A 72,089-nucleotide genomic window follows, 5' to 3' on the forward strand; every position below is an offset into this window, starting at 1 on the left:
ATGCTCAAGACACATAACGGGTGATAAAAGGAAGATCAACAATCTCAAAAGAAAGGATCAAGGATTTGTTACATATGAAGATAACAACAAAGGGAAAATAATTGGAATTGGAGATGTTGGTGGAGGGGATACCTTGGAGATCAAGGATGTGCTCTTGTAGAAGGACTGAAGCACAATCTTCTCAGTATTAGTCAACTATGTGACAAAGGTCTCAAAGTTATCTTTGAAAGTGATTACTGCACTATCCACCAAAAGGATTCTAAGGAAATTGCTTTGAAAGGTATGAGACACAATAATATCTATTTAATTGATCTTGATTGTGCATCATCTAGTGATATAACATGTCTCGTTGCGAAAGAAGAAAATCCTTGGTTGTGGCATAAAAGGGCTGCTCATATTCACATGAAACAGTTGAATAAGTTGATTTCTAAGGATTTAGTAATTGGTTTACCAAAAATAAAATTTGAAAAAGATAAAATATGTGCTGCTTGTCAAAAAGGAAAACAAGTAAGATCATCTTTTCATTCAAAAAATATTTTATCTACTTCAAAGCCTTTAGAGCTTTTGCATATGGATTTATTTGGTCCCTCTAGGATTAAGAGTTATGGAGGAAATTATTATGCTCTTGTTATTGTGGATGACTACTCTAGGTTTACTTGGACCTTCTTTCTTACTTTAAAAAGTGAAGCCTTTAAAGCATTTAAAAGATTTGCAAAATTAATTCATAATGAAAAAGATTTGAAAATTAAGATTATAAGAAGTGATCATGGTGGGGAATTTCAAAATGAGTCTTTTGAAAAATTTTGTGATAAAAATGGAATTTTGCATAATTTCTCTGCACCTAGGACACCTCAACAGAATGGATTTGTAGAGAGGAAAAATAGATCCTTAGAGGAACTAGCTAGAACAATGCTAAATGAATATAATGTTCCTAAATATTTTTGGGCTGATGCTGTGAGTACTGCATGTTATGTTTTAAATAGAATGCTTATTAGGCCTAGTTTAAAAATTACTCCTTATGAATTATTTAAAGGTAGAAAGCCAAATGTTGCTCATCTTAAAATTTTTGGATGCACGTGTTTTGTTTTAAATAATGGAAAAGAAAATTTAGGAAAATTTGATTCTAAAGCTGATGAGGCAATATTTCTAGGATATTCTCTTACTAGTAAAGCATATAAAGTCTTTAATCGAAGAACTTTGAATGTTGAAGAATCCATACATGTTGTCTTTGATGAAGTTGTAGACCTTGAAGTGAACCCTCTTGAGTCAAATAAGCAAATTACAGGTGATGAAGAATATATTCAGGAGGCCCTTGATGAGATGTATTTAAATCAGAATCCACCTTATCAATCTGAAGATCTTGAAAAATGCTGGAAGTCACCAAGAGGACTATCTCTAGACAACATCATTGGTGATATTTCAAAAGGGATAATAACTAGAAATATGAATAATTTCTGTATGAATGTTGCTTTTGTTTCGCAGATTGAACCAAAAAATGTTCAAGAAGCTCTTCAAGATGATCAATGGTGCATTGCAATGCAAGAGGAGCTCAATCAATTTGAAAGAAATAAAGTATGGGAGTTGATTCCAAGAAATGAATCACTTCAAGTGATTGGAACAAGATGGGTTTTCAGAAATAAGATGGATGAAGATGGAAATATTACTAAGAACAAAGCTAGGCTTGTGGCAAAGGGATATCGACAAGAAGAATATATAGACTATAATGAAACATATGCCCCTGTTGCAAGGTTAGAAGCTATACGCTTACTTCTTGCTTATGCCTCTATTATGAAATTTTAATTATATCAAATGGATGTCAAAAGTGCTTTCCTAAATGGTTTTATCAAAGAAGATGTGTACGTTGAACAACCTCCTGGTTTTGAGGATTACAAATTTCCAAATCATATTTATAAATTGAAAAAGGCACTTTATGGTTTAAAACAAGCACCTAGATCTTGGTATGAACGCTTAAGCCACTACAACAAAAATCACTTTAGACAACAACATAAAATTATGATCTAAATTATAAAAACCATGGTCTAAAGATTAGACTACATTTTTTTAGGTGTCGTATAGGTGAGTGCGGTTATAGGTAATAGACAACGGTTTTTAGTACGACAATGTTTTTGAAACCGTTGCTTAAAATCCTTACAATAGACAACAATTTTTCAGGTTGATTTTAGACCTCACTTATATTCTTAGACCACATTTTTACTGGTTTTGTCCACATAGTTTAAAGCAACAGTTGTATAATCATGGGCTTTCATGATATTTATACAACATTTATAAAAATGTTGTTTATTATATGTTTAGGCCACATTTATTTAGTCGTTATCTAATTTAGTGTGGTCTAAACTACAAAATGTTGTAGTGAGCACATTTTTGCTCGAAAATGATTTTGAAAGAGGTAAAATAGACTCAACTTTGTTTATTAAAAGAGTAGGTAAACACATTTTATTGGTTCAAGTGTATGTTGATGATATAATTTTTGGATCAACTGATAAATCTCTATGTGAAGGTTTTGCAAGCATAATGGAGGGTGAGTTTGAAATGTCAATGATGGGAGAATTAAACTTCTTCCTTGGTTTGCAAATTAAACAAATGGATGAAGGGACATTCATATCTCAATTTAAATATTGTAAGGAAATACTTAAAAAATTTGAAATGGATAATACTAAAGCAACAAGTACTCCTATGGCAACTTCTTGTTACTTGGATAAAGATGAATCAGGTATTGAGGTAAATCAAACCATGTTTAGAGGTATGATAGGATCTCTTTTATATCTTACTGCAAGTAGACCTGATATTATGCAATCTGTATGCGTTTGTGCTAGATATCAAGCTAATCCTAAGGAATCACATCTTATAGCAGTAAAAAGAATCTTAAAATATCTTAAAGGAACTATATCTTTTGGACTTTGGTATCCTTCTGGGGCATCACTTAGTTTAATAGGGTACTCTGATGCTGATTATGGCGGTTGTAAAATAGATAGAAAAAGTACCAGTGGTACTTGTCACCTCTTAGGAAGCTCATTAGTTTCTTGGCACTCCAAAAAACAAGCCTGTGTGGCTTTGTCAACTACAGAGGCCGAATACATTGCTGCTGGCAATTGTTGTGCCCAAATCCTATGGATGAAGCAACAATTAGAGGATTATAGTATCTATCTAAATCATATACCTCTAAAATTTGACAATACTAGTGCCATAAACTTAACTAAGAATCCCATAATGCATTCTAGGACAAAACTCATAGAAATTAGACACCACTTCTTAAGGGATCACATAAGTAAAGGCAATTGTGTGATAGACTATGTAGACACCAAGCATCAATTGACAGACATCTTTACAAAGCCTTTAGCCAAAGACAGATTTTGTGAGCTTAGGAGAGATTTAGGAATATTATAAGTCTCTTGAAAGAGCAATAACCTTCATTTTTCATATTTTCATAAAACAACGCTCAATAATCGATTATCACTCATGATAATCGATTATCTTCTCCCAAAATAAGTTCTAAATTCTTGGAATAATCGATTATCAAGCAGAATAATCGATTATCATGACCTTGATCAAAATACTCGAAATCGTTCTGCAATAATCGATTATTACTTACAATAATCGATTATTTGCTCATACCAATCATTTATAGAATTCATATTATGAAACAATAATCGATTATCACTCAGGATAATCGATTATTGCACGACGTTATGAAAAAATTTTCGAAAAAATAGTCGTTGTAACGGCTAGATTTGCTTTGATTTTCGCATTTTAGCCGTTAGGAGCCTACTCTTTATAAATTACGAGTCCAAATTTCAACTATTCACGCAGAAACGAACTCCTCTCATCATTTGCTCCCTTTTTCTTTTAAAAAAAAACCCTAAAAGTGTCATTCTTTGCTCTTACAATCAGCACCATGGCAGAATCATCCCGTAGAAAGATCCCCACACGTAGACGAACTGCTCCACGTCCAACTTAACCTTCTATCAGATCAGCATCCATTGAAGGTTGGATCTCTGACGAAGATCGAAGGGATGAATTCGTTCAAATTTGGAAAAACAAAGCACTCATCTCTCCCAAATACGTCACTACTCGAAAATTCACAGCTGCAGGTTTTGTTTCCTGCTCTCTTTAATTTTCAAGGCATCAGACCATTTGTGGAAATGCATGGAAACTACTATCTTGATCTTGTACGAGTTTTCTACTACAATCTCAAGATCAGAGATGAAGTTGCTTTATCAAAGGTGAAAGGAGTGGACATTATCATCGATAATGATATTTGGGAAAATGTGGCGAAATTTCCCATCAATGATGCCGCGGAATCAATTCTCAATGGGATTGATGGCTTCAATCAAATCATGGCCTATCAATCTTTCTTACGCAATCCAGCACAGGATGTTGGGAGACAATTATTGGCTAGAGGACTAAAAATGGATGAAAGACTCATCCATTACTTAATTGTCTGGATTTTGTGTCCTAGAGGAACCAATCATGCTCAGTGCTCAGAGGCTGACCTTCTCATCATGTATACGATTCTAAATCGTGTTTCAATAAAATGGTCTAGTTTAATCCTTGACACTATGCTCAAAGCAAAGAGGTACCCACAATATCCTCTCCCATATTCCCTCTTAATTTCAAGGATTTGCGAATACAAGGGAATTGACACCACTGGGGAGCTTTGTCAAAGTACCCTACGTGCAAATGAAATTGCTGAAAGTTCTCTCAAACAGCTAAAGCTTGTTCCTCTTGGTGATACCTTTGTCCATAGAGATGATATGCCCAATTATGATGCTGAAGATGAAGAACTTCCTCCTATTGATCCCATACCTCCTGCTACACAAAATGTTGGCTCTTCAAGTGCTGCTGGCTCATCTTTCTCTATAGAAGACAACATAGCCAACATGAACAAACGACTAGAAGAATTATTTCTTTTGTCTAACTGATATCGCTGTCGTTAGGCGATCAAATTACCACTACTTTAGCAACTTCAGTATTGCCAGTTTGTAGTGAAGAAAATAGTTAGGGTTAAGATAACCCTGAGTCGTCTCACAACGAATACGGAATTGATCTCAAATATTTGATTCTCAAAAATGCAATTTAAAACTAGCAACTATAAAAATAGGGAGGTTTTGATATGCAAAGAAAATGACACGGAAGATTGTAAACACAGTAATAGTAAATAGGTCAATTCCACTGCTTTTTCTAAATAAGATTCTTCATTGGTTATCTAGAGATTATTGTTAAATTAATTATTGTTGTTGATTTACAAATAAATCAATGTAAAGACTCAATTCATTTGTTGGCATCCTCACTTTTAATCAAAGTACAATCTCAATTAAAAGTGAGAATTATTAGATTGTCCATAGTAAATTCAATCAAAGTACAGTCTCAATTAATTTTACTATGCCTAATCATGTCTATTCCTTTGTTTCTTTACCAAATAGAAAACTTATTTAATCAAAGTAAAGTCTTGACTAATTTTAGTTAAAGTAATTACCTCTAATCAAATTAAAGTCTCAATTATTGGCAAAAACTTATTTAATCAAATGAAAGTTTCTAAACAAAATCAAAGTAAAGTCTCAATTTAATTTAAAAACCTTTTAACTCATATGATTAGCATGCATGTAGATTTAAAATCATTATTTTCTATTCGATTGAGAAGCAAAGGACATAGATAAACAAAAACCACAACAATAATCAAAATAACAAACACATAAATTCATCTAACCTCAGAATCCATTTAAGAAATTACAGTGGAATCAACCCTTAAAGCTTAGCCCTCCATGGCTTTGATGGAATACATGATAATATGATGAAGGAAAGAAAATAAAAGAAGAGAATGAGAGATGTGGTGGAGACGGTATCTGCCAAAACCAGAGAGTTCTAAGTGTCTAAGCTGTGAGTTGTAAAAATTGTAAGTCCCTCTGCTCCTTTAAGTCTCTTTATATAGGCTTCCACTGGACTTTGGGCTTTATCTGTCAGTTGCTAAAATCTTTTATTTTTATTTAATTAATTAGCAACTTAATTCCTGTCCAATTTCCAATTCTGCCACTCTCATTTAACCATATTTGCAGTTTTGACCAGAGTTGACTGTTGACTTTGACCAGTTGACCAGAGTTGACCAGTTGACCAGTTTGACTGTCCTATCAGATGCTGACACGTGGCAGTGCAGATTCTCTCTCCAGAATTAGGGTTTCACTCTCACACTCTCCTTCCTCCCTCGTGACGGCGTGGCGGTCAGATTTTCGGCGTGGTGGTTGCTGCTGCATGGAACGTGGTTGCGGTGGTGTTACGGAGGCGCGATGCAGTTGCACGAACGGAGAGGATGGTTGCGGAGAAGGCGCCGCTGGTGCGCCATGCGTTGCAGGTGCAGTGGTGGTGTGCTCGCGGGAATAAGGAAATGGCGTCGCGATGGTGGCGCTGCGGACGAGAAAACGATGGTGGAGGTTGGATGCGTGACGGAACTGCGCAGGTCGCGCTAGCGGTGTACTCGCGGCTGCTATGGATCTGTGTGTGTGGCGCGCTGCAGCATTTTTCGGCGAAGAGGACGGCAGGGAGGTAGTTGCCAGCATGGTGCATGTTGGATGCGCGTTGGTGGAGGCGCGAAACAAGATGGAAATGGTCACGGTGGCAGCGGTTGGTGGTGCAGTGGTTGCTGGTGCGTCGCCGGCAATGGTGTGATGGTGATGCAGTGGTGGCTGGCGAGGTGAGGAGGTGCGGCGGCGGCTGCCATGGTGGTGGAAGGAGAAAAGAAAATTAGGGTTAGGGTTTTGGGAGATGAAGATGATGACGTGGCAGCCTTCCATTGGACAGCTTGTTAGTGCAAGGATTGTTGCCACGTGGCTTGCTTTGGTTGGCTAATTTTAAGAAGTGGGGATTGCCACATGGCATGATCTGGTTGAGTGGAGTTTAAGTGGTAGGAGGGGTGCAACTTAGTGAAAACTGGGGGTGCAGAACAGGTTTTTGTGGTCCACTTGAGGGAGGAGTGTGCAAGTAAAAACTGGGGGTGCATTTAGCTCCTGATTTATTCTTTTTCAGAATTTCTTGATTTTGGACTTATTTTGTAACTTTGAATATTTTAAAATCACACTATTAATTGACCAAAAATAAATTCCAGCTGCATTAACAAACGTTAGAATATCCATTAATATTTTATGCAACTAAAATCAATTTTTACGCCACTTTTACCAAACTTACTCAATAAATCCAATAATCACAAATCCTAATTAAATCAATCTTTAAGCACAGAAAATTCAATTAAATCCCCAAATTAAAATATTAAATGAGGGCAAAAATTTGAACTCATCACTAACTCTCGTCATGAAGAAGTTGTCGGGCTAATTAGGGGGATTGATACTAGAATTTCCCATTTAGAACATAGGTTTGATGAGGAATTCACTCATGATGATGACATGAGTGTAGAATTTTAGGGGGAGGATTTCTAACATATGTTTTACCACTGCTTGTAGTCTCTTTTAATTTCTGAATCAATAAATGATTAAGTATTTTATCTCCTACTGTGTGCCCTCAAGCATTATTTCATTTAGGGGGAGCTCTACCCTTTTCTCATATGATCAAAAAAGGGGGAGAATAAGTTTAAATGATAAAGACACATTATTTTATTTTAACCATTCTCTTTGCAAGTCTCTAAATTGCAGGTAGCAACAAGTCCTTAAACATATTTTTGATCATCATCAAAAAGGGGGAGATTGTTGGCAAAAAGAAGGAAGTCGAGTGATTTTGAATGATGATCAAGCACTAATGAAGACAAAGTGTTTAATTATGCAAATGTTATCTTGTAAAATAAAATAAGTGTATTGTAGAATAGTTTAATTAAACTTACAATCAGCTGCATGACATTCGTTTTTCTAGAAGGTTTCTTATTTTTAGAAAAACTACAGTGATAATCGATTATCTGTGCAGAACTTGTATTTTTCGAAAACCTACTGAAATAATCGATTATCTCCTGAAATAATCGATTATCCTGTTCAAAATTTGCTTTTCAGGAAACCTACTGGAATAATCGATTATCCTTAGTGATAATCGATTATCCTTGGCAGTTGGAACATAACGATTCAGTTTTTAACTTAAATTTTGAAAACTCTATTTAAGGAACTGCAGTTCAACTTCAAAAACACCTTTTTAAGATTCAGAGTTCTTTGGCTGTGACTGCAAAGTGTTGCTCTGTGAGATTCTTAAAGAAAGCTTTGAAAAACCTAGTGTGAGTGAGTGATAACTTTTTCTAAGTGAGTTCTTAGAAGATTGAGTGTTGTGTTGTTGCTAGGAAAGTTGGTCATCCTCTGTGAGATTCAGGAGGAGTTCTGTTCATCTCTTGTGGTTGTTCAAGAGAGGTGTTTTCTAATCTTTACTCTTATATAATCTGTTGTAATTTGATTATTATAGTGATTAAGTTAATCTCTTTGTTTAAGAGATTAGCAACTGGACGTAGGGTCTTTTGATCTGAACCAGTATAAATATTAGTGTGCATCTTCTTCCATTAAACTCCTTATTTATCTGCACTTGCATTTAAAGTAACTATTATTTTAAGTTAATTAATTAAATTTTGAGAAAAATTTTAAAACCTGACAAGATTTTTAAAAATCCAATTCACCCCCCTCTTGATTTTTGACCATTGCTTAGTCATTCCGCTACGCGATACCAACAAGTCTTCTCCATCCTTTCAAGATCCTCATCCTAAGTGTCTTCAAGACTTGTCTATAATCTTAGTTGAATCCAAAGATGTTTTTCAAGATCCCCCAAAAGGGACTTCCACCTCTAAAAGGCATAGAACCTCAATTTGACTTCGTCTAAGGATTATTTGTGCCTAATAGGCCAGCCTATAGGACAAATACCGAGGAGTCCAAGGAGATCCAAAAACAAGTCAATGAGTTGTTAGAAAAGGGATGGGTGCAACATAGTATGAGTCTTTGTGTTATGTCCGTGATCCTAGTTCCAAAGAAGGATGGAACATGGAGAATGTGTATAAATTGTAGGGCCATTAACAACATCACCATTAAATATATGCACCCCATCCCTAGGTTAGATGATTTACTTGATGAGCTTCATGGTGAACCATCTTTTCAAAGATAGATTTGAAGATTGGTTACAACCAAATAAGAATAAAAGAAGGAGATGAGTGGAAAACATCCTTCAAAACCAAATTTAGGTTGTATGAATGGCTAGTCATGCCTTTTGGTTTGACTAATGCACCAAGCACTTTCATGAGGCTCATGCATCATGTGCTTAGACTTTACTTAGGCAAATTTGTTGTGGTCTATTTTGATGACATACTCGTCTATAGTGTCTCTAGAAAGGACCAATTCCAACAATTAAGAAGTGTGGTAGAGACCCTAAGGAAGCAATCTTTATATTGTAACATGGATAAATGCGTCTTTGGTATGGATCATGTGATTTTCCTTGGGTTCAAGATTAGCAAACATGGAGTCCATGTGGATCAAGAGAAAGTTAGGGCCATCAAAGATTGGCCCACACCTAGGAATGTGAGTTAGTTAATGTCTTTTCATGGGTTGGCTAGCTTTTATAGGAGATTTGTGCCTAATTTTAGCACCATAGTCGCACCTTTGAATGAGTTGGTTAAGAAGGATTTTGACTTCAAGTGGGATTTTGATCAAACAAAGGCCTTTGAAACTTTAAAAGAAAAATTGATCAAAGCACCACTCCTAGTCCTACCTAACTTTTCCAAAACCTTTGAAATAAAGTGTGATGCCTCCAATGTAGGCATTGGGGTCGTGCTCCTCCAAGAGGGCCATCCCATAGCCTACTCTAGTGAAAAGCTCAAGGAAAGTAATCTCAACTACTCTACCTATGATAAAGAGTTTTATGCTCTTGTAAGGACCTTGCAAACTTGACAACATTATCTTCTATCTAAAGAATTTGTGGTCCATAGTGATCATGAATCTCCTAAGTTTTTTAAGAGCCAAGGCAAACTTAACAAAAGACATGCAAGGTGGGTTGAATTTCTAGAGCAATTCCCCTATGTGATCAAACACAAACAAGGAAAAGCCAACATTGTGGCGGATGCGCTATCAAGAAGGCACACTATCCTTTCCATGCTTGAAACCAAGTTTCTTAGTTTTGATCATATTAAGGAATTGTATGAAAAGAATGAGGATTTCACACCTATCTATAGTGAATGCCACTAAGGGGCAAGCAAAGACTTTTATCTCTTTAGTCAATATCTTTTTATAGGTAACAGACTTTGCATCCCCCAAGGTTCTCTAAGAGCACCACTCATAAGAGAAACATATGAGGGAGGTTTAATGGGTCACTTTGAAACAAACAAAATTCTTGAGGTCTTAAAAGAACATTTTTATTGGCCTCACATGCACAAACATGTTGATAGGCATTGCAAATCTTGCATAGCATGCATGAAAGCCAAGTCCAAGCTTCAACCTTAGGCCTTTACACTCCCTTACCCATCCATTCCATGCCTTTGATAGACATTTCAATGGATTTTGTTCTAGGGCTCCCAAGGACAAGAAAGGATAGGAATTCCATCTTTGTGGTAGTGGATAGATTTTCTAAAATGACCCACTTTATTCCATGCCACAAAGTTGATGATGCAACTCATATTGCCAATCTCTTCTTTAAGGAAGTAGTGAGACTTCATAGCATACCTAGGACCATTGTAAGTGATAGAGACACAAAGTTCTTGAGCCATTTTTGGAGGACCTTATGAGGAAAACTTGGAACCAAACTCCTATTTTCCATCACTTGTCACTCTCAAAGTGATGGTCAAACCGAGGTGGTAAATAGGACTTTGGGTCAAATGTTAAGGTGCATTATAGTTCACAACACTAGGGAATGAGAGGAATCATTCTACCACCTCCCATTCTCCCTTTGAAATAGTGTATGAGTTTAACCCTTTGACTCCTCTAGATTTTCTTCCCCTTCCCACTCATGAGGCATGGACTTGCCAAGATGGGAAAGCAAAGGCTAAAATGATCAAAGACTTGCATGCTCAAGTCAAGGACACCATTAAAAGGAAGGTGAAGAAGTATCAAGGGTTGGAAGCAAGGGAAAGAAGGAAGTCCTTTTCAAGGAAGGAGATTGGGTATGGCTTCATTTAAGGAAAGAAAGATTTCCTACTCAAAGAATGTTCAAACTTCTTCTAAGAGGGGATGGACCTTTTCAAAGAGGATCAATAATAATGCTTATGAGTTAGACTTACCTTCAAGTTACAACATAAGAAACTTTTTCAATGTAAGTGACCTCTCTCCTTTTGATATAGGGCTTAAGAATTTGTGGTCGAATTCTCTCCAAGAGGGGGAGGATGATGAAGATGTGAGCACCTCATCAAGTTCTAAGGATGCCCACCCTAGGAGGATCATTAGGAGCATGACAAAAGGAAATGCATTATCCTCGTTATCTTTATTTTGCATTACTCTAGCTTCAATTCTGGTTAACTATTTTTGGTTGACTTGTTGACTCAAAATTAGCTTAACCTTAAATCAACATGTTAATGTCATTTATTTGCTTTTTTAGGAATAAAAGAGGGAAGGACCACATAGGATGACACTTGGCGCATAAAGGAGGAAAAAGAAGGAGCAAAACCTTCTAGAAGCATCTAGAGAGGGGGCGACCCACATGCCTTGGACACCACTTTGTGTTTCAACCTTTTTGTGTGCGCATTCCTCTTTAGGGAATGGATTTCTTTCAAGCCTTATCTTATCTTGACAAGTGGCGGCATACATCACTCATCTTCAAGGTTGTCATGGCTTCTTCTAGCCTAGCCTTGTAGTGGTGTGATCGCCCCATCCACTCCATTTTCCTTTGTTTTTCATTTTAAGTTTCTTCCCTTCTTTGTTTCGATTTTCACTCTTGAATGCGTTTCCTTTTGGTTTTTCAATTATAAGCAATCCATTCTTCTCTTTTCTAGAACCTTGGAAAGGAACCTTCACATTTAGATAGCTTGCTATCTTAATGTCCAGTGGGGATTTCCTTGGTTTTCTTAATCAATCATAATCATATTAACAAATCTTAAAAAGGAACAAGATAATCCTACATCATAAGGCTTCTTGCCAGAAGAATTCTGCTGTTGAGAAAGATCCACCCACTATCTTTCTCTTAGGGCAAGTATTGACATGTCACCTTGGCTTATTACAAATGTAGCATCTTTTCTCCTTCATCCTCACACCTACTAGCTTAAGGCAGCTACATTTGTACTGTGCATCGCCACACTTGAAGTACTTACACCACCCAAAGTAGACTGTTGGTGGTTTATTATAAGGTTTTTTCTATTGTTTACTACTTGAAATACTTCCCTTCAATGTCTTGATAACACGGATAGGGTCAACCTGAAGTTGTTCCATTGTCTTTGCATTTTTCCCCCAAATTGGTGATGTGTTCCCCATTTACACAAGGGTTGACTTAAGATCTTTAGGGTTAGAACCTTGTTGGAAACTTAGGGTTTGTTCACTTGAGTGGATAGATTTGAGGGAGAGGGAGTAGATGAGTTTGAGTGGATTTGAGAGTGAGATGTGTGTTGTTTTTTTTAAGGGATTTAGAGGTGATTGTGAGTGAATTTGGAAGAAAAGTTTGTGAGTGATTTAATTGATGTGATAGATTAAAAAATGTTTTAATAGATGTATAAAATAGATTACCATATTGCCCTTTATGTAATAAGTAGTGTAAATTAGTATTTGTAGAGTTACAAATTTTTTTAATTTTTTTTACTACTACAATTGAAAGAAATAAATTATAAAAATTAATGAAATCATTTATCTTTTTCATAGCATATTGTAAAAAATGTTACAAAACAATTGTGGAAGGAATTTTATTTTAAATAATATTGGAAGAATTTCACTCTCCAAGTTCACTAGATCTGTTCCAAGCAGCAAAGGATCGAATCTACCTTGTTGGGATCGGTTCCAATGAACCATGGATCGATCCACTCTACACTCAAACTTCTAGGATTGGATCCAATGAACCATGGATCGATCCACTCTACACTCAAACTTCCAGGATTGGATCCAAAGACCCGTGGATCGATCCCTTTTGTGGATTGCAACAGCTTGCATCATGAAATCATGAACAACACAACTTTATGCATGTATTTGCTCTCCATTATTGACCAACATTTTCTCCTCCATTACCATTCATAATCACATTTCATCATATGATCCACACACCAACGTACCAAGCTCTACATTGCTATATATAACACATGAATAAATCGTGAGACCCGGGGTAAAATAATCATTGCTGCAGTCATCTCATCAAATCTTCTTTACATCCAAGAGATTACAAAATAGATAGATTCCTCAAATCACTACAATCACTCGCTCTTGAATCAACCCAAATGAACGTTGTTGTCACCTGCTAATCCATCTTCTGCTTTCGTTTCAAACAAAAAATCATTTGAAGCGAACAGACCCTTAGTGAAAAGTTGGATTAGAAAGAGGTGGAAGTTCCAATTTGTCCATAATTGTAAAAACATCAATATCTTTCATTGTAGAACTCTGATTGGCATGATTCCAAAACGGGGTGAAAGTTCAACGTTTTGAAATACAATTTTGGCTTAAGAAACACTAATTTTGGACGAGTGGAATGAGAGTTATGACTATAAGATAAATATGGACAAAAGTGATTTTTCTACTACTTGTCACCCACAAACTAATGGTCAAACTGAAATAGTCAACAGAACTTTAGGCACATTACTTACGATTGTCTTAAAGAAAAATCTTAAGTCTTGGAAAGCATGTTTGCCTCATGTTGAGTTAGCTTACAATAGGGTTGTCTATAACACAACTAATTATTCACCTTTGAGATTGTATATGTATTTAACCCTTTAACTTATCTTGATTTGCTACCTATGTCTAACATTTCCACGTTTAAGCATAAAGAAACACATGCTAAAGCTGACTATGTGAAGAAGTTACATGAGAAAGTGAGGGGTTAAATTGAAAGGAAAAATGAAAGCTATGCAAGGCAAGCTAACAAAGGTAGAAAGAAGGTTGTCTTCCAACCTGGAGATTAGGTTTGGGTGCACATGAGAAAGGAAAGGTTTCCAGAACAAAGGAAATCAAAGCTTCAACCAACGGGGAATGGTCCATTACAAGTGCTTGAAAGAATCAATGACAATGCTTACAAAATTGATCTGCCTAGTTAGTATAATGTTAGTTCCACCAACAATGTGTCTGACTTATCTCTTTTTGATGTAGACGGAGAATCTGATTTGAGGATAAATCCTTCTCAAGAGGGAGAGAATGATGGAGATGTGACAATGAACAAGGGCAAGGATCCACTTAAAGAACTTAGAGGACCAATGACAAGGGCTGACTTAAGATCCTTAGGAAAACCTTTAGGGAACTTGGAAACTTAGTGAAAAGGTGGATTAAAAATATGTTGAGATTCTCGTTTGGACAGTATATTGGAAACGACGATAACTCGAGCTGTAGAACTCTAATTGATGTGATTCCAAAACGAGGTGAAAGTTCACGTTCTAAACTATAATTTAGCCTTAAGAAATACTAACTTTGGATGCGTGGAACGAGATTTATGATTGTAAGATAAATCTGGATAGAAGTGAGTTTTTGATTTCGGGTGAAAGAATGTGAATATGAAAGGTCGAAGGAAAGAATCATTCTTTCCAAGGGAGGCAACACACAAAGGAGGGGGGAGTCCTTTGATACAACCAAAGGTTATTGAATTACTCAAGAACTTAGGACAATCATTCTCACTAAAATAAAAGAGATACACTCTAATTTTCTAAATAAAACTCAACTTATCTTCATTGATAAAATGGTTCATCTTATATAGAAGCTTTAACCACTGGAATTACAAAAGACACATAAATTGCAATTATATCCCACTTAAAGTTATTAATGATCCCACTACTTAATGGTTGATTGTAACTGAAACTATGGCAACCCCAAAGTCACCCAAAAAGCATTCAGTTACACATCCTGATGAAGGATTATGTTGTTCCTTTTTTAAGATGATTGAATATGTTGTGAGTTGATTAAGAAAGCTAAGTGAAATCGCCACTGGACATTAAGATAGCAAGCTATCTAGATGTGTAGGTTCCTTTCACAAAGCTCAAGAGAAGAAGATGATGGATTGATTCAAAACAAAAAGGAAATGGAAAGCACATAAACCATAGAAAACCAAGAACAATTAAAGGAAGAAGAAAACATAAAATGGAAAGGAAAGAAATGGTAAAAATGTGAGAAGCACGCCACTACAAGGCTAGGCTAGAAGCCATGACAACCTTGAAGATGAGTGGATGTGTGCCACCACTTGCTATGCAAGATAAGGCTTAAAAGTATTCACTCCCAAGGGAGGAAACTATCACAAATGGTTGAGACACAAGAGTGTTTTTACTTCAAAATGTTCAACCCTTTTACAAGTGGTAGAGCACCCCTTAGATAGAAGATTTTAGGGGCCTCTAAGAAAATAAAAGATACTTAAGGATGTCTCTACAAAAACCTAACCCTAGCTTCTAGAAACTAGGTCAAATAAGGTTACAAAATGAGAGACAAAAGAGCTAACTATGGTGTGTGCAAGGCTAATTTCGTTCTAGCACTAAAGGAGACCAAGAAGGTGTCTCATATGTCTCCAAAAGTGGTCAAAGTGTGCTAAAAACAAAGGAGACCAAAGGTACATAGGTACATAGTCTTCTTAAGCATATGTCTTCATCCTTGGTTGGGGGAGGATTTGCACCTCCTTTTTATGAGCTCTTGTTCCATCCTTTCTAAAGGTATTACCCCTAGCTTTGGTTAGGCCATCTTTATATTCTAGGCTACTCTTCCTTTCTTGTTTGTGCTTTGGGTCTTCCTTTTTGGCTTGAGAAGAGAAGGAAGGGTGATGCACATCTTGCTTTGGAAGAAGTTTTTTGTAGGCAAGTAACACCTTGGTGAAAGCTTGCCCCTTTTGTTTTTCTTCTTTATCTTTTCTTATTATATTTCTATCCTTATTAACTTCTTGAGGTGATAGAGGTTGTAAAGTGGTCTTTTTCCCATTTATGAAGAAAATGTATTGGTTGGTATGACCATCATGTAAAGTTTGTTTATCAAATTGCCATGGCCTACCTAGTAAGATATGTGTGACTTCCATGGGAACAACATCACAAAGCACCTCATCTTTGTAGCTTCCTATAGAGAATTTAATTAGGACTTGTTTATTGACATCTATTTCTCCTTCTTTACTTATCCAAGAAAGCTTGTAGGGCTTAGCATGAGGAATGATCTTTAAGCTAAGCTTTTCCACCAACCTTGTGCTAGCTACATTGGTACTACTTCCTCCATCAATAATTAGAGAGCAAACCCATTTGTTAATTTTGCATCTAGATTGAAAAATGTTTTCTCTTTGAGTTGGCTCAAGCTCACTTTGATCTTGACCTATCACGCGCCTTAATAACATAGGATCTTTCTCAAAAAATTTAGTTTTACTAGAGGAAGAAGATTCTTTTGAAAGAGAATGGGGAGATGAGTGTTCACTTTCAACATCATTATTCTTCTTTAAGATCATGGTCCTCTTGGTTGGGCAATTTAAAGCAATGTGATTATAACCCAAACATTTAAAACATTTAATGGAACTTGATCTTAGATAAGTGGAATGGTGAATGTTATCACTTGGTGACTTACTTTTACTTAATGGTTGTTGATGAGAGTTAGAAGGGAACTTATCATGTTTCTTTTTATCCTTTCCCTTCCATGAGTGACTAAAGTAGTGGTTGGGTGAGTAACTCTTCCTTTCCCTTCTTTTTCTTTTCAATTGAATTTCAATCCCAAGGCAAGTGTGAAAACATTTTCAAGAGTGGAGTACTCATACAACTCTACTTGGTCTTGTATGTCTCTCCTAGGACCACTCACAAATCTTTTTATTTTCTCTTTGTTAGTTTCTTTTATTTCAACCCTACGCATTTGAGACTCTAATTCTTTAAAGTACTCACTCACACTCATAGAATCTTGGTGAAGCCTTTGGAGCTTCAAAAGAAGTTCCTTCCTATAGGAGGGAGGAACAAATCTAGCGCGCATAAGAGTTTTAATGTCCATCCAAGAAGTCGCGGGTGGCCCTTGGTCATAATTCTTACAAACTTTATGCCACCAAGTATTGACATACTCCAAAAATCCTAAAACTACTAGATCAACTTGTGCTTAATCCTTTGCATGATTTTCATTGAAAATTTGATCAACTTTAGCTTCCCAATCAAGGAAGACTTTGGGATCACTTCCACCATAGAACTTAGGAATCTTTGGAGTTTGCTTCTCTTGTGTTGGGTTGCGCCTAGAATGCCCTCTTTTCCTAGCCTCTCTTTCTTACTCTTTAGCTTCAAGCCTTTGAATGTGCTCTTGGATTCTTTGGTAACTTTGGTCCTTTTCTTTTCTCAATTGTTCAAAGGACTCTTTCCTAGACAACTCCAAATCCCAAAGCAATCTCATCAATGTATTGTTTTTGTTTGGAGTAGGTGCATTTGATGAACTTGCTATGATTCCTACAACAAAACACTCAAAGCCAATACAAAATAAAATGAATTAGGGGTTAGACAACATAAAAACCGAGACCAATTCCAACCCAAAATACAACCCAAGTGTTTAGATCACACTCCCAAAGTAACAAGACAAGGCTAGCACTCAAAATCCACCAAAGGATTGAAGAAAACACTTTTAAAAACTTGTGCAAAACCTTTCAAATGCAAGATAAGTGTTTCGACGACAACACCCCAAGAGTTTCAAGAAAAGAAAACTAGTAAGACAAAACAAAGAACACCTAGTGACAAGCAAGAAAAGCACAAAAACAAGGAAAGCTAAACTCTAAAGAAGAAAAGTTTGAGACAACTTTTAACAAGAATAAAACAAGAAAAGCACATTTTAAAGACTCTATGGAAAGTACTTGACAAGCATCTTCAAGTCTTAAATCATGCATACACCAAGAAAGATCATAACCAAGTTAAAACATGGAACTAATTAGCCAATATCACCCAATTCTCAAGTATGAAAACTAGTAGCATAACACCTAGTGAAAAAACACACTTTTAGTTCACCAAGGCGCAAGGTTGCTCTCGGTTTTTAGGCAAAAATTGGTGCAAAATTTTCTTCTTTCACAACTAGTTTCATAAAATGGTGAGAAAGAGTTTTAGGTGGCTTGGACACTTAGTTCCTCAAGTTTTCGGCCAAAATCAATTTCATGGAGCATACATCAAGCAAGACATAAAGTGAAAGCAATATTCAAATACTTGGAAAAACAAGAATAAGAAAACTTCAAGTTAACATATGACATATGACTCAAGCAAAAGTTAGGCACATTTAAAGACTCAACATGACATACACAAAGACACAAACATGTAGCTATCATGCATTTAAACTCATGGACTTAAGGCTCAAAGACTAAGCATCCAAAGACATGTTATCCAACCACATTTAAGAGGCTAAAAAGTTGCAAAAATCGTAGCCAAACTGCCACAACAAAACCTGAAAACGCTGATTCACGTATTCTTGGCAGATTTGACCTTTGCTCACTAATTTGATCATAACTTTCTCCATAGAACTCCAAATGCGTTGGTTCTTTTTTTTTTCTGGAAACTACACTCAAAGAGCTTTCTTTTGACACCCAAAACGTAATTTTTGGACCGCTGAGCTGGTGCAGTTTAATGTTTTAAAATCGTCAAGTTTTCTGCCAGCACTTTTTTTTGTGTGTAATGGAAGTGGATTCGAACCATACAAAGATAGCTACAAAAAGACAACGTTAGCACATGAAAAACACCATATTCAAGATAACCTAGGCTCTAGATACCAAATGATGAAGGATTATGTTGTTCCTTTTTAAGATGATTGAATATGGTGTGAGTTGATTAAGAAAGCTAAGTGAAATCCCCACTGGACATTAAGATAGCAAGCTATCTAGATGTGAAGGTTCCTTTCATAAAGCTCAAGAGAAGAAGATGATGGATTGATTCAAAACAAAAAGGAAATGGAAAGCACATAAACCATAGAAAACCAAGAACAATTAAAGGAAGAAGAAAACATAAAATGGAAAGGAAAGAAATGGTAAAAATGTGAGAAGCACGCCACTACAAGGCTAGGCTAGAAGCCATGACAACCTTGAAGATGAGTGGATGTGTGCCACCACTTGCTATGCAAGATAAGGCTTAAAAGTATTCATTCCCAAGGGAGAAAACTCTCACAAATGGTTGAGACATAAGAGTGTTTTTACTTCAAAATGTTCAACCCCTTTACAAGTGGTAGAGCACCCCTTAGATAGAAGATTTTAGGGGCCTCTAAGAAAATAAAAGATACTTAAGGATGTCTCTACAAAAACCTAACCCTAGCTTCTAGAAACTAGGTCAAATAAGGTTACAAAATGAGAGACAAAAGAGCTAACTATGGTGTGTGCAAGGCTAATTTCGTTCTAGCACTAAAGGAGACCAAGAAGGTGTCTCATATGTCTCCAAAAGTGGTCAAAGTGTGCTAAAAACAAAGGAGACCAAAGGTACATAGGTACACTTGCTTTATGCCTTTTACTTTATGCTTTATGTCTTTGTTTTACTCTCTCCTCCACATCATTTATGCTCCCCAATCACCATGCGCCACCTAGCATTTCTTTCTTACTCCTAATTAACCTACAAAACAAATAAACACAGATTAGCATGTTGGCTTAAGTCAAGTCAACTATAGTCAACAAGTCAAACCTAGTCAAAGGTCAACAAGTCAACTAAAGTTGATTCAACTAAGTCAACTTAGGGAATCAAAAATAACAAACACAAATGAAAGGGATGAAGGATTAGTGAACTTCCTTTCTAAACATGCTTAGTCTTTTTAAGCATATGTCTTCATCCTTGGTTGGGGTCAATCCTTCATCATCCTCCCCTCCTTGAAGAGAATTTGACCACAAATTCTTTAAGCCTTTGTAGATGGAGCTTGACTTGATTTGGGGGAGGATTTGCACCTCCTTTTTATGAGCTCTTGTTCCGTCCTTTCTAAAGGTATTACCCCTAGCTTTGGTTAGGCCATCTTTATTTTCTAGGCTACTCTTCCTTTCTTGTTTGTGCTTTGGGTCTTCCTTTTTGGCTTGAGAAGAGAAGGAAGGGTGATGCACATCTTGCTTTGGAAGAAGTTTTTTGTAGGCAAGTAACACCTTGGTGAAAGCTTGCCCCTTTTGTTTTTCTTCTTTATCTTTTCTTATTATATTTCTATCCTTATTAACTTCTTGAGGTGATAGAGGTTGTAAAGTGGTCTTTTTCCCATTTATGAAGAAAATGTATTGGTTGGTATGACCATCATGTAAAGTTTGTTTATCAAATTGCCATGGCCTACCTAGTAAGATATGTGTGACTTCCATGGGAACAACATCACAAAGCACCTCATCTTTGTAGCTTCCTATAGAGAATTTGATTAGGACTTATTTATTGACATCTATTTCTCCTTCTTTAATTATCCAAGCAAGCTTGTAGGGCTTACCATGAGGAATGGTCTCTAAGCTAAGCTTTTCCACCAACCTTGTGCTAGCTACATTGGTACTACTTCCTCCATCAATAATTAAAGAGCAAACCCATTTGTTAATTTTGCATCTAGATTGAAAAATGTTTTCTCTTTGAGTTGGCTCAAGCTCACTTTGATCTTGACCTATCATGCGCCTTAATAACATAGGATCTTTCTCAAAAAATTTAGTTTTACTAGAGGAAGAAGATTCTTTTGAAAGAGAATGGAGAGATGAGTGTCCAAATCATTATGCTCTGAGTAGAAAAAGCTTGACAAACTAAAGAGAGGTTAATTACATTTCAACCAAAGCCTCGTAAAACCCATAGTCCAAGCATGTTCCAACATATAGATGACCCACACAAATTTTGCAAAAAAAAAAAACTATGTATATCTAAAAACATAGAAAAACTTCCAATATTTTTACCTTTGTTTCCTCTAAAATTACCACCACAAGCAACCAGACCAAGACAACCTCGGGCAGCTCCATTAGTGTTTACATTTATCCATTTAGGCTCTGGAAATTGCCAAACAATTTCCTTCAAAATGGAAATCTTACCATGTCTACTATTTATATTAAAAACATTTAAAACCATTAAATCTAAAACAGTGGTGTGCATGGTCTTTTTTAATTATTCCTGCCAATCTAACCAATTCTTTAATTTTGAAATCAATGGGATATTGAAATCTACAATAGTTTCTCATGCGCCAAATCATCTAAACCATTGCCATAATAGCTACAACTCTAAGAACCATAATAAAATGAGAAAATGACTACTTTGATGCTTTAAAACCAAATAATAAACAAAGTAGACTGAACATGGATATCTTGAAAAAGCTGTTGCAGTTAAGTCCAAGCCTGCACTGCTTAATAACATGTATGAATTTCATTCTAAAGATTTATAAAAGAGAAAAATATAAAAAATGATTTTTTTTTCATTAGTTAAAATTAATTTGTACGTAAATTAATTTATAAAATTTGTTTTATTTAACTTTTCTAACTTTTTAACTTACACATAAATTAATTTTAATTTATAAAAAAATTTCATCTTATTTTTTCTACTTTTTTCTTCCAAAACCTATTATAGAGAAATCTATCCACACAAACGCTCACGATGAAAGAAAAAAAAAATGCAAATAACATTCTCTAAAATACCTTCTAACTTTATTATTAGCCCGAATGTACTGAAAACTTCTAAAATATTTATGAATTAATTTGTATTACCAATATTTTTTTTCAAATTCTCCACATAAAATAAAATAAATTTAAAAAATTTACTAGTCAAACATGTTGTACCTTTCAGCAATTTTCATTCGTAACTTTATCTCTATGGTTCTTTATTCAAAAAACAGTGATTTTCAAGGCACATGAACATGTTTGAATACTCCTCCTAATGATTTATTGAAGAGAAAAAAAAAATAATTTCTAAAAACTGTTTCATATAAATTTTCTGATTTTTCTTTATATTTTTAATTTCAACTTGTGAGAATATGTTCATTTGTTTTTTCTCTTTCTTCTAAAATTCCTTATACAAAATAATTGTTTAAACAGGCCGTGAAAAAAAAAAAGAAAGAAGAGCACATTCTCTAACATTCTTTCTAACCTACTTTATTATTCATTAAAATTTATTAAGATTTATCAAAAATTTCTAGAAATATTTATATCAACAAAATTGTATTACCAGCATTTCACTTCTAAATATTAAAATTTATTAAAAACTTTTAAAAATATTTATGAGGTAAACTTTATTACCAGCATTCCCTTCTAAAAATTAGACTTCAATGTATAGGAAACTTTACTGATAATAAAATACCACAAAAACACAGACTAAAACCACTGGAGCCAAATTATAGATTATATTGGGCTTATAAATACCATTTATTAATTTACAATTTCGGCTTCTTTTCTTCAGTTCAAAGGGCTATAACAAATTTTCCCTCTGTTGCTTGCAAGGTCTCTGTGACAGCTGTCAATCATAAGTGTATCTCTCAGATAAACCTTCTTATTGATTGGACTGGATTCCACAAACCATATTAGCTGGGACAGCTATGTCAATCATTTTAGGATATGGCAAGTTAAGATCTGTTGAACAAATCAAGAGTGCCATAATTACCAATTGTATTAGCAACAATGCATATTAAAAAATAGATTTGACTAATCTTTTATAAAGTTTTGATGTTACTTACTTGCCATGATGTTCTTGAACTTTTCCTGGAAAAGGAGGGACCAACATTTTCAACTGTCAGATACTACACAAGTAGGGGCTAACCAGCAGTAGAATAAAAAAGTGACAAGTGTTAAAACTTATTTTAACTACATGTTATGAATCAAAGGGTATAGCTGAAGGAGTGATTTACAAACATATCCCACTACCCTCTTGAAAATGCAGAGAGATTGAGATTAGATATGACCAACAAAGGAAACTAAGAACAAATTTTCTTCTGATAGGACTGAGATCTATCTACCAATTCAAATCTGATGCCTTTTCCATAATATATTTGTCAACATCTTAGATGTTATGATTATGGCAGCAGTCTTTGCAGTAAGTTGGTTTCTGTTTTAAGCATTCTACATTACAGTGGCATGTATTTTTATTAGGATCTCTAGAATAGTGTTTCTTCATATTTAACCTTAGTTTCATATTTAACCTTAGTTCCATTTGGTGCATTGAGTTGAGCTAAAATTATATGGAGGTCATCAAACATTACCTCATCCTTTGTCAGACGTGGATTATGTTCCATCTCCTCTCCAACAGTGCTTACCTAAAATCAGTAATTTGTATAAGCAACTCGCAACACATTTGGCAAGAAAAAAGCTTAAGGGTGTCCTTACAGTGAATCCTCTGTAGTCATGAGCTGGATAAATTAACGTATTCTTGGGCAATGTACAAATCTGTTTCCAAGAAAAAACATGAGCAATTTAGTATTAGTATTGAGGATGAACAAACCAGAAACATCTTATATCTTTTTTACTTCTTAGCCTATTTTTCTAAGTTTCTGTTTTACATAACACACAATTACTGTCAAGTTCATGCCTGTGTATGGATTGATTTGTAAAGCTGCTCTGAACTCCCACCCTGCATTAGGCAGCAACGAATAAATTTGAGATGATATTAGAAAACAGCTGGTAAGACCAAAAAGCCTATGCCCAATGTCATTCAAAAAATTGAGGTAACATAACATTTGTTCATATAAAACTTTGAACACTCTTGAGAAGCATAACTAAGGAAAATGAGAAAGAAGAATGTACCTGAAAATCTGTTCTTCCACATCCACGTATTAATACGGCATCTCCAGTGAATGCCATCCTTGGTTGAGGTTGATCAGGTGCATCTCCAGTAACATAGGTAACACAACCTTTGGTATGACCAGGAGTTGCACGGACCTAAAATGTTAAAGAGAATAATACATATTACAGACTATAACGTAGGTGATACACAAAAACAATGATGAGCTATCCCCACCCATGGACAACAGAAAATAAGATCCATTTACCAAGTTAATTTAAAGACAAAAAATCCTTCATAATTGAAACAGATGAACCCTGAATGGGGGAGTAAAAACCATTTAAAAACATGTCTGTATGTCATCTATAATAAAAATAAGATGAAATCATCCTCAAGTTTCCTTCTTTATTTTTTTTCCCAAGATTACAGGCATAACAAGCTAGCTTTCAACAATGCCACAATTTAGTTTAACATAAAGCTGAAATTAAATTCATGCCAATGACCTAGCCATCAGCTTGACAAATCAGAGTCCTTTTCATTTAGAAATATGGGTACTAATGTCTTAAATGATGTTGAACACTGGAAGCTGCATAAAATTATATGCTATGTCTGTCTTCAAAAGTTTAGAGTGTCATAGACTGGACATTCATTTATCATATTATACAAAGAAATAGACAGATCAAGCAACATATATAGAACCCCTCATTCCTTATGAAAAACTTAATGAAATGCAAGGTATCTTTGATAACCCCAATCATCTGGCAACAACTCCAGTCAAAAAACAACTTATAACTGTTGAGAATCTACAATAACATTGACTAAACATATTATTGCGCAAGCAGCTACAGACTTACCTCAAGAAAAAAATCACCAAAATGGACCTTATCACCTGGCTCAAGATAAAGATCGGCCGTTGCACCACTTGCTTTTGAAATAACAGATTTTACACCGGGTACTTTGCTCTTTGCGTGATAAGTGGATAACAAAAACACACCAAGTTACCACCACAGCAAAAAGTATTCACAAATATTGGAAAAACTTCCTCTACCCTTAAATTGTTTACAGGGTCAACAACACATCCTACTTTACATAGAAAACATTTTCACAAACATTTTATGAACTGAAGGAGTGAAGGATAAGATGGAAGTAACAATTCAGAAGGTGCACACCTTGAGAAGGCCAGTCCCAGTGACATGATCCGCATGCACATGTGTGTTCAAGGCATACACAAGCTTCAACCCCAGTTGCTCAATAAGCAACACGTCTCTATCTACAGTTTTATCAACCGGGTCAATCAACTGAAATTTCAACAAAAAATTTCATCAATCACCAAACAACAGAAACCAAAAAGATAAAAAGACTATTTATGCTATCATTTAATCAGAAGTCAACATCTATGATGAATTTATTAAATTCTATAAAAACAACTTAAAACACGTATCTACCATGATTTCTGATTCATACGATTAAAAAGAAGACTTTTCTATTCTGGTCCATGTAAATTAAACTCAAAACGACAAAAATTCCATCATCCAATCCACTAAGGCCTAAAAAGGCTCAAAGGAAAAAACCCATCGCCCAATCCCCAAAAACACCCCACAAACCTTCAACCACACTTCAAAATTCAATCTTTAATCCCTTCAAGAACAAAATTTAGAGAATCCTACGAGGGCTGGTCTTTCTGGGTGAGAGGCATCCGCGAGAAGGTAGGTATAGGTGGACGATTCCTTCTCAAAGAGCTGGCGGAACAATAGCTTGGAGGAAGAGAAAGAGGAAGAGGAGAAAGAAGCCATTTGCGATCTGACCCTTGTGGGTTTGAGAATTGCTTTAGAGACGGAAACAGAGAGAGGAATAGGCGAGGCTTTGGAAGCGCAGAGTGTGGTGAAGCAGAATCGCAGCATGTTTGGCAGCATAAATAGTCGCTACAATCAAAAGGGTTGCGTTGAAATGATGATAGGGATTGGGGATGAAGTTGTTGGGTTGTGAGTGTAAGGGAATAAAGAAAGAATTGATGACGATAATTTCGATCAAGAGGGCCTAGACAAGGTCGCCATTTGGAGTTGGTCAGCAGCAGCTGAGCATGGATGTCACGTTGGATGCATAGATTTGGTGGTGCTGCCATTTTATATTCTTGTGTTTTTTCATTGTGTTTTCCACTTCACTAGTCTGATCTGGAGATGATGCACACATTATTTCAGAAGCAATTATGCATACCACTTGTTAACTAATGTTTTTTTTGGGCAAAGTGATAGAATGTACTTGAATATACCTAAAGCATATTACAAATTTTAATATACTTAGCTAGTGAATATACTAACTGATTCGGTTACTTTTTTTTATCATTTTGTGTAATTTTTCTTAACTTTACTGAAATTTGATATATTTTTTTTTTAAATTTCACGATTTGTGTTTTATTATTATTTTTTTTTTAATTTATGTATTCTTATAGAGTAGCTCAAACAATTAGTTGTAGAAGAGAGTCAAATATAGAGTTTAAGACTCTTTTTCTTATACTTAGACCAGATTATCTAGTAAACAAGCAACACAAAAATATATAGAGAATTTTTAATTTATTTATCCGGGTTACATCCAATTTTCCCTTAATACAATTGATTAGGAAGTTCCATTAATCAAATTAATTATTATAACTAACGAATAAACCTCTCTTGATTATAATAAGTACACAAACTACTATTGATTACAACAAATACACAAATGACTCATTATCACATCATAATATTTTCCTTAAACTAAGACCTCAAAACAAATAACAAGAAAACTCGGTAAAAGAAAGGATAAATTAAGTTCACTAGTTGCTTCACAAAGTGAAGAATCACAAAAGTTTCACTTACTCGTAAACACTTAAAAACTTATGGGTACTAGAAGGTTGTATAACACATGTGTAATTGTGTTTAATGGTGGATCTAAGACCCTAAGTTAGTGTGGACAATTTAATTTTCAAATAATATAAATTAATAATAATTATCATTGGGCATATGAAGATAAAGACATAGGTATCAAAATCATAAAATTCAATCTATTGAAATAAATTGCATGCCTTATAGTTGTGCTCTATAGGATTTCATGTTTTGAAATCGTTGACTGATGAGCGTATTGTCAGTCTTATTGAACACGTCTTTCTTAATATAAGTCTCTCATCTGATTACGCAACCTATTTTTACACAATTTTCATGGCAAAAAATGATTTTTCCATGATTGTTGTGCAATGGGCAAAATCATTGCTAACTTCAAAAGAAGCTAAACTAATGGATAAACAATATGTTTTCCAGTTTCAACCAACTTCTCAAAAAGATTTAGGATTCCTTTCAAAGATGAAAATTCTACATTACTACATATCAATGATATAAGTCTCAAGTTGATTATCAAGCATCACTAAATCAATTGTAAAGAATTCACATCGATAAAACTTTGCACATTCAATTAGCCTTGCCTTAACAAAAGTACATAATAAATTGGTTGGATTCAAAAAATCCATGCAAAGAAGCAACTGAGTATTTGTCTCTATAAAATGATCATTAAGTTCCTAAAGTTGCATGTCCATGATAGTATAAAATAATCTAACACGATAGTGATGCCTATTTGTGATAGCTTGACCTTTACCTCCACGTCGTGATACCCTTAGAAAAAAAAATATGTCTTCCATATTAGGAATGTTAATGAAATGCTTATTGCAAACTGAATTTAGTTCCTACAGTAAAGACTTTCATCCATTATCCCTTATAGTTTGCAATTGTAGCTTTGTGATGTTAACCAAGTTCATAGCATTGATGATGTCTTGATCTTTCCTTTGCAATGCCTATGACAATTCATTTGAAATAACCAAGACATTTTTCATCAAATGCAATGTGAATTAAAAATCAAATTTCTCCAGAAAATGTAAAAGACCATTTGCTTCAGCTCTTTGATCTGCATTTGATCCACCATTTTTTATAATTTCAAGAACATGCATTATAGAAGAATAGATCAATATCAAATTGATCAAAGTTACATAATATGAACCCCAACGAGTATCAACAACTCATTTAAGACCAGTTTCTTGATTTAAACCTTATTCACTAGGCATTTCTCCTTTTCCTAATGCCTATCTAATATAATTTATTTGTTTTTTACAAAGCATGTATAAGACTTGGAAAAATTAAATAAATAAATAAATATTTATTTAATATAAATACAATTAAAGGGATCTTTATGGTAATTAATATGGGGAATTATGACAAGGAGCAAAGGTAGCTCAAGTGGTTAAGACTACTTGGTTATGTTGAAAGGATGTGAGTTTGAGTCTTGTGTTGGTCCTCTTGGTTAGGCAATTTAAAGCAATGTGATTATAACCCAAACATTTAAAACATTTAATGGAACTTGATCTTGGAGAAGTGAAATGGTTAATGTGATCACTTGGTGACTTACTTTTACTTGGTGGTTCTTGGTGAGAGTTAGAAGGGAATTTGTCATTTTTTTTTTATCATTTCCCTTCCATGAGTGACTAAAGTAGTGGTTGGGTGAGTAACTCTTCTTTGCCCTTCTTTTTCTTTTCAATTGAATTTCAATCCCAAAGGCAAATGTGAAAACATTTTCAAGAGTGGAGTACTCATACAACTCTACTTGGTCTTGTATGTCTCTCCTAAGACCACTCACAAATCTTTTTATTTTCTCTTTGTTAGTTTCTTTTATTTCAACCTTATGCATTTGAGACTCTAATTCCTTAAAGTACTCACTCACACTCATAGGACCTTGGTGAAGCCTTTGGAGCTTTAAAAGAAGTTCCTTCCTATAGGAGGGATGAACAAATCTAGCATGCATAAGAGTTTTAATGTTCATCCAAGAAGCCGCGGGTGGCCCTTGGTCATAATTCTTACAAACTTTATGCCACCAAGTATTGGTATACTCCAAAAATCCTAAAACTACTAGATCAACTTGTGGTTGATCCTTTACATGATTTTCATTGAAAATTTGATCAACTTTAGCTTCCCAATCAAGGAAGATTTTGGGATCACTTCCACCATAGAACTTAAGAATCTTTGGAGTTTGCTTCTCTTGTGATGGGTTACGCCTAGAATGCCCTATTTTCCTAGCCTATGTAACATCCCTACTAGATATTACTTATTTAAAATTAAAGAAATAAGTAAAGAACATCAAACGTCAAATCTTTTATTATCCCCAAATGTGGGAAAATTCAATAATATCATTAAACGCGCCAAAAGTATTTAATAACAGTAAATAAGATTATTACAATTTTCAAAAATCCAATAAAATAACAGCAACATAATAAATTTCTAGCTTCAACCCAAGCTAGCCCCTCTCTCAGTCTTAAGCGTTAGCAACATCACATGTATCATCAACTGCTCCTGTGTAAAGAATTACACGATCATTGCCAAACACAAACAGAAAGGGTGAGCTTAATAATAAAATAAAACACATCAATTAAATAATACAAATACCCCCAGTTTAATTACTATAGTTAGACCTTGGCCGAGTCCTTAATACCGCAAGGCTTTTCAACCTTCAAATCACACAACATAGTTAGCCATGGACTCAGGATTTATGATACTCACACGAACCTGCCCGCTCGTGGTCCTGCCTCTATGAACCTCCCCGCTCGTAATCCTACTCTACGGATCTACCCGCCCGTAGTCCAACACATGTGATCCACTAGCTACGTACCTTCCCGCATGTAACATCTCTCCAATGTGAGCACGGAACATACGAACCTACCTCGCTCGTATCCCCACATGAGAGTAACAGGGTATGAACCTCCACGCCCACATCATCACATGTTAACCACCATCCATGAACCTACCCACTCATGGCACATCATCTCCTGATCTACGTCTGCATCAATGCATACAAACAACGCACATAAACTGCATTATATTCGCTTGCGCTAGAAGCCTTACCAGGCCTGTCTCGCTTAATCTAAGCTTTCTCGCCTGAGTGAGTATGCTCTAGTGGCTCACAACGAAGTCTCGCTTAGGCGAGCTCCTCTCGCCTGGCGAGATCGCCCTTTGCCTATAACCAAAACTCTCGCCTAGGCGACGAGTTAAGCAAAAACACAGGACCTTGTACGATTTCTCGCTTAAGCGAGAACAACTCGCCTGGGCGAGATGCTCTGTCACCCAAACATAAAGCTCTCCGCCTTAGCGAGGTGCTCAAGCAGAACCACACAACAATCACGAGTTCTCGCTTAAGCGAGATACGCTCGCCTGAGCGAGATGCTCGAGTACAACCATACTAGAGTTTCTGCTATTTTTGCCTAGGCGAGCCTTGCTCACTTGGGTGAGATTAGTAGACATTCTCCCTGTTTACGCGCACAGAAACCAGAATTCCAAGCCAAACCCCAATCCAAACATTACCAAACCATTCTAGGACAACAATAATTCTTATGGACATGTTTTAAACCCAATTGGACCTTCACAACTCGATATTGAACAACAACATCCATATAATGCAAATACCCCCATCATAATCATACCCACATATACAAGAGACTTATTAAACATTGCCAATACAACAATTCCTCACATCATATCATACAGGCATGAAATTCCACATCAAGTAAGCATAGAATTATGGAAGTATGACTCTAAAAAATGCGCATAATCAACATATACGAAAATAACTCCCCTTACCTGGTTTTCCTCTACTTAAAAGAAGAGAAAGTTGATAGTTCTCCTTGCCCCAATTTGGATTCTCTTAGTGCTCTCCCAACTTAGCTCTCTTGATTCCTTTGACTCTCTTTTCACTCAACATTCGTGCTCTCTTTTCACTCTAGGTTTCAAACTTCAAAAACCCTCATAATTACCTTATTTCCCCCTTTTATATGGTCCCTAATTATGGTAAATGGCAAAAAAACGAAAAATGGCCTTTTAATGTCTATAATTACCTTTCATAGACACCATTATGGGCTATTTTTTCCAGCTCCCTTGGCTGCCCATTACCTCTAGGGTTTTCCCACCCTTTCACATTCAGACCACACTTATATTAGCAAAAATAAAGAAGTCAATTTCGTTCTCAACAAGGTTTGAACACACAACCATGGAATCATAAAGTCAAAGCACAACCAATGCACCATTTAAAACAACATACAATTAACATACATAGGACTTGAACCCAAGTCCTCTCACACAATAAAGTACTCTAAATCACTTGAGCTAGTACTTCTCCACGTCACAACACTTTATATTAAATGCCATAAAGACTCTTACTACCCACATTTATTAAACAATTATTTATTTAATTATTTAATTTTCTTGGGTCTTACAACCTTTCTTTTTTGCTCTTTAGCTTCAAGCCTTTGAATGTGCTCTTGGATTCTTAGGCCATTTTACTCCTTTTCTTTTCTCAATTGTTCAAAGTACTCCTTCCTAGACAACTCCAAATCCCGAAACAATCTCATCAATGTATTATTTTTGTTTGGAGTAGGTGCATTTGATGAACTTGCCATGATTCCTACAACAAAACACTCAAAGCCAAGACAAAATAAATGAATTAGGGGTTAGACACCTAAAACTCTTTCTCAAGCTAGCCTAGCCTTGTACTGGCGTGCTTCTCACATTTTTACCATTTCTTTCCTTTTCATTTTATGTTTTCTTCTTCCTTTAATTGTTCTTGGTTTTCTATGATTTATGTGCCTTTCATTTTCTTTTTTTAATCAATCCATCATCTTCTTCTCTAGAACTTTGTGAAAGGAACCTTCACATCTAGATAGCATGCTATCTTAATGTCTTGTGGGGATTTCACTTAGCTTTCTTAATCAACTCACACCATATTCAATAATCTTAAAAAGGAACAAAATAATCCTTCATCATTTGGTATCTAGAGCCTAGGTTATCTTGAATATGGTGTTTTTCATGTGCTAATCTTGTCTTGTTGTAGCTATCTTGATATGGTTCAAATCCACTTTCATGACACACAAAAATAGTGTTGGCAGAAAACGTGACAATTTTAAAACATTAAACTGCACCAACTCAGCGGTCAAAAAATTACATTTTTGGTGTCAAAAGAAAGCTCATTGAGTCTAGTTCCGAGAAAGAAAAAGAACCAACGTATTTGGAGTTCTATGGAGAATGTTATGATCAAATTAGTGAGCAAAGGTTAGATCTGCCAAGAATACGTGCATCAAGGTTTTCAGGTTTGAAGTCAAAATCAATTTCATGGAGCATACATTAAACAAGACATAAAGTGAATACAAGATTCAAATACTTGGAAAAACAAGAACAAGAAAACTTCAAGTTAACATATGACACATGACTCAAGGAAAAGTTAGGCACATTTAAAGACTCATCATGACGTACACAAAGACTCAAACATGTAGCTATCATGCATTTAAACTCATGGATTTGAGGATCAAAGACTAAGCATCCAAAGACATGTTATCCAATCACATTCAGGAGGTTAAAGAGGTACAAAAATCGTAGTCAAACTGCCACAACAAAACCTGAAAACGTTGATGCACGTATTCTTGGCAGATCTAACCTTTGCTCACTAATTTGATCATAACATTCTCCATAGAACTCCAAATACGTTGGTTCTTTTTTTTTCTCGAAACTAGACTCAAAGAGCTTTCTTTTGACACCAAAAACGTAATTTTTGGACTGCTGAGCTGGTGCAGTTTAATGTTTTAAAATCGTCACGTTTTCTGCCAACACTATTTTTGTGTGTCATAAAAGTGGATTTGAACCATATCAAGATAGCTACAACAAGACAAGGTTAGCACATGAAAAACACCATATTCAAGATAACTTAGGCGCTAGATACCAAATGATGAAGGATTATTTTATTCCTTTTTAAGATTATTGAATATGGTGTGGGTTGATTAAGAAAGCTAAGTGAAATCCCCACTAGACATTAAGATAGCATGCTATCTAGATGTGAAGGTTCCTTTCACAAAGCTCTAGAGAAGAAGATGATGGATTGATTAAAAAAAAGAAAATGAAAGGCACATAAATCATAGAAAACCAAGAACAATTAAAGGAAGAAGAAAACATAAAATGGAAAGGAAAGAAATGGTAAAAATATGAGAAGCACGCCACTACAAGGCTAGGCTAGAAGCCATGGCAACCTTGAAGATGAGTGGATGTGTGCCGTCATTTGCTATGCAAGATAAGGCTTAAAAGTATTCACTCCCTAGGGAGGAAACTCTCACAAATGGTTGAAACACAAGAGTGTTTTTACTTCAAAATGTTCAACCCTTTTACATGTCTAGGAGCACCCCTTATAAAGAAGAGTTTAGGGGCCTCTAAGCAAATAAAAGATACCTAAGGATGTCTCTACATAAACCTAACCCTAGCTTCTAGAAACTAGTTAAAATAAGGTTACAAAAATGAGAGATAAAAGAGCTAACTATGGTGTGTGCTAGGCTAATTTCATTCTATCACAAAAGGAGACAAAGAATGTGTCTCATATGTCTCCAAAAAGTGGCCAAAGTGTGCTAAAAACAAAGGAGACCAAAGGTTCATAGGTACACTTGCTTTATGCCTTTTACTTCATGCTTTATGTAAGACCCGTGGAATTTAATTAATTAATTAAATAATTAATTAATAAAAATGGGTGGGAAGAGCATTTATGACATTAAATTATGAGGGGTATGACGTGAATAGGGATGTCAAAAATATCCGTACCCGTGGGTATCCACGGATAAAACCCGCAATGGGTAAGAAATGGATATTAAAAATGGATACCCACTACCCGTGGGTACGGGTATTTTTGATACCCGCATGTTAACGGGGCGGGTACGAGTATCATAGTATCCGTACCCGTGGATACCCGTACCCGCTAAACTTTAATTCACAAAAATACCCTTATATATATATATATATATATATATTAGTAAAAAACATTTTGTCCTAATTTTTTTTATAAGTTGCACATCTTGTCTTCTGTCTTCATTATTCCAACTTCAAGTATTGGTAAGTTGTCTTCTTTCAAGTACATCCCTTGACATTTTTCTCTTTTCCTTCTTTGAAATTGCGCATATACATCAAACCACCATATATAGATAGTGACGTTTATGATATGCTTGTTGTCAAATGATGGAATCAAAATAAGAATACTTGACACGTGATAGTTGAGGTTTATTATTTGATTATTTCAGGAATCAATCGGAGAAAGTGGACTTGTTGATCAAAACACTAATTATAGAATTTTCATGAACGTCATTTTATATTTATTTTTATAATTATTTGGACTTGTATGGACTTGAGTTAGTTTGAAATTTATTTAAAATTTATGACAGTGATGTATTTTATTTTATTTTATTTGAATTTATGATTAAATATTTATTTTTTAAATAATTTTGTAAATACCCGCGGGTACCCGTGGATATTCGCGGGTATGAAAAAAATAGACGGGTACCTGCATAGCGGATACCCGACGGATATGGATACGGGTACGGGGCGAATATTTATCTAATGGGTAGGGTACGGGGGATCTACTACCCGTACCCTACCCGCCCCGCTGACATCCCTAGACGTGAAAAAGTACAAACTCAAATGGTTGAGAGTACTTGATTGTGTGAAAGGACTTGGGTTCAAGTCTTACGTATGCTAACTTTTGTATTATTGTTGTTATTATTTAAATATATGTTAATCATGTTATGGAATGATATGATGACTGAATTGGATTTGTTAAGCATGAAATATGATTGGTTGAATTGGTTGTGCTCTTGAATTGTGATTGAGTGGTCATGGATTCAAACCTTGGAGAACCTAAATTAAAACCTTAATATTTTGTATTTTGGCTTTGGCTTGAATATGAAAGGTTGGGGGGAAAACCCTAGTGGTGTGGCAGCCGAGAGGTGGCTGGAAAATGTCCATAAGGAGATGGTAAATGGCATTAACAACTCATTTAAGAGTAAATTTCCGTTTAGGTAATTAACCTAGTTTTTAGACATCCTTTAAAAAGAAAGATTTGGTTAATAGTTAGAGTTTTGCAAAACTGAGGTTATACCAGAAAGCTAAACACGAATTTTGAGTTGTGGTGAGGTTTGAGTGAGGTTCTTGGGGGCTGAATTGAGAGGAAGCCAAAGAGGAGGACCATAGTTGATCATCAAAAATTCTCAAGTGTCAAGGTTTTAAAGCAAAAGGATCTAGGTTAGGGGAGCTGAACCCGCTTCTTTGCATGTATTAATTTATTCTGTGTGAAAGCATGAACCATTGGATGTGTATATTTGGTAAATTTTATGAGTTTTCGCGTTTTTGGAAAATCTCCAAAAACTGCCTGGTAGGCTGCTCATAGCCGCCAGGCGGCACATGCCATTTCAGTGCGTTTTCTAGGTTCCATGAGGAACCGCCTGATGGTGAATCCCTGTACCGCCAGGCGCCACAAACCTATACCTTAGTTTTTGGGTTCTATGATGAACTGCCTAGCGATCATGCACACCCGCCAGGCGTCACGAGTTGAATTGACTCGGTTTTGATGTTTTATGCGATCTAGAGTGATTCTGATCGGGGAAAAGTGTAGTCCCACTTGATGATTGATGATTTCGATTGTTACATTGTAGGGTTTCCATGGTGTAATGTTTAATTTGATAAGGTACTATGAAAACCTTTTGTGGTTGAAGGTTTGGGTATATCGTTGTTTAATTAGACACTGAATCATGTAAATTGCAGCTAGAATAATTAAATGAAGTTACTAGGATTTGAATACTATGATTGGGATTGAATTGGAACGAAGGATACAGGAAATAACAAAGAATGGATAAGTGGTAGGGATATGGGTTCTGGAAAAGAATCTGGTGTTTGGCAGATGGTATGCACCACCTGGTCGTAGTACTGCGTTGACGAGATGAACGTTGAGGGTCTCGGTAGTTGTCCAAGAAAAGAATTGATTCAATATGATGAAATTTGGGGTCGTGGGATTGAGAGGTCATGACTTGCCTTCTACTTAAGTGGTAGTTAAGTGTGTTGGGTTACGTATATGCGAATGTTAGAATATAAGAATTTTTAAGACACTGGTGGGAGGCATAAATCTGATTTCATCAGGTTGTATGGTTTTGATGAGGCTGGTTTGACAACCATAGTAAATACAAGGGCTTAATAAGACAGGGGCATGAGATGGTGTGTTGGTGTTAGCATGTAAATAGGCCATGAAAAAGTGTAAAAAGAGGAGCAAGCTCTTATTAAGAGAATGGTTACTGCTTAGAGGTATGAATAAAACACCTTGATTGGTATTAGCAATGTTGTTAGTTTGGCGTTTCAAGTATTGCTCTTAATAAAGCTTTAGAATGGGACTGTTGAAATTGGGAATCTAGGTGGTTGGAATGCATTAGTGACTAGCTGAACTTCTAGGAATTGATATAGTATGGTGATTTGGTAATTTTACATTTGGTGCTAGAAGTCTAGTAATAATGGAAAATCTGAGTTGTAGACCATAAACCAGAAGAACCTGCTGTACTGATACAACGCCTGGCAAGAGCGGGGAATCTGCCAGGCGGCACGTGTCCCCCGTCAGGCGATTTGTACTGCTGCAGCTTGGAATTGTTGATTTCATATGTGTGATCTACGAGGCTTCTAGTGATGCTTTAAAGGTGGGATTACTGGGTTCCTTGAGTTGTGGCTAGGAACGTATCCCTTGAGTTGTGGCTCGGGATAGGGGTTAAGCACGTGGTATTCCTTGAGTTGTGGCTCAGAATAGTATCTCTTGAGTTGTGGCTCGGGATGGCGGATGAACACGAGGAACCCTTGAGTTGTGGCTCGGGTTAGCGAGTGTTGCCGGTGTGAGTGTGCTGGTTGTGGCCAGTACGGATGGGTCCAGATAGATTGCTCTCCTCAGTAGTTGACTAACGAGTTTGATAATCTTGGGACGTTGTGAACTATGTTCGTATTTGGGAATTCCACCTAGCGTTACAGTGTATGATCTGTAACATGGTTTCCCGCACGTGCTCTATCGGTTGTGGCCGATAGCTATGGCAACAAGTCATCTTGAAGTAATCACTAGGAGAGGTAGAACACGAAAGTTATGTTGTGGTTATGATACATGGTATTCTAATGATGTTTGGGCATGACAAAATATATATGTGTTATATATGATGTGTTGTTTTTATATGTTATATTTGTTAAGCTCACCCTATCTGTTTGTGATTGGCGATGATCGTGTATGTGGTACATGGGAGCAGATGTTGTTGATGCAGGTGACTCGGGTGGAGCTTAGCTGCGGAGAGGGGATAGATTGGGGGAAAACTATTGTTTATTTCCTTTGGTTTTTGAAATAAGATGTAAACCCTTACGAGAATTTTTATAATCATTTGTTTAGTGATTATGGACTTGAACATTTGTTGGTTATTTAATAAATTTTAAATTTTCTCGCGTTTTGGGAAAATGAGGTATTATTAAATGTTGTGTATTTTAAATTATTGCTTTTATTTATTTATAAATCTATAATATCCTGACTGGATGTTACACTTTATGCCTTTGCTTTACTCTCTCCTCTACATCATTTATGCTCCCCAATCACCATGCGCCACCTAGAATTGCTTTCTTACTCCTAATTAACCTACAAAGCAAATAAACATAGATTATAACGTTGACTTATGTGAAGTCAACTATAGTCAACAAGTCAAACCTAGTCAAAGGCCAACAAGTTAACTAAAGTTGATTCAACTAAGTCAACTTAGGGAATAAAAAATAACAAACACAAATGAAAGGAATGAAGGATTAGTAAACTTCCTTTCTAAACATGCTTAGTCTTCTTAAGCATGTGCCTCCATCCTTAGTTGGGATCAATCCTTCATCAAATGGGAAGTTGTGCCCTCCGTTGGGGCTCTTGATATGAGTAATGGGAAGTGGTAGACTTCGTTAGGACTCGCTATGAGAGTAATGGAAAGTGGTATCTTTGGTAAATTGGGTATGCGATTTTGTTAGGTGGTTAATTATGAGATATCATTCTGTTTAATATTATTTGGTGGTAATATGTTGATGATTACATATGTTTGGCTTTGAGGACATGTGACAATATTCACTCTCACAAAACAAACCACTCATAAGTTGCCATTTTTAAAGCTACTTTATGAAAAACCTCTCCAATATAATAATGACACATGGTCACTACCTATGTAAGAGAACTCTCCATTAAAGGCTTTGCCATGTGGCATGTGTGGGACGTCCTCCACCTTAAGCTAGGGTTTACTTAATTAACATCAAATGATTGCTTAAGTTAGGCGCATATGATGCTCCCTATTTAAGCAAGATTGTTTTTAAAACCTTACATTACTTGACCCTTAGTACAAGGCCTTCAAAGGAAAACCTACACTACATGACGCTTAATACAAGGTCTAAAAATGTTCCATGATGACCCAAGTGAAAAGGACTTTAGCTCCACTTTGACTAGATGTTGCTAACTCTTTTTGAATTTGATTGACCATGCTTCTTGTGAGTGGACCCTAAACTAAAGGTGTGCCATTAGGAGCTCGTGGGGAAGCCTTGGGGATCTTTGTTTTGACAATTGAAAATGTCCTTTGAATAAAAATGTAATAGTTTTTTTGTTGCGAGATTTAAACTTAAAGGATTTGTATTAAGTCTTGTTTGACAGTTTAATTCAGTTGGTTGGTTGAACAATGATTTATTTTGAGGAATAAAGTTGTTTCAGATGAATCATTTGACAGGTGTTATTTTGAAATAAAATAATTGTGAAAAACTCCTATTTAATTGATAGTATCAGTTTAGAAGTTTTGGAAAAAAAATTACATGTGGCATCTCGAAAGGGGTGTTACACTGAGCAATTACCAAAGGCGGGAAGAATAATGGATGTTATACCCATCATAATGGATATAATAATTGAGGTAGCTATAACGATCATTGAAGGAGGAATAATTGTAATAGGTTGAGAGCCACTAAGTGTTGATCAGCCTTCACCTCTCTATGAATCCTTTTTTCTCATTGTAGGACTTAGATGGTAATCAGTTTCAACCAAGGGAGGAGCTCCCACCCGATCACAGCAAGCTCGATGATATCGTTGTCGTTAGGCAATCAAATTACCACCACTTAACTTTAGCAACTTCAGTATTACCAAATTAGTAGTGAACAAAATAGTTAGGGTTAAGATAACCCTGAGTCGTCTCAATGAATACGGAATTGATCTCAAATATTTGATTCTTAAAAATGCAATTAAAACTAGCAATTATAAAAATAGGGGGTTTTGATATGCAAAGAAAATGACACGGAAGATTGTAAACACAGTTATAATAGATAGGTCAATTCCACTACTTTTTCTAAATAAGATTCTTCATTAGTTATCTAGAGATTATTGTTAAATTAATTATTGTTGTTGATTTACAAATCAATCAATGTAAAGACTCAATTCATTTGTTGGCATTCTCACTTTTAATCAAAGTAAAGTCTCAATTAAAAGTGAGAATTGTTAGATTGTCCATAGTAAATTCAATCAAAGTACAGTCTCAATTAATTTTACTATGCCTAATCATGTCCATTCCTTTGTTTCTTCACCAAATAGAAAACTTAATTAATCAAAGTAAAGTCTTGACTAATTTTAGTTAAAGTAATTACCTCTAATCAAAGTAAAGTCTCAATTATTGGCAAAAACTTATTTAATCAAATGAAAGTTTCTAAATAAAATCAAAGTAAAGTCTCAATTTAATTTAAAAACCTTTTAACTCATATGATTAGCATGTATGTAGATTTAAAATCATTATTTTCTATTCGATTAAGAAGCAAAGGACATAGATAAACAAAATCCGGGGGTGTTACAGACTCTCTCTCTAGAATTAGGGTTTCTCTCACACTTTGGCTGCAAAGGTGCAATGACGGTTGTTGTTGCTGTTTTCCGGCGAGGTCTTCTTTTCCGACGAGGTGTAGTGCAGAACCTGGTGTTGTTCCGTCTTCTTCTCGTTTCACAGTGCAGGTTCCATGGTGGCCCTGGTTTTGGTCTGTGGTGGCAATGGTTACGCACTCGTTGCTGCTGTAGTGGACGGGTCTCGCAGGTGCAGGCATGAACTAGGATGTTGCAGTGATGGTGGTGCAGATTTGGAGCTGTTTTTCGCTGTTGTTTCGCGTTTCAGGTGCTGCTGTTGTAGTGGCTGCGTTCGCGTTTCAGGTGCAGTGGTGATGCAAGGTTGAGTTGCTGGTCCAAGTGCGCAGTTGCTGCCATGGTTGCGTGAAGGTGATGACGGAGGCTGTCGGAGAAGATGGATGCAGGTGGTTTGCTCTCGCTCGCGGCTGCGACAGTTGCGTGAACGAATGGCGGTGTGAGGTGCGGAAATGATGGTGGCGCGGGATCAGTAGCCGGCTGCGTTGTCGTTTCCGGCGTGGTGGTTCTGCTGCATGTTGATGGTGCGTGAACTGTGGTGGTGGCGCGGCTGACGGCGAGGTCCGTGAATGGTGGCTGGCGGCTGCCATGGTGATGGTAGGAGAGGAGGAAAATTAAGGTTAGGATTTCATGAGTGAGATGGAGGAGATGATGACGTGGCAAGATCTGACTGGTCAATTTGGTGAGTGGAGGATTATGACACGTGGCTTGTTCTGGTTGGCTAATTTTAAAAGGTGGGAATTGCCACATGGCATGATCTGGTTGAGTGGAGTTTAAGTGGTAGGAGGGGTGCAACTTAGTGAAACCTGGGGTGCAGAACAGGTTTTTGGTGGTCCACTTTAGAAGGAGTGTTCAAATAAAATCTGAGGGAGCATTTAGCTCCTGATTTATTCTTTTCCAGAATTTCCTGATTTTGGACTTATTTTGTAACTTTGAATATTTTAAATCCACACTATTAATGACCAAAAATAAATTTAAGCTGCATTAACAAACGTTAGAATATCCAATAATATTTTATGCAACTAAAATCAATTTTTACGACACTTTTACCAAACTTGCTCAATAAATTTAATAATCACAAATCCTAATTAAATCAATCTTTAAGCACAGAAAATTCAATTAAATTCCCAAATTTAAATATTAAATGAGGGCAAAAATTTAAACTCATCACTCGATAATCAAATTTCTTGCCAAAAATTTTTGCAAGAAAAAAGACAAAGGCTAAGTCAGTTACACATAACGTAAAAGAACAAAACAAAAAGTAAATAAGGGATTACCCAAGAACAAGGCAGTTGGGTTCTCGGCAAAAGGAATGCTAAAAAACACCTTACTACTGACTAGCCGAGGAAGTTCTTTCAAAATATCTGTGTCTCTTTTCTCTTTGACAAAAAGGTAGTGTTCAGCTCTAGATTTGCACATCTTAGTTTGTAAAAAATGACTCTTAAACCCTTTATAGGATTGTGTATACACAGTAAAAATAGACCCATATTGGGCACTGTTAAGGGAAGTCCACCCAACCTCTTGGTCGTGTTTTAGTTCGTAGAAATAGATAAACTTATTGGTTTGGGTGTTATACCTAGGTGCTCACAAAGGATTTCAAATGCCTCTAAAAAGGCCTAACTATTTGGATGGAGTTGGTTAGGTGCTACTCTCATTATGGAAAGTACGTGGCACTAAAAGTAGATAAGGTAACCAAAGCTTTCACGTCTTTAAACATATATTCTTAAACAAAGGTGAAGTCCTCACAATTCGGCAAGGGTTTCTGAAAGACTTTATTGCTAGTAGAACATGTTCAACTTTTCTAGGTATGCAACATATTCTTCAGAACAAATACTAAAACAAGAAAAAAAAAATCCTCTACTGGTAAGGTAGAGAGGAAGTCAAAAGTATAGCTAGCAACCTTCCCATGAACCCAAAACTATTCAAGGTCATTAATAGGAGGGGATTTTTCCCTTCTCCCATTCTTAAGATGCTTTTCAAGGACTTATGAAGACTCCCAAAATTTTCCTTTTGAAGGGGCAGAGAGAAGAAAAGACGTAGGTTCATTTGAAGAACCTTCCCCAAGGAAAGAGGTTGCTCGAATATGCATCTTCTCGGATGACATTCACTTATGAGGAAACCAGGGGATGTTGCTCATTGGAGAAACTATAAGTAGAATAAGATATGGGAATGTACCTATTAGGAAGGAAGCAAATGAAGAATAAAAACAAGACACGAGAGCAAGAAAGAACACAAATACTTGAAGGTAGAAGATGAAGGCAAGTAAAATGAGAAATGAAAAAAATGAGAATATAAAACAAGAGAATTGAAACATTTGGGGAAAAGGAAGGACGCGCTTCGTGAATGGTGGCAAGAAAGCCTAAACATTTTGAACTCAAATGTTCCAATCAGGGTTTGCCACCTGTCAAAAAAAGTATGCAAAAAAACTTTTTGTTAGAAACCCTAAAGAGTAATCATGAATTAGAAAAATCTAGTATAGCTCGGCCATGAGCTAAAAATAGCATATAAACTCATTTATTTAATAACTTCATCTACATGCAAAAGTTATCAACTTTTGAGCTTTAGGAGCTTATGTCCCGTCCATATTTACATTATTACTTTTGTTGTTGGCATATGCAAAACAACCTAATAAGTGAAGGATTTGAATATGATATCCATATAGTATATTAACTACCTTAAAATAATGGAAAGATAATATTTGATAGATGAATGCTATTATTTGATAAAAACATAGTCCATTAACAATACCATACCCCATTGATAATGTTTAGTTGTTGATCCTTAAGCCTAAAAAGGTTATGAATACATGCCATTAGAGGAAGTAATCTCATCTTATAATTTCTTTTACTCACAATTATTTACACCTCTTACTAACTTAGTGTCAAAGAGTCTTTAGGTAAACTTCCCTTTGTTGTGATTCGGAATCGGGTCGCATGTCAACTATCTAGTCAACTACCTTAGAGACTACAATATTACAATATTTATGTTGCATAGATAAATGAGATGAATGACTAAATACAAATTTAAGACAAACATGATTGAGTAACTAACCTATGAGATATATAATTTTTTGTTATTGGAATATGATAATCTTATTGACCGTGAATTATGTCTCAAACTCAATTTTGTATTATCGTGTTTTTGAATTTTTTCAGAATCAATTGAACAAAGACAGGCTTGTTGGAGGGAGAAGGATGATTATTTTAGTATGTGTCGATTCGATGATCTCCCGTATAAACACTGACTTGAAAGAACTTCCACCTCATCGCCTCTACGAGATTCAAACACCTCTTGAAGATTGTATCCTTAAAAAATCTTATTCCAAGAACTTCATAATTCATAACTAAGGAACATTTACTTGTACTTGACTTTATGTTTTCATGCTTTAGCTAATAAAACAATTATCTTCTGTTTTTTCCTTCATAAATCTTTGAAACCAAGAAAAAAATTGAAAGGAATGAGACGTTTTGAAATTAAAAGGTGAAAACAAAAAATGATAACATGAAATATATGTGCAAGTAAACAACCCTTAGCTTTCTTTACGCTCAATTTGCATTTTCATAAAAACATGGAGTGCATTTCTTAACATATTGATCAGACAAGAAGAATGAGAACAAGGAGATAGCAGTTGATGAGTTTTTACCTACATCTACGACCGTTGAAACCATCTAATTTTCAGTGTCACTATCTTTAGAGCACCTGGTTTTATTTTTGTTTTTAACTCTAATATTTAAAATTGGTTTTGAGACATAATTCATTGTTAATAAGATCATCATCATATTCTAACATTGTATATATCATAGATCAATTACTCAACTATGCTTATCCTATTTCTATTGCAGGGATCTTTATGTAGAGTACATTCTACTCACCTTACTTGATGAACAAGAATACTATAATTTCGAATCCATACAGTGACAAACTAATAACAGTCATTAATACCCATTGGTTTATTGTCAACATCCAACGAAAACAAAGCAACCATGTGAAACTTGCAAGTCTAAGCCTATGCAATTAAATAAAAAATAAATAAAAACCCACAAAACCAAAAAAATTAATAACTTAATAAAATAATCTTAAACATGCATGCTCAATCAACCATTCCCTACATGTCTCAGTTATAAATTCAACGAAAAAGTAATGTAATATGTATAAAAATAAAAATCCTGATTTTGTGTATAAGAAAGGAAAGTTAAATCTGAACATCGCATAAGTTAAAGAAATGACTTTAATTCATATATATATATATATATATATATATATATATATATATATATATATATATATATATATATATATATTAAAATATAAAGTTCACATAAAGGAATGTATTATTTTAAAGTTGATAAAACTGATAAAGTTAAACATTATTTTTAAAAAATATAAAATGAAAACAAATGATAAATTTAAATATTTCATTTGTTTACTTACTTTATTTTTCTATATTTAATGAGATTTTTTTTTATATTAATAAGGATAATAATACATACTTGTACAAAAATGTAGAGAGAAAGAAAAACATTTCCGATAATAAATTGTTATATTACAGTAAATTAAATGTCTTTATATATTTAAAGTGGCAAAATTATATGTACGAGAATCGGTAAAAAAACAAAAATAATTATATAAACAAATTATCAAAACAATATTCTACATTATAAAAATAAACAACAAACAAAAATATTAAAAAGAAATAAAAAATTATCAAAATGTGTGTTCGAGAAATGATTTCATATATACACCATTGAAAAAAATCACACAAAAAGAAAAAAGATATATAATTAAGGATAACATACGAGAGAAAATAGTTTGGAGATCTAAGTAAACCTACCCGATATTGAACCAAACAAATAGTTGAAAGCAAATGAAAATTATTTTAGCAAAACATAGTTTCTTCAAACGAAATAAAAATTAAGGATCAACAAGAGTAATTAATATAAGTTTTTATGTTACGCAACTAATTAAGGGTTTATGTGTAAAGCCCACTTATTTTTCTGTTCTAATGTTTAAGGGTCTACCCTAATCTGTTGGGCCTAAGGCTGACCCATAGGGTATTCAAGACCCCCCTTACAGCCACTTGTTCCCTTTCATTCTGCACTTCGCCAAAAACAGCTCCCTCACTCACTCTCTTTTCTCTCCAACAGAGCTCGGCTAGGGTTTGGCTTCCATTCTTCGTTGAGCTAAAAGAACTTCGTTTATTCCACGTAAGTTAATCCCCAATTGATACTTCCTCTTTTCTAGCTTTGTTGTCGTGGTTCCGACTAGGGTTTATCTTAGTAACCTCAGTTTGCTTTTGGTGTCAGTGTTTTTAGCTCGCCAATCTGTTCCTAGAGTTGTGGTGCCCCTCTGTAGAGTGCTTATGTTGTTAGCTATCCTTTATCCAGGTAAGGGAAGTTAGGATGTTTGGCTGCTGTTTCTTGATTTAAAATGTGTGTTTGATGTTCATGCTTGTATGAGATTGAACTGGTTGTGGCCTTGTACTATTTTCTTGGTGCTTTCTTGACTTGTCTGTGTGAACAGTGGATGAACCCGATATTTCTGCCCAAGTGAGCAGGTCTCGCCTAAGCGAGATTACCTGGAACCCTCCTAAGTTTTAGCTTGCGTTGTCGCTCAAGCGACAAGCTCATATTTTGAGCGAGAAGACATCTCGCTCAGGCGAGGAGGTCTCGCCTAAGCGAGAACACGCGAAAAACCTCACTGTTCCACTACTCGAGCTCTCGCCTAGGCGAAAGGAGCTCACCTGAGCGAGAGGACCTCACTCGCCTGAGCGAAGGCCTTTAACCTGAGCGAGAATGGGTAGGGACGTGCTCATCATCCTCTGTTTTTGGTTAATGGTCACATGTTTGATTGAGTTACTCTATTAAAGCATGAATTGGATGAATATGCATGTATTAAATGGTTTATGGGTTGGAATTGATGAGTTTGGTATGACTATGTGTATGGAACATGATTAGATGGTTGGTTGAGTATGGACATGAGATTGGTATGCATGATAACTCTATGGTTGGTTGGTGAAGCATGGCTATGGTATGAGTTAGACGTAATTTCATGACCCTCTTGGTGAAAGCTCATGGTGGTGCCTCATGTAATGGACGTAATTTCATGACCCTCTTAGTGAGAGCTCATGGTGGTGCCTCAAGTAATAGACGTAATTCCACAAACCTCTTAGTAAGGTTTCGTGGTGGTGCCTTAGTGTATAATTAAGTAAGAATTCAAGTAAGGATTGCATCGTGAAACTCTAAAGATTCAGTTGGTCTCACATAGAGCGTACTGACTCAAGTGGTGAGAGTAGTAAGAGACCCTAGTCTTTGGCAGGATAATGGCCTTAGATGTTTGAAGGCTAACCTTGTACGTGGTAGGGTGAAAACCATTAGCAATGACTCTGTAGAGTAGTATTGGCCACCACAAGTGCAAGAATCTAGTGAATCCGACTAATTATATGTATCCGGATAATTGAGTTTTAGAGTCTTGCTTGGGTACTATCACATGCTTGGTAGATTCATGTATTCTTGACTTTTAAATTGCATGCTCAATTGTATGATCAAACCTTTTTACTTTAACTTACCCCTTCTGTTTGCATGTGTGTTTTGTGTGTGGATTTCTCCTTTTGCGATGATTATCAATTTATTGATGTGAGCAGATGTGGGAACCCCTAGTGGTCATCAGGGTGATGGAAACTCCGCTGCGTAGCTAATCTTGGGTTGGATTTTCTGCTCCGAGTACCCTTTAAGACATTGTGGCCTATGTAGTGTCCTTGCTCTATGAGCATGTATTTTGGATAATTGTAAGGAATGACATTTATATTCCGTGACATTGCTCTTTATATTATATCCTTTGTGATGTTTCGTTTAATTAAGCGTATTTATTAAATGAGATGTTACATTATGCGATTGAACACTTGAAATTGAGAGTTAAGCATTCTGATATGAAAAAAAATAAATAATAAACAAAAATATTGAAAAGGGATAGAAGTGTCAAATGTGTAACTTATGATTGCATATTTATGCTCTCATTTAACCTTTAATTTCAGTTTCTTAATTAATTTTTGTGCTTAAAATGTTTTAATTAGGATTCATTCTAAGATAGCTAAATGAGCTTTAGATGTATAAATATGTTAAAAATAGTTTTTTAGTTACATAAATATTCTCTAGATATTATGAGGATACAATATTAGTAGACTAACTTATATTCCTCCTGACTCTAGAGACCTTTATTATTTGAGGATATTATTGACTATTCAAAAATGATGTATTGATTATGACAACATAAAGACAATTGACGGAAAATTTTTTGAAACCTACCAAGAAGATTGCTATGCTTTGGGATTGCCGACTGATGACAACAACATAAAGACAATTGACGAAAAATTTTTTGAAATCTACCAAGAAGCTTGCTATGCTTTGGGATTGCCAACTGATGACAAAGAATATATTGATGCAATCAAAAAAGCAAGTGAATTTTCTTCTACATATCAACTCAGAAGATTATTTGTTACTTTATTGGCCATACACTAGTGCAGTGAAGGCTTTTGGCCCCGGTTATTTTCGTTATTCTGCCTCGGTTTTAGAACCGAGGCATATTGGGGTGAGGCCAAAAGACACCCCCTTTTGGCCTCGGTTATCACCCGAGGCCATAAAATCTCTTTTCTGCCTCGGTTATGGTATGAACCGAGGCCATATTGCGAATTTGGAACGCGAGTTTGAGGTTAGGATTGCACAATTCTTGGCAACGACATTTCGATTCGAATGCAATTAGGGTTTCGAGGTGCGCGAATTCGTTGATGTATGGGGGATGCTGAATATTTCAGCAGTGGTTCTGGTTCTTGGAGCAGTGAAGGATCGTATAGGGTGGTGGTGGTGAGGTTCAGTCGAATTCGAATTCTTTTATGTTCAATGGGAAAATGGTGAAGGAGGCATGTCGTTCTCCGTTTCTACGGTCCTCACGTGGACGCCTTCAGAAGCTTCCGTTGAGGTTCAATGACTCGGTTCTAGAGGTGGACGGAGGAATCTAGCTTTTCTTTTAAGATGATGCAGCGGAGCCAGGTAAGGTTGCTGCTGACAAAGGCGACGAAGGTGACTGCGGGGTTGACGTAGCCGCCAAAAACGTTTGTGCTGACAGAGACGACGACGAGGGCGAAGGCGTTGGCAACGACGATAATGAGAAGAGCGATGAGCGTGTCGACGTTGAGGTTTTTGACGACAACGGTGGAGCCAGAGGCAGCGAAGACGAAGATGAGTATGGAGATGAATTCGGAGAGAGCGACTCTCCAAGTGTCGGGTGAGTGTCATCTTGGGTCTTACGGGTCTTGGCTGGGTGCACCATTCTTTACAAACGGAGAGAGAGAGAGAGGAAAGAGTTGCAGAGGCGTGAGGAATAAGAAGGGGGTTCACAAAATTGAAACCCTAAATAAACCATATGGCTTTGGTTCCTTTAACAACCGAAGCCATATACCCCTTTTTGGCACCGGGTCTTGTTGGACCGAGGCCAAACACCTAATGACTAGTTCTCTTTTTAAAAAATGCAGTCCCTTTTTGGCTTCAAGTCTTGTTGGACCGAGGCATATAGTTCTCTTTGGCACCGATTTTGAGCGAACCGAGACCTATAGCTCTCTTTGGCTTCGGGTGTTAACTGAACCAAGGCATAAAACTTGGCTGGAATTGCAAAAATGTCATCGCGTCATTATATGCTTCGGTTTCTGGCCAACCGAGGCATATAAGGCGAGGTAAAAAGGAAATTCTGCACTAGTGATAACTACAATTTTTAAACCTAATGTAATTTGGAATTCTACTTGGAATGTCTTATGTGATGAAATTTTGTACAAAAAAGAAAAGAGTTGAACTTATTAGGTATTGTATATTGTCATTTCTTTAAATGAATAGAAATATAATTTCTTGTTTAATTAACTTTTTGCTATAGGTCTTTAAATTGAAGACGCTGAATTATAAAAAATTTGTCTGCTCAAATTCAAGAAATGCTAATGTCAAATGGTAGATGTTTGAAAGATTATCCTTCATTCACTCAACTTTATATTTCAGATTCACATACTATCCATAATAGATTTATTTTTGATAAGTTGCAATATAATAAAGAAGAAATGACTAAAGAACATGCAATTTTGATAAAATCACTCATTGATGAACATATGCATGTATATGAGGATATCATGACAGCAGTACTTTCACAAAAGGGATGATTCTTTTTTCTTATGGTTATGGTGGGACAGAAAAAACTTTTATGTGAAAGACATTGTCAGTTGTTCATGATTGTTTTAAATGTAACATCAAGTGGAACTGTTTCTTTACTACTTCTCGATGGAAAAATATTACACTCTACCTTTTGCATCTCACTCTTAATTAATGATGAATCAACTTGCAACATAGCTCAAAGTAGTCTTCGTACTAAGCTTTTAATGGCAACCAATTTGATTATATGGGATGAAGCACCAATGATGAATAAAATGTGTTTTGAGGCATTTGATTGAACATTGAGAGATATTATGAAAAATGTTAATGATGCCAATGCCAAACCACTTGGTGGTAAAGTTGTTGTCTTGGGAGGTGACTTTAGACAAATTTTACCTATTATCAAGAAAGGATCTACATATGATATCATCAAATCATCAATACATGATTCTCAGTTATGGAAGTGTTGTCAAGTGTTAAAACTCTCAAAGAACATGAGATTAAGTACTACAAAAGATACTCAAACAACAAATGATACTAAAGAATTTGTTGATTGGATACTAGAGATCGGAGACGGAGACATGGATTTAAATGAGAATGGTGAATGCATTGTTGAAATTCCAGAAGACTTGTTGATTGCAAATACAGAGTTACCTTTACTCTCATTGGTTAATTTGTGTATCCTCAATTTCTAGTTAACTTGATGAAGCCTGGTTATTTTGATGATAGAGCAATCTTGTGCCCAACAACTTATTCTGTAGAGGAAGTTAATGAATTCATATTGTCTTTAATAAGTGGTGAAGAGGTAATTTATTTAAGTTCAGATACACCTTGTTAATCGGATGAACAATAAGACATTCAATCTAAATGGTTTACATCTGAATTCTTAAATGATATCAAATGTCTCAAACATACCAAATCATAGATTGAAATTGAAAACTGGTGTACCAATTATGCTTTTGAGAAATATTGATCAAGCAAAAAGTCTTTGCAATGACACAAGATTGCAATTTAATCATTTAGGGAAGAATGTCAATTTTGTAACTATAATTAAAGGGAAAAATATTGGTGACAAAATATTTATCCCAATAATGGATTTAATTCCTTCTGATTCAAGGTTGCCTTTCAAATTTAAAAGAAGACAATTTCCAATATCATTATGATTTACAATGACAATCAACAAAAGTTAAGGTCAGTCGCTTTTGTTGATTGTCATTGCAAAGCATAGTGATATTGGAAATTGTCTTCTCTAAACTTTAAAAGGCAATCCTGAATTAGAACAAACTAAATCCATTCTTCAGATAAATATTTGTCACCATTATTTTTTCTTGTAATTACAGTTGCAGAAACGACATTTTTTCCTAAATAATTAACTTGCAATCTTGTGTCATTGCAAAGACATTTTGCTTGATCTATATTTCTCAAAAGCATAATAAGTACACTTGTTTTCAACTTCAATCGATGATTTGGTACGCCTGAACATTTTATGTGATTTAAGAATTTTGATATAAACCATTCATATTGAATTTTTTCTTGTTCATCTGATTGACAATGTGTATCTAAACTTAAATAAGTGATCACTTCACCACTTAATCAAGACAATATAAATTCATTAACTTTGTCTACAGAATCAGTTGTGGGACAAAGTATTGCTCCATCATCAAAAGAGTTAAGATTCATTATATTTACTACAAATTGAGGGTAAAGTTAACCAATGACAACAAAGGTGATTCTGTATTTCCAATCAACAAATCCTCTAGAATTTAGACAATGCTTTCACTATTTTCTTTTACACTCATCTCTCTGTCTCCAATCTTGAGAATTCAATCAGCAAATTCTTTTATATCCTTTGTTGTTTGACTATTCTTTGTAGTACTTAATCTCATGTTTTTTTACAGTTTTAAGACTTTACAACACTTCCATAGGTCAGAATAATATATTGATGATTTAATGATATCATATATAGATCATTTCTTTATAATAGGCAAAATTTGTCTAAAGTCGCCTCCCAAGACAACAACTTTACCACCAAACGGTCTGTCATTGTTTACATCATCAACATTTTTCATAATATCTCTCAAGGTCCTATCAATTGTCTCAAATGCATTCTATTCATCATGGATGCTTCTTCCTATATAATCAAGCTGGTTGCAATCAAAAGCTTAGCACAAAGACTACCTTGAGCTATGTTGCAAGTTAATTCCTCATTAATTAATAGTGGGATGCAAAATATAGAATGTGTTATTTTTCCACCCAGCAATAGTAAGGAAGCAATTCCAATATATGCTACATTTAAAAAAATCACCCCCTTACTTCTTATACCACTAGACAATGTCTTCTACATAAAAAATTTTCATGTCCCACCATAACCATGTAAAAAAAATCCTCTTTTTTGTGAAAGTATTGTTGTGATGATATCCTCATTTATATGGACTTGTTCATTAGTGGGTGATTTGAACAAAATTGCATGTTCTTTAGCCATGTCTTCTTTAATATATTACAGCTCATCAATAATAAATCTATTGTGGAAGGGAAGTGAATCTAAAATATCAAGTTGAGATAACGAAGGATAATCTTTCAAAGACTTACCATTTAACACCAACATTCCTTCAATTTAAAGAAGACAGTATCTATAATTCAACATCTTCAATTTAAAGTCCAACAACAAGAACTTAATCATATTAACATTAAGTTTTTTTTTAATTAATTAAATCAATTACAATATAGAATACCTAGCAAGTTAAAATCCTTTCATTTTTTTATATAAAATTTCATCACATATAAAATTTCATCACATAGCACACTCCAAGTAGAATTCTAGTTGGTTATGAAGGCAATATAAGAAGATAAAGGAAATATACAAATAATATTTCTAAGAAAATTCTTCTTATATCAAATAATTAAGTATTTTTATTTATTTTGTTACATTGACTACTATAATAAAAATTATTTTACATATGTCCAGAACAACCTCAACAATGTTCAAAATATGATTGCAATATGTCATATAAATTATGGTCAGTGATCTTTGTTGGTTGTTCAAGAATAGACATCTATTTTGATTTAAAAAATAATAACATAAGTTTCATTTAAATGCACTTGTTGAAAACAACATACCAAATTTTCAAGTGGTATGAATCATAATGTTAATATCTCTGATATTATGCATAATGAAATCAACAAACAGTGCAACCTTTCACAATCTCCAACTTGTACTCTAACAAATATCAGTTGTTTCAATATATTTCTACATTTATCCTAATTATTTTTATAGCTATTTAAATTCCATAAAGATAAAGTATTTGAACTAAAAATGTATTTACTGAATACCATTGTTCACAATAGCAGACAAATAACTAATGGATGTAATAATGACAATGGCAACAGTAACAATGTTAACAAAATCATAACAAGTAGTACAAGTTAGTAAATTTTTACTAATATATATCATTGTTCATTAATAATTATTTCATATGTATTATAAGTTGTTAAGTTGTTATAATAAACTATTTTGAATAGGTGGAAGATCTCAAGTGATAAATGACTCTTATTTTGTCTTTAAAAATAAGGTTGTTAAATATCCTTTTAAAGTTATATAATCACTTTAAACAAATTCAATTATGATGATGAAGCAACAAAACAACGAAATGGTTCAACAACAAAAATCATTCTTCAACAACAATACCAGAGATCATGATAATTCCAAATTTAATGCAAAACCATGTCATGTGTCAATAACTACATAATTTGAAACATTAATTTCCTTAATTTGATTTCACTACAATTCGAGCAGATAGTACTTCTACAAATGAACTATATTCCAAAGCAAAGTTGCAAGGTAAACAAATGTCACTTGTACATAACTTTACATTACATCGATGCATTTGATCTTAATGCTTTGTTATTATGTATATAACTTCTCAATATTGGACAACTTTGGTTGGAATGCCAATACTGTCAAGCTCAAGTTTGGTATGAAGAAAGAACCGAAAAATCTAACACCTCAAAATAAGTTAAATTCTCATTGTGTTGCCAAAAGGGAAAAATGCAACTTCTACTATTAAAAAAGAACATTTTTACAAAATATAAGAATATAGAATATCATGTTTTCATTTACTTTAATTGGTGGTGAGATAGATGCTTCAATGAATAATGGTTCATCTCCACCACAATTCATTCTTAATTAACATAACTATCATTGTATTGGAAGTTTATTGTTAGAAGATGTATCAAAGCCAAAGTTTCCACAACTATGCATATATGATACGGATAATGAAATAAATAACATAATGAAACATTTCAGGTTAGTTAACATATCTTTTACCATACTTAAATCAAACATTTAAATATGTTTTTTGATGTTTATTTTACTAACTATGTTTTAGGTCAAATTCAAATGAATCTATGGTACATGAATCATTGGTTGCTGATTTGATTAAAATGATTGATGATCACAATGTTCTTGCTAAATCATTTAAAAGAGTCAAATTTGTCACTAGATATGAAGTCAGATTTGTCACTGGAAAATATGAAGTTAGATTTCACACTGGAAAATATGAAGTCAGATTTCACACTAAGATTATTTAGAGATAGAAACAAAGACCCTAGAGTCTACAACACACCTTTATGTGATAAGATATTGCACTAATAGTTGGTGATTTTGCTAACATGGATGTAGGAAGAGATATAATTGTCAAGTAATGTTCTGGTAAATTGATTGGATTGCATGAAACTCACATTGCATTCATTTCATTACTATACTTTAATGTTTCCATATGGAGAAAATGGTTATCAAAAAGATATTCCAATAAGAGAATCTCATTTTAAAAGTCAAACAAGGATAAGAGTTCATATTTCTTTGAGAGAATTTATTGCATTTAGAATCCAACAAAGATCTACAGAGTTTATCAATATTGTGAATGCATGCCGATTGTTCCAACAATTCTTGATTGATTGCTATACAATGATTGAAGCACAACGATTGTCTTTCATTAGAGCAAATCGAAAGCTAATTCGTTGTGATATTCTTAATGATTATATAACGGTGTTAACAAAGGAGAGACTGATCCTTCTTTAACTAGACGACGTATTGTCTTGCTTGCTTCATTTACTGGTAGTACAAGATACATGTTCAACAATTGTCAAGATACTATAGCGATTTGTAAAAAAATTGGATATTTTGATCTCTTCATTACTATAACATGCAATGTTAGTTGAAGTGAAATACATGACTTTGTTTTGGCAAGAAGGTTATCCACTTTAGACAAACCTAATATTGTTTGTAGAGTCTTCAAAATGAAACTTGATAAAATGAAAAGACTGATTGAAAAAACAAAAGATTTCTTTGGAAAAGTCACTATAAGTATGTTCTGTATACAATCATATACATATTTATGGAATTAAAAACATATAATTAATTGCAGTTATTTTCTTCATATAATCGGGAATGTACTTAGTAGAATTTTAAAAAAGATAATTACCTCACTATTGTGGTTGGATGGAGAAAGCAAACTAAAGAATCTAACAAATATTGATAAAGTAATATCAGCTGAATTTTCCTAAAGCATATTTTGAGTTACATGATTCATGACACATGTCGACCTGCAAGATTTAATTCACCATGCATAAAGGAAGGTAGGTGTTCCAAATTTTATCAAAATAAATTTACATCTCCAATTGATGAAGAATGATATTCATGTTATAGAATACGTGATTATGGTAGATTTGTTGAAAAAAATGGAATTAAACTTCACAATACTAGTGTTGTTCCTTAAGCCCAACTCTTCTAATGAAATATTAAGGTCACATGAATACAAAATATTGCAACAAGACAAATTCAATAAAGTATTTGTTCAAATACCTGAACAAAGGTCCTAATAGAGCTACTCTTAAAATAAGTAACAGTTCTGCAAAATGTGACAAATCAAACATTATTGATGAGATCCATCGCAAATGACCTTCTATTCAAAAATTAACATTTCATCATGTTGATCAACAATCAACTTTGTTTAAAGATGATCATGATATTAATATTATCTTTAACATATACGAAAAAAGTAACACAATATTTCTAGCTTTATTTGAGGCTAATAAAATTTATGTTGAAGGACAAAATCTGACTTATTTTGAATTTCCAACAAAATTTGTGTTGTTAGCCAAAGAAAAAGAATAGAAACCAAAGAAGAGAGGTTACAACATTGGCAGACTAACTTATATTCCTCTAGGATCTGGAGATTTGTATTGTTTGAGGATATTATTGACTATTCAAAAAAGATGTATTGATTATCACAACATTAAGACAATTGATGGAAAAATTTTTGAAACATACCAAGAAAGTTATTATGCTTTGGGATTATTGGCTAAAGTTATTATGCTTTGGGCTTATTGGTTGATGACAAAGAATTTATTGATGCAATCAAAGAAGCAAGTGAATTTGTCTCAATATATCAACTTAGAAAATTGTTTGTTACATTATTAGACATGAATACAATTTCCAAACATGATGTAGTTTTCGGAATTCTACTTTTAGTATCTTGTGTGATGGAATTTGTACTAAAAAAAGAAAAGACTTGATTTACATAAGTTTGAAAATTGTATTCATGCCCAATAATGTAATAAACAATCTTCTAAGCTAATATCTATAACAATTTCACTTGCTTCTTTTATTGCATCAATAAATTCTTTGTCATCAACTAATAATCCTAAAGCATGGCAAGCTTCTTGATAGGTTTCAAAAATTTGTTCATTGATTATCTTTATGCTCTTATAATCAATACATCATTTTTCAATAATCAATAATATTATCAAATAATACAGGTCTCTAGATCATGGAGGAATATAAATAAGTGTGTCAATGTTGTAACATTTCTTCCTTAGTTTTCATTCCTTGGTTGAAAATTTAGCATAAGTCAAATTTTGTCCTTCTACATAAATTTTATTAGCTTCAAACCAAGCTAGAAACATTGTGTCATTATGTTCATATATATTAAAGATAATACTAATTTCATTATCATTTTTAAACAAAGTTGATTGCTGAGCTGGAAAAATGAATGTTAATATTTGAATGGTAGGTCATCTGTGGTGGATGTCAGAACCAAATATTCTCCAAGTTGCTTTGCTTGGTGATAAATATCTACAATCATATACCTCTTTATTTCATCAATATTGGTTTCTTTGTTAAATTTTGCATAAGGGTTAGTTATTTTAATTGTAGCTATGTTTGAACCTTTATTCACATATTTGAACAAATACTTGATTAAATTTGTCTTGTTGCAATACTCTATATTGACATGAGCTTAATACCTCACTAGAAGAGTTGGACTGTAAGGAACAATACTAATATTGTCCAATTTAATTCCATTTTTTCCAACAAATTTACCATCATCACGTCTTCTATAACAAGGATATCTTTCTTCATCAATTGTATGCAACTTAAAAATTTCTTTGAATAAAATTTTGAACATCTACCTTTCTTCATGTATAGTGAATTAAATATTACAGGTCCACATGGGCCATGAATCATGTTACTTAAAATGATTTTTTTGGAATTTTGGGTACAGATCTGCATTAGGCAATTCAGTCGATAATACTTTATCAATATTTGTTAAATTCTTTAGTTTGCTTTCTCTATCTAACCACAATAGTATATGAGATAACTCTTTTTCAAAATCTTATTGTGTACATTCCTGGTTATATGAAAAAAAAAATAACTACAATTATAGGTTTTATAATTTTATAAATATATATACCATATATCATTATATATAGAACATACTTGCCATAGCTTTTCTAAAGAAATTTCTTTTAGAAAAAAAATTGTCATCATTTCATCAAGTTTCATCAAAAACTCTACAAATAATATCAAGTCTATCTGAAGCGGATAACCCTCTTGCTAAAACAAAATCATGTATTTAATTCCAATTAACATTGAATATTATGTTATAGTTATGAACAAATAAAGATATCCAAATTGTTACAAATTGCGATAACATCTTGACAATTATTAAATATATACCTTGTACCACTAGTAAATGAATCATGCAAAACTATAAGTCTTCTAAATAAAGAAAGACTAGTCTCTTTTCTGTTAACAACCTCTTGTAATTCGTTAAGAATATCACAATGTATTAACTTTTGATTGCTCTAATGAAAGACAATCATTGTGTTTAAATCATTGTGTAGCAATTAACCAAAAATTGTTGGAACAATCGACACACATTGACAATGTTACCAAACTTCGTAGACCTTTCTTGGATTCTAAATGCTATAAGTTCCGTCAAAGAAATAAGAATTCTTATCTTTGTTTTACTTTTGGAATAAGATTCTCTTATTGAAATATTTTCTTGATAATCATCTTCTTAATATAGAAACATTATAGGACATTGGAATGGAATAAAGATAGTATAAGTTTCATGTAATCTTCTTAATTCACCAAAATATTTTTTGACAATTATATCTCTTCCTACACCCATAATAGCAAAATCATCAACTATTAGTGGAGCTGTCTCATCACATGAAAGTGTGTTGTAGACTCTTGGATCTTTGTATCTACCTATAAATAGTCGTAGTGTGAAATCTGATTTCAAAATGTTGATTGACAAATTTCTAACTCTTCTAAATGATTTCGCAAGAACATTGTGTTCATCAATCATTTTGATCAAATCAACAACTAATGATTTATCTACCATAGATATTTAAATTAAAGACTTCATTTAACAAGATAAAACATATGTGTCGCAACCGAAGACGGGACAACGAAAAATAAAGAAAAAGGTTTAAAAAAAGATTTTGGAATCACCATCATAATCTATTCTGAAAAATTATGAAAAATCATGAAGATAAAGCAAGTCTACAAAAAACTATATATTTGGGTTCAGAAGATTACACGTAAGGAATGCGCCCGCCCGAAGACGGTACCTTAATTAAACATGCAAACTTTATATAAATTTCAAAATCTTAACTTTCCCCATATATAATAAGAGAATAATACTAAAAAGAAACAAAAATATTTTTTTGAGCCCGAAATGATTGTCATTAGTCCTACGTAATCTTATTCAAAATGAGAAATTAGGTTACGTAATTTTTGAAAAGATGATTAAAAAACTATTTGAAAGATGATTTGATTTTTTGGAGATAAACTTGACAAGGAATGACCTTGCTCTTACGTATCTCACGATGCAAGAACAAAAATCACGTAGTTCTTAAGGTAGTGTGAGTTTGAAAAGGTTGATATTTTTATATTTTTTGAAATTTCATATTTATTTTTGCATTTTTGAATTATTTGAAAGTCAGTGTTACACCATTCAAGTGATCAGACAGACACTATAAGTCACTGTAAGAGAAAGAAAACATTTTTATTTTGTAGACTTTTCTATTTTTATAACTTTTATAATTTTCAAATATTTTATTTTTTTAAATATCAAGAAAGTAAAAAACGAAACGGTGGTCAATACAGCTTAGGCAAGGGGTGCAACTAATAAATAAATTAAATTGATCCATTAGAAACAAACGTGGGTGCAGAAAATTCAAGAGAGGAGTCCAATATTAAAAGAGGGGGTGTATCAAGAGAATATTTATTCTCTGGAAACCAAAACCTAAGTCTCCCTTATTGTTCACATCTCCACCAAGCGCAAACCACCACACCCGAAGCATTATGTCCACTGCCGCTCCACTCCGCCCAGCCAGAGACCATTGTTAGTGGTTTCCAGCCACCCGTTGGCGCCCACGACGGCAACCACGCCGGCGTCAACTGATCTTCGATTTTCGATTTTCTTCCTCCCCGAAACAGAACGATCCGACCCATGTCGTCGCTCCAGCCTCGCGTTCGCAAACCTAGGCCGCCGCGACCTGGACTGCTGTCGTAGCGCTATCGCCGTTCGCCGAGAGCACCGCCGGAAACGCCAGTTTCCGTGGAGTTTCTCATCTTCCTCGATTATTAGATTGGGAGACACCGCGACTGAACAGAGTGCCGGCGGCGATTGGGGATTTGTCTGGGTAGTATGGTTTTTGGTTGTCCTACCACTACCATGATGGGTCAAGATGATGGTTAAACACTTGACTGACCACATGGCATAGGGGCACATTTGAATCGTGAACTGAATATATAAATGGTGAACCGAACATATAAATACAGCAAACACACAACTATATCATGGTCGTTGATGGCATTCAAGTATGGAAGAGGGAACACATCAAACAGAACACATCTACATCATATTCATTCAAATATTAAAGTTTACTAAAATCACTCAAATAATAAGGTGGTGCAGTGCTTACCTTTCGAAGCTTCTACCGGTGGTCTTGGGTTTCTCTTACTTTTGCTATCACACTCTTTCTTCCATCTCCCTTCCTTTTCTCTGTTCTGTGTTTGATTGGATGTGGATGAATGATTGTGTTATGTGTGTATAAGTGGAAGAGAATAGAGTGGTGAGGGTAAATGCGGTTGAAAATGTGAGTGAAGATGATTGGTTGAGAAAGAATTACAGTGATAAAGCCTGTATGTTAAGGATGGAGTCTTTTTTTTGGATATATGGAGAATGAAAAGATGATGATGATGGGTGGTCCGATTGTGAAGGTGGAAGGGTTGAAGGTTGATGGATGAACGTGCTCAGGCGTGTGATGATGGTTATGGTGGAGAAATTCCAGAGTGAAGGAGAACTGTGTTCAATGATGGAGATGAATGATCTTATGGTGTAGATGATTGATGGATGTTATAGAGAGCCCAATGGAATGGGATAATATGATTCCGTGAATCTCCGCTGCGATGGTTTTTCTGTGTTTTGACAAAGCTGAAAGTGTGAAAGACGTTGCTGAGATTAATTCTATGATAAATTTGGCGGTGGCGTGTGACGAAGAAGAGGAACATGGCAGCTTTAGTTATGAAGAAGGAGAAGTACGAAGGTTAATGGAAGAAACCAATGAGGAAGAGGTGATAACCAGTGGTTATGAATCTGACATTATATGTATGCTTGTTACAGGTTTTGAACGCGACTTGTCTTGCATAGATTCTTATTCCACTTTAGCACACGAAAAAAACAAAATACAGGAATAGCAGCCCATTGTATTGTATATTTATATTATTAGCACGATTTTGGTTTGGAAGACAAATTCGTTTCATTATTTTTTTTTTCTTTTTTCGATCAAAATTCAGTTATTGAAAAATCGAATTTTGAACTTAATTTTTGATTTCTTTTTTTTCTTTTTTTTTTAAATTGGAGAAATAAAAAAAATTGATGTATTAAAAGTATATTAATTGGTCTTTTAGGTGTTATTTGAAAATGTAAAAATAAATCTTAAAAGTTTATTTGTAATTTGTTTAATATTATTTTTTTTATATTAGATAATAGGAAACAAAATTATGAATCATAATAAAAGTCAAAATAATCATTATTTAAAATTAGTGATTTTAAGGTGGTGTTATAATTTTTTTATTGAATATTTAAAAGAAGTAAGTTAAATATACAAATTGAGAAAGTATTTTCGTTTGGAAAAAAATAAATAATGAAAAATTTATACTTATATTGTGAAATAAAATAGTAGTTATTAACTTTGAATATAAATATAAAAATTATGCTTTTAAAATATCATAATAAATAATTAGTTGAAATAAATTATTTTTATTGTAACTTGAAATATATTTTTAATATATGTGTTTTTGAATTGAAATTTAGAAATTATAATTGAAGAGGAAATATATTTATTTAATGAAAGTCATTACATGTACCTAGTATTTTACTTCAAAATATTGATATCCATTTCTTGGAATTTATTTGTCTTCAAAAAAAAATTCTACATTATAAATTACTCAACATAAATTCTAATATTATAAAAAATCAAACTAAACGATTCAAATTAAATTTTTTACCATTTTAATATTCAATTTTAAAAATAAAAGAAAATAAAAATAAAAAAATAGTACAGACTTCGGTTCCCTAGGAATTGAATTCCTACTCGTAAAAATAATCAACAAAGGTCAAAAAGTGTGCCACAAAGGAAAAAAAAATCATCTTGGAGAGAGAGTTACTTGTGAGGGCGTGCTGGTCCACATCATTAAGCCAATATTTTGGGCCTAGAGTGACATTTTTGTAATTCTAAAGCAATAGTGGTGGTTTTGTAATATTGAGTGGCAGAATTGATGTTACCACGAGATTTAGGTTTCATTTTCGTGTGGCAGCCCTTACCTTCTTCCATATACTCCATTTTTAGGTTTTGAAGCTTTGTTTGGTGACCCATGGAGGCTCCCACCTAGTTTTCACGTTTTAACACTTTTTATTCACATTTTTTGCATTATTAACAACACCCATTGTTGGGTTTTGTTTTTTCACACATTTGGAAGCTTAAACATTTTCGTTTTCTAATTTGTAGCCACTTATAACAAAACTCATCTATGGGGTTTACGTTTTCTATTTTATAGCAACCATTTTCATTCCCTTGAACTTTAGCAATCTCGTTTTGTTCTTGAATTCACATTTCCATATGACCCAACTTAGGGTTTGATGTTTTGTTTTAGTTATTTATGTTTTTTATTATTCTCCATAAGGGATTTTCGTCTTGAACCGTTTTATTGCTCCATTTCCATGACTTGCTAAATTTTGTGTATTGATTCCTTGAAGAAAAATGCAATGAAGCTTTAAGGTCCTGTTGGTTTTATTGTTTCTGCCCTTTCTTTATCTTAAATTCGTGGAATGTATGTATTTGTTCTATTTATGCTTAATTTATAGATTGAATGCATGTGTTTTGGGTTGGGCTATGTTTATGTTTAATGTTTGTAGCTTGGCTGTCACAAATTCATGGATCTATGCATTGCTTAATTGCGTATTGAAACTGGTTTGTAACCTTCGCTTAGAGGGTTAGGTTCAAGTGGATTGAGAGTGGGCAGAGGTGTTAATTTTGTGACCTAAATGTATTTGAATCAAGTAGTCAGTATGTTTTTACCACTGTTTCATTAAACCTTTAACTGCAATTTTAATTTTGTGTTGAATCTGCCACCCCCTACTTTGTGTTGTATTGAGAATCTTTGATTGATAATATTGGTCACTAGAGACGACTTAGGATCACTTCCTAAGCACTACATTTACACTGTTTTATTTGGTCTGGTACAACCTCAGTTAGTAACACAATGAAAATTCAACTTGGTTTAAGGTTTTAGATTTCTCTTCTCTTTCTTCATACCCCATTTTAGTTTGATAGTATTGGCATTCCAAGCAAGATTGTCCAAGATTGACTATTTATAAACATAATGACAAAGGTATTACAACATTAGCAACAAATGCATGCATGAAATATAAAGTTATGTAATTAAGAATGTGTTTACTTTGCAACTCAGCTTTTGAATATAGTTCCTTTCTAGAAATGCTACCTGTTTACAATGAAATGAAATTAAGGAGATTAGGGGTTTCAATTTTAGAGTAAGTCACACATGAAATATGGTTTTGTAGTGAATTTTGAAATTACCATCATTGGGTTCTATTGTTGAACAATGGTTTCTTGTTTTTGAACCATTTCGTTGTGTTCTTTTTTCATCATCATAATGAAATTTGTTTTAAAGTGATTATATCATTTTAAATGGACATTTAACAACCTTCTTCTTAGAGACATAATAATAGTCATTTACCAATTGAGAACTTCCACTTATGAAAATTAGTTTACAATAACAACTTATAATAGATATAAAATAATTATCAATCAACAATAATATATGTTTGGTAAACTTTACTAACATGCAAAAGATGTTACGATTTCATTAATATCATTACTCTTGCCATTCCCATTAGTACGTGAATGACTTTCTAGTTTGGTACTGTGGACAATTGTATTTTAGTACATATATTGTTAGTAATTTTAAATACTTCAACTTTATGAAATCACAATACATATAAAAAAACTTAGGATGTATGGAAATATACCAACACTGGTCATATTTGATAGAGTAGAAGTTGAACATTGTGAGAAGTTGCATTACTTGTTAATTTCATTATGCATAATATTTAGAGATATTAAGATTATGAATAATACCACTTATAGAGCTTTGTATGTTATTTTCAACAACTGCAATTAAATTAAACTTATGTTGTCATTTTCAATAATTAAATTGGATGTGTATTCTTGAAGAACCAACAAAGAACACTTACAATAATTCGTATGACATATTGCATTCATATTTTAAAAGTTGTTGATTTGGTTCTCAACATTTGCAAAGCCATTTCCATAATAGTAGTGAATGTATCACAATAAATAAAATAAAATAATTAATTTTACTCAGTTCATTGACATAAGAAACAATTATTTAGAAAAAGAATTACTTATTGTAATCCAACTTAGTTAATGACTTTCTCTATATAATCATTTTCATCAATAGATCATTGCGACTTTTTTGTACTGACAAACAAAAATAAAATGTATATCAATATGCAAGTTCATTATTTATGTGTATTGAAATTGAAATAACAATGTATATGTACTTGAAATAATGATTCAAAAATGAAAGGTTTGGAGAATATTCTGAAGACTTAGATTTGGAAAGTTTTATGTAATAAAATTTTTAAATAATTTAGTTTCTTATAATAACGAAACATGATATGTTGCTACATTCACCACCATTGGTTGTATATTTCCTTTTTCTTCTTGTTTTGTCTTCTTTGTTATCTGCAACAAACAAACATTTTACTAACACATGTAACATCTCATCCGGATATTACGAATTTTAAAATAATAAAATAAGAAACTAATAAATTCGCCTCATTTATTGAAACGTCATTACACAAAATGCGGGAAATTTTGAAACTTTATTACAATATAAAGTACCTCAAAATCTCAATTTATAAAGTCAAATATAAAATCATGTTTCATAAGCCAAAATGGTTACAAAATCCCTAAAATTCATAAGATAATAAGACGATGAATATAATTTCCCTAGCTAGCCCACTAATAAATTATCACCAATTAATATTTGTATTAATTTTCCAAATCAACCATTTGCAATCTTCTCAAATTATCTTCTAAATAATCAAATATCTTCAAGATATATTTGTTTGTTTTGGATCTAAAAAGATTCAAGAAGATCTTATCATATTTAAAAAGATTTAGTAGTTATTATCTTTTAATATTTTATGATATAATTAAATATCAAATAAAATATCTAAAGATATATTTTTCCCAAATTATCTTCTATCATAAAGATAAAGAAAATCGCAAGGTCCAATTTTTTTGTTTCTCTATTCTTAGTTTAGCCAAACTTTTTCACTTTTTCAAGCTTTTCTTGTCGTCTTCATGCAATGCTTGGCTTAGATTTTTGTGATTTTGATAATTTCTTATTCTTGGATTTATCTTTAAGGTGTCATGAAGCTTTAAGCAATTTATTTCCACACCTCCATGAGCTCAACCTAGTTGCAACTGCACTAACACACCTCAAAATATCCAAAGAACATTTATGCAACTAAAAAGCTATTTTTAACATGTTTTTGTATCTCATGCTCAATAAACCCACTTATAGGAAATCCCAATTAAATCAATCTTTAAGCACACAAATTCAATTAAATACCCATAATTAAACATTAAATGGGGGCAAAAATACGCACTCATCACCCATGCTCCGGATCTACGCCTCACTAGATCCACCTGCAAAATCATCTGCTCCCGTGTACAGTGTACACGATCATCGCCAAACACAAGCAGATAGGGTGAGCTAACAATTAAAATAATCAGGTACAATTTGTTCACACCCTTACTCACATAGTCACTCAACCAGTCTAATTATCATATCTTTGCGCAATAAGAGTGCCTACAGTACACTACCACCATCATAGTTACTACATCAAGAATTTCTCCATCAAAATCATATCATTAAGATCCTTAGCCACACATACCCTTAAGTTAATTCTATGCTTTATACCATTGATATGAACCCACAATCAATTTTAATTAGGAACACTATTGGTACCATTCCATTCATAATATGGTCTGATTTATCTCAGAACCTTGACCTATCCCATGGCTTAACAAGTTCAAGTTTATCTATCTAATCTCTTCTATATGTATTTATGAACTCTTACCTCTCATACCACCGGTCCATTACAATGATTTACCTATATGATCTAACTAATCCTCCATAAATACAATTCCCCATTACTTTAAGTCATTCAAATTCCAATACATCAACATTAAACCTTAAAACATTTGCCACAAGTTTTCAGCTTAGGCTAATCCCTATAATATTCCCAACCCCAAAAATTATACTTGAAATGACTTAGATTAGTTTCCCAACCACCACTGTACACAAAAATTCACAAAGCCCGCAACTCTGATATAGTGCCTGGCTGCAAACTAAGTGCCGCTAGGCGGTTCCTACTGTTTCAAAAACCTAGACCTTCTCCCTGCACCTGCAAACCTTAACCAACGACAACTATTCTGGTTTTAATCGATTTACGATCCAATAGGTTGCACTAACGTGTTTAGGTTCACGGTTCATTCTTAAAACCTCCGATATACGAAATTCCATTAACATTTACCACTTAACTTAGTGCAACTTTGATAATCCCAAATCATCAACCCTAAAATCATGTTCATACAATTTTTCATCCAATCGAACCTTCAATTACATATAATTCAGTGAATTCTGACTTCTAATCACTCACAAACAGTTAGTAATGTCTTTTCCCCCGATCAAAATCAACCCAGAAACCCCAAAACCCCAAAAATTGAGTCAAATTGACTCACGTCGCCTGGTGGGTGTTCATCACCGCCAGGAAATTCAAACAAAACCCAGAAAACTGGGTGGTAAACATGTTCGCCCGACGGCCAAGGTTATGCCGTCAGGCGGTCCCCCCTTCAGGAACCCAAAAATCACTCCAAATACATGAGTTGCCCCGCTAGACGGTTTCTGTACATTAAATAATTCATATATGTCATACAATTAAGCAATTACGAATTAAAGTAGACGGTTCTAGCTCCCCTAACCTGGATATCCTGCTTCACTCAATACTCACGGTTTTCTTTGAAAATCACACCTCTCACAATGCTCAACAATGGCAGCCACAAAGCAAAAAGAGAGTTTAGTTTGGATTCACCAAGGTTCGAACCCATAAACCATACCAATGTCACATCAATGCACAACCATTTAACCAATTCATGTTTCATGATAATTCCTAGAAATATAGGATTAACTTATCACTCATCATAATCAAACATATTATTAAAATAATAATAAGTTAAATAACACATAAATGGGATACATAGGACTTAAACCCAAGTCCTCTCACATAATCAAGTACTCTCAACCATTTGAGCTAGTACTTTTCCACATCTCATCAATTAATATTTAATGCCATAAAGGCTCTCACACTAGTGGAAAAAGGGAAATCAATGACGACTTATTATGACAGATATAAGCCACCTGTCATAATAACTTGACTGGTGGCATTTTTGTAATAAAAGTAATAATTATTATGACTGGTAAAAAGGGATCTGTCATAATAAGTGAAAAGGGGAAATTTTTATGACAGGTGCAAAGGAACTATCATAGTAGATAGACGCGGTGGAAAAATTGCAATTATGTTAAAAATATATTATGACAAATTTTGAGAAACCTGTCATAATATCTCTAAATCCCTAATTTTTTCCTCCCCTCATTTCTCTTTCTCGTCTCCACTATTTCTCCAGGAGTATCCTTTCTTTCTCAAACAGTCACGTTGCAGTCACGTTTCGCGTTGTCGTCGCCGCTCTGTTTGTCGCTTCGTTCGCCGCACCGATCGTCGTGTTGTTCGAACACCGTTCGTGTATCCTTTCTTTCTCAAACAATCACACTACCTTCTCATTTCACGTTGCCGTCACCACTCTGTTCGCCTCATCGTTCATCGCACCGATCGTTGCGTCCTTCGCGCACCGTTCACACGCCGTTCGCACACCGTTTCCATTTCGACAGGTTTTCCCTCTTTTGTTCACTTAGTTTGCACATGTGTGTTGGACTATGATTCTGCTTTGGAGTGAGTGAGAGATGCTTTGCCATTTTAATGTGTGCTTCCATTGTTATTCTCTGTTAGCAGGGGAATGAATTCATTAAACTCATTCCATGCTTGCGTTTGGTTTAGTATTTTAATTTGGTTGGTTTTGGATTCATTCAAATTTTGATGTTCATGGTTTGAAGATATAGGAATGTTAGATATGGTTCTGTGAATTAATCGAACCTGTTCATCAGAGTTACATGAAAATTAGACCAGTGTGTTATGTAGCAACTTCATAAATGAGCAGTAAATTGCAGGTCTTCTTACCACAAAAGTTTTTCGAACTGATATAAACATGTCTCTCTCTTTGCCAAAATACTTTGAACTGCATTTTTGTGGATCATATCTGCCTTTTTCAAAACCTACAAAATATAATAAAATTATTCGAACTCATTATAAGTAATCTGCTCGTATATTTAACAAGACTTTTTAGTAGTTTCTTTAGCCATCAATAGGCAATTGGCAGTGCTTTGCAAAAGAATGCCCTTACTATTTTATATGTTAATATAAAAAAAGTCTTACAGATTTTCAAAACTATGCAAGATTGCTATAATTTATCACATTTTTTTCTATAAGACTTTTATGATTAAAAATGTGTAGTTTGAATTTTAGTAGATTTACATTGTAAGAATTAAAAGATTGGAAAGGACTTTAGAGATTTATGTTAGGACAGGCAATCCAAATTCCCAAAAGGTAATGAAAGGAAGTTATTAATAATATTGAAAATGAAAATTTATTTATTACTTCAATTGAAAAGTCATCATAATGACATTTCTTATGAAAAAAATCATCAACTACTCCAAAATCATAATGACATTTTTTCTATTTTATTTCTTTCCAATATGATTAATATGATTTAATGAATGTTTACTTTTTGTAGGTCTTTGAAAGCTCATTCAAGGTTGCAGGGTATTCCATCTGTATCTTAGAAGAAGAAATTAGAACCAAGTGGGCTTCCTTTCTTTTGAATGTCGTTGATAACTTGTAGAAAGCTCAGTTTTATAGTACTTACAATCTTTTTGAGAGTATTTGTAAAAGTTGTCAAGATTGTAGGTTTCAATTTTTGAGTTTGTTAGACAACTTAACTGTATGGAATTGGTTTGGTTTGGAATTGTTTGGTCTGGTGGTGTGAAAATTATTTGCAAGTGAATTGAATGGAAAGGAAAATGGTAAAACAAAAAAATCATAAAAAACAATCTGACTTACTATGACGTAGTTTGCACTACCTATCATAGTAAGTCTGACTTACTATGACAGGTTTCTATGACGTCATAAAAAGCGCACATTTTCTATGACTCCTGAAACTATGACACCAGAGTACATGTCATAATAAGCTCGTTTTACCTGTCATAATAAGCCCATTTTCTAATGGTGCCACTACTTGGATTTATTAATTAATTAATTATTTAATTAATTAAATTTCACGGGTCTTACAACACAAATCAACACTTCATAGTGGAAGGATTATAAACCATTATTTATATTAATGAAGACTCCAAATTTATACCTTTGTGTTGAAGCTTTTTTCAAACTAACTAACATAAATCATGAAAAGAACATAGTTTTTGGTTGAAATCTTAAGTAAGTTTACATGAATGATTCTTTCTCCTTGCATTCAACCTTTCATTTAGTAGCATTTAGTAACAAAAATGTGAACAATGATCATCATGACAAGGAACGTGTGAAGGCAGGATAAGGAGCTGTGAAGGTTGAAGTGGAACCCTAGAAGGACTTTGAGAAGACGTAAGGCAACGCGACATGCTTTTGAGGTGAAGAAGGCCTAACGCACAATGGTTCCACTTGAAAGATGAATTGGGCTGAGCGAACGTGTGAAGTTGCGGCCCAATCAATCAACACGTTGTTGCATCATCAAACACGTAAAGAGGTTGGGAAGCTGAATTATTTGGCAGATGTTGGACTTCAAACGTTGCACATCCAATAAAAGATACATGCAGGAAATTTAATGGAAATTGGGCTGCAAAATAAAGGCCCAAACATTAGTTTTGAAAATAAAAGATACAAAAACATATATTTATTAGGAACAAAGATAACTAAATGGGTCAGGCCATTGACTCAAGCTATAAGCCTTGGGGTGGATTCATCATCCCCTCCGTCTTGAAGAGGATCTGTCCACAACAACCAAAACTTGTATCCACCAGGATCAAACACATATCTGCAATAGTCATCAAACATAATTGCATTAAAACCATAAACACCATGCAGTAGATAATGATATGATATGTGTGAAGATGGGCTTTGAATTTTCAAAAATTGTGATATTTGGCCACTTTCACAAAAGGAGTGTCTTACACTTTGACTTAAATGATGTTTAAAAGGAATTTTAAAGTCAAAGTGTGTTGTGGCAACACATGTTGAGGAATGCAAGATAATTGACAAAGATTGAGTACAAAATGTTTGAGAAGGAAACAAGACAAGATTTAATGGAAAAGGAAGAAGAGTTTAAAGATAGGATTACTTCCTTTGAAAATTGGGTCTTCATGGAAGGGAGTGGTGAAGGATGGAACACTAATTCCCTAACCCTGATTCCCCTTTTTGCTTTTGAATTGCTCTTAAAATCACAGAGTCTAACTCCAAGTCTCCCCTTGATCAACAACGACCTCTTTAGTTCTTCCTCAATTTAGCTCTCCTTCTCACTCAATTAGCATAGTAAATGCTCTTTATTTTGCGTAGGCCAAGGTTCAAACACACAACTATTCAATTTCCAAAGTAAGTGTACAACCAATTCAACAAATTCATGTTTCATGATAATTTCCTAAAATTCTAGGATTATATTATCACCCATCATGACCAAGCATAATATTATTAAAAATAATAAATAATAAAACCACACACAATTAACATACATAAGACTTGAACCCAAGTCCTTTCAACACAATCATATACTCTCAACCATTTGAGCTAGTACCATTCTATGTCATAAAAGCTAACATTAATTACCATAAAGGCTTCCGCTACCCGCATTTATTAATAAATAAATTATTTAATTAATTAAATTTCTCGGATCTTACAATTATCTTACAATTATTGGCGGATTCATTACTATGTTTCTCAAAGACCAAGTTTATCTTTTATCTTTTACTCCACACTCCATATATTACATTTTTATTTTATCTTTAATTCTTTGTCTTTTTTCTCAACTTGCTAATTTGTCAAGGATTTTGGACTCATAGACTGACTGTTCATAATACGATATAAGAAGGACATTGGTTCACTATGGACCATTGTTGATTACAAATGTAATGTTCACAAAACATTACATACAACACGGATATTGACACGACAATGATTACCCAAGACTGGGATGATTTAAGATCTTTCTATGCGGCTAGGTCAGACAAATTGTTTATGTTAAAATATGTTGGAAATTGTTCTTTCCAAATCCACTTCTCTAGACGTTCTTCAGACTCAAAAATCTGATCCAACTTCCTAAACAATATTGCAATCCGTCATCCGCTAACTATGTCAAAGTTAATTCATTTTCAAGTTACACTGTCGAGATATTACTATCAAGCCAACCACTTGGTTAGATATTTTAGTCTCTTATCTTTTTATTTTTTAATTTTTATTTGAATGCCTTATTAATAAGTAATATATTTTCACATTCTGTTTGCAGTATTTGAAAAAAGACTTTGCGAGTTATTTTCGCAGGAGTGGACTTTCAACTGTTGTGCTCCATGGACCAAGGGACGAAGTCCAATGTAACCTGATCATAAGACCAACATTTTTTAAGATAGGAGCTGGCTGGAAAATTTTTTCTGCACATCATAAAATATCTGCAGAGGATCATCGTGAAGTTGTTTTCGAAGTTGAAAGTGAAAAAACAAGCATACATGTCAAAGTTATCTATCCATTAAATTTCTTCTAAAATTTGTACTTTATATGTAATTTTAATTTAAACTTCTTATAATATTTGTAGTTATTGATCTCCATGTGCAGTTATGTGTATTTTGTTTTCACATTATATACTTTTCACAAAGTCATTAATTAAATTGTTAAGTTCTTTAATCAAATTACTAAAAACCAGAAGTGTTAAAGAACTATAAATAAATGTTAAAAAATTTAAAATAATTGTAAAAAAATGTTAAAGAATTTATAAAATATATTTACTTAAAAAAATAGATTTAATCTTTGAAACATGTTTCCTTCTAAATTACACATGAAAACGTCACTTGCATACAACAACTTTTGTTATTAAATTAAATAGTTGTGTAAAAGAATTTAACGTAAAGAGTAAATATTAAATGGTTTTCATCAATGAGTACACCACATTGGAAATAAACGCATTCCAAGATAATTTAATGTAAAGTTTAAATATTAAATATTTAATAAACATCAATGATTGCACCACATTAGAAATAAACATTTATCACTGCTCAAGAAACACTATAAACCTCTTCGTATTACAAATCGGTGTGTATCCCAACTCATTAAAACACACCTTCCAATGAAAAGGTTTTTTAATGCATTGTTAATAATAAAAATTATTCAAAATAATAAGGCTTAAATAGTCATTTGGTCCTAGTTTTGCTCAAGTTTTTTCAATTTTGTCCTACTTTTGAAATTGTTTTCAATTTGGTCCTACCTTTCGTTAATTTCATTCAATTAGATCCTTTTCCTTAACTCCGTCTAAATAGTTAATGGAAGAGTGGCCAGTGTGGTTTGTTTCTATGACGTGGAGCATTGTTCAATGATGTGGTCGTTGTACTGTATGTATAGACCAAAGGTTATAATGGATAGGTTAGGGTTTGTGTTTTGTGATTTGTGAATTCTGGTTGCCTTCCATCCATCTTCAGCTGAAAAGGAATGTCTCGTGGGGCATCTTCTTCTTCTTGCAATAGTTAGGTTCAAGCGTACCCCCATTTGCGATTGTGGAGACATTGTAGTGGTGCACATAGCTAGAACTACCACTACCAGAAAAATACGAATTATCGACGAATAAGGTAAATTATCAATACCGACGGATTTACCGATGGACAATGACTTGACAACATTACCAACGGATATGTCCGTCGGTAATGTCGAAGAAAGAATTGACAAGCATGGACTGACGGGATAATCTGTTGGTAAAGAATTGACAACATTACCGACAGATTTAATCCTTCGGTAAATAAAAACCTAATATTAGAACCCAAGTTCACTTTCTTCCTCCCCCAATTTCATTTGACCACGAAAACGCAACAGTGCACCCGAACCCGAACGCCACCCTGCCGCGAAATCGATCCAACATCACGGGCCACCCTGCCGCATTTCACCTTGCCGGTGCGTTGAGGTTGCCGCTGCCATCCACCGTGCCACCACCGCTGCTATTCCCCCAAAAAGCCAATTAGAAACCCTGTCGCTGCTGATCACCTTGTTGCTACCGTCACCGCACCGCCACCATCACTGCGCTGCTGCCGTCACTACGCCGCTACCATCACCTCTCTGGTGTCGTCACCTCATCGCTGCCACCGTGGG

General features: G+C 34.2%; 1 protein-coding gene and 1 long non-coding RNA gene across 2 annotated transcripts; both read right to left on the reverse strand.

Moving 5' to 3' along the window:
- Positions 1–22,273: 22,273 nt before the first annotated feature.
- GLY3 (glyoxalase II 3) lies at positions 22,274–25,788 on the reverse strand. The gene is made up of 9 exons (XM_028073969.2): positions 25,330–25,788; positions 24,832–24,960; positions 24,517–24,624; positions 23,686–23,820; positions 23,471–23,512; positions 23,269–23,328; positions 23,145–23,198; positions 22,623–22,647; positions 22,274–22,518 (listed from the first exon to the last, which is right to left on the reverse strand). Exons 1-9 carry the CDS (start codon positions 25,573–25,575, stop codon positions 22,439–22,441), a joined length of 879 nt encoding a protein of 292 aa, XP_027929770.1. The 5' UTR covers positions 25,576–25,788; the 3' UTR covers positions 22,274–22,438.
- Positions 25,789–58,073: 32,285 nt separating this feature from the next.
- Positions 58,074–59,746, reverse strand: LOC146886401 (uncharacterized). The gene is made up of 2 exons (XR_014994918.1): positions 58,894–59,746; positions 58,074–58,712 (listed from the first exon to the last, which is right to left on the reverse strand). It is a non-coding gene; the product is annotated as an uncharacterized LOC146886401 (long non-coding RNA).
- Between the last annotated feature and the right edge of the window lie 12,343 nt (positions 59,747–72,089).

Source organism: Vigna unguiculata, chromosome 5 (genome assembly GCF_037176805.1).
Source record: "Vigna unguiculata cultivar grain cowpea cultivar isolate G323 ecotype 2 chromosome 5, ASM3717680v1, whole genome shotgun sequence".
NCBI lineage: Eukaryota > Viridiplantae > Streptophyta > Magnoliopsida > Fabales > Fabaceae > Vigna > Vigna unguiculata.

Excerpts from the sequence above, each read along its gene's own strand:
- GLY3 (XM_028073969.2), bottom strand. The coding sequence starts at position 25,575 with ATGCTGCCAAACATGCTGCGATTCTGCTTCACCACACTCTGCGCTTCC. Across the intron at positions 23,821-24,516 it reads TTGGTGATTTTTTTCTTGAG|GTCCGTGCAACTCCTGGTCA; the intron begins GTAAGTCTGTAG and ends TTAACATTTTAG. Across the intron at positions 23,199-23,268 it reads ATGACTACAGAGGATTCACT|GTAAGCACTGTTGGAGAGGA; the intron begins GTAAGGACACCC and ends TACTGATTTTAG.